General features: G+C 36.0%; 3 protein-coding genes and 2 long non-coding RNA genes across 23 annotated transcripts in view; 2 read left to right on the plus strand and 3 right to left on the minus strand.

Moving 5' to 3' along the window:
- The window catches only part of LOC113276520 (plant cysteine oxidase 5-like), a 6,074-nt gene extending 2,533 nt beyond the window's left edge, over positions 1-3,541 (plus strand). For 5 of the 6 annotated variants that reach the window (XM_026526138.1, XM_026526144.1, XM_026526162.1 and 2 more), the window contains 4 exons: positions 504-661; positions 805-952; positions 2,229-2,435; positions 2,544-2,893. In XM_026526138.1, the coding sequence (XP_026381923.1) occupies positions 504-661; positions 805-952; positions 2,229-2,435; positions 2,544-2,662 (632 nt within the window). In that variant the 3' untranslated portion in view covers positions 2,663-2,893. Of the gene's footprint in view, positions 1-503; positions 662-804; positions 953-2,228; positions 2,436-2,543; positions 2,894-3,218 lie in introns of those variants that run through there. The other variant, XR_003324447.1, reaches the window with a different exon arrangement.
- A 16,339-nt stretch (positions 3,542-19,880) lies between these two features.
- Positions 19,881-24,398, plus strand: LOC113324726 (homeobox protein 13-like). 2 transcript variants are annotated; one of them, XM_026573018.1, is made up of 7 exons: positions 19,881-20,089; positions 21,765-22,321; positions 22,493-22,569; positions 22,711-22,747; positions 23,081-23,288; positions 23,387-23,735; positions 23,887-24,398. In XM_026573018.1, exons 2-7 carry the CDS (start codon positions 21,859-21,861, stop codon positions 24,268-24,270), a joined length of 1,518 nt encoding a protein of 505 aa, XP_026428803.1. In that variant the 5' UTR covers positions 19,881-20,089; positions 21,765-21,858; the 3' UTR covers positions 24,271-24,398. The 2 variants fall into 2 exon arrangements, with proteins under 2 accessions (XP_026428803.1, XP_026428808.1); XM_026573023.1 differs by having other exon boundaries at positions 21,768-22,321.
- Positions 24,399-25,111: 713 nt separating this feature from the next.
- LOC113276546 lies at positions 25,112-28,517 on the minus strand. Of its 3 annotated transcripts, none has more exons than XM_026526178.1 (4): positions 28,475-28,517; positions 26,834-28,396; positions 25,697-26,644; positions 25,112-25,594 (listed from the first exon to the last, which is right to left on the minus strand). In XM_026526178.1, the coding sequence occupies exons 2-4, from the start codon at positions 27,926-27,928 to the stop codon at positions 25,568-25,570; spliced, it is 2,070 nt and encodes a 689-aa protein (XP_026381963.1). In that variant the 5' UTR covers positions 27,929-28,396; positions 28,475-28,517; the 3' UTR covers positions 25,112-25,567. The 3 variants fall into 3 exon arrangements, with proteins under 3 accessions (XP_026381963.1, XP_026381964.1, XP_026381960.1); XM_026526179.1 differs by having other exon boundaries at positions 26,834-27,975; positions 28,313-28,513; XM_026526175.1 differs by having other exon boundaries at positions 26,834-28,512.
- Positions 28,518-41,858: 13,341 nt separating this feature from the next.
- LOC113324738 lies at positions 41,859-45,182 on the minus strand. 5 transcript variants are annotated; one of them, XR_003347947.1, is made up of 6 exons: positions 44,887-45,182; positions 44,722-44,783; positions 44,370-44,423; positions 43,580-43,750; positions 42,701-42,925; positions 41,859-42,173 (listed from the first exon to the last, which is right to left on the minus strand). It is a non-coding gene; the product is annotated as an uncharacterized LOC113324738 (long non-coding RNA). The 5 variants fall into 5 exon arrangements; XR_003347948.1 differs by having other exon boundaries at positions 44,722-44,790; XR_003347945.1 differs by lacking the exon at positions 44,722-44,783.
- A 6,152-nt stretch (positions 45,183-51,334) lies between these two features.
- Positions 51,335-56,389, minus strand: LOC113276554. Of its 7 annotated transcripts, none has more exons than XR_003324543.1 (9): positions 56,152-56,389; positions 55,327-55,414; positions 54,793-54,855; positions 54,582-54,666; positions 53,622-53,690; positions 53,433-53,514; positions 53,106-53,198; positions 52,812-52,874; positions 51,335-52,718 (listed from the first exon to the last, which is right to left on the minus strand). It is a non-coding gene; the product is annotated as an uncharacterized LOC113276554 (long non-coding RNA). The 7 variants fall into 7 exon arrangements; XR_003324528.1 differs by having other exon boundaries at positions 54,793-55,158; XR_003324533.1 differs by lacking the exon at positions 56,152-56,389 and adding an exon at positions 55,050-55,158 and having other exon boundaries at positions 55,327-56,143.
- Between the last annotated feature and the right edge of the window lie 15,700 nt (positions 56,390-72,089).

Consider the following 72,089-nt stretch of genomic DNA (forward strand, 5'->3'; position numbering starts at 1 on the left):
CACAGAATCCGGGTCCCCAAAAATAAAGCATGGCCAAAAGTGTGCATTTGACTTGTTTTCATAGAATTTCAAAGAACGTCTTCCCTTACCTCCCCCAACAAATTGTTTATGTTGAATTCCTTCCTTGCTATCAACCACAGCCTTATGGTTTCTGAGCATTAGCCGTTCACTTGCATTGAGTGGTTCCATAACTACTCTGCAGATTTTCCCTGTCTTTATATTAGTTTACAAGTTACAAGTCTTAGTAGCAGATTTTTGGGGAAAAGTTTTGCCTTTTCCTTTATCATGTTGTATATAGATAAGTCATTTTCCCTGACACATGTTGTATATAGAGAAGTCATATTCCTTGACACGCTTGACATGTGTTTTTTTTTTGTTAATCTGTTTTTTTTTTTTAATCTGGAGTAGTTTCTGACAACAGTAAAACTGAAAGTCAGGAACTTGAAAACATGTCTTATATTCTGATTCCATTTTCTCATATGTAACCTGTGGTTCTTGTTCAGATAACATGAAGCCATCTGATGTGGGTCTTCACCAGGAGGCAATGTCTGTGCGTAAAGGTTCAACATACGGGATCAATGGAAAAAAAGGACGTAATGGAAGCCAACAGTATCTGCCTCCAATCAAATATCTCCATTTGTTTGAGTCTGACTCTTTCTCCGTAAGTGTTCAAATATTTTACTCCACATTTTGTGATTGGTTTTAACGGGGTGTAAATACATTTGGTTTTGGAGGAGTTTGGGTTTCTCAAATATTATTTAGGTGTTAATATTTTTTTATTTTTTTTTGGTAATTCTCTTTCAGATAGGAATTTTCTGTATGCCTCCTTCGTCGATCATCCCTCTCCATAATCATCCTGGAATGACAGTCTTGAGCAAGCTTTTGTATGGTACATTACATGTTAAGTCATACGACTGGCTTGACTTACCTGTGTCTGACGATCCATCAAAAGGTACATTTTTTTTTTGATAAAAGGTACATTTCTTTTTTCTAAGTTGGAACATATTTTGTATGTAGTATGTACTATGGATTGCACTCGAAGTACTTTAACATCGTCTTTTCTCATCTGTTCCCTAATATATACCACCTAATAATAAATATGAACAAAGTGTTCCCTGTATTGCATGTTTCCAGCTAGCTGAGCCGCTGGAGAAATAGTTTCCACAATTACTGGTCCAAATTGAATAATTTGCCATTAAAAATTAAAAAGGAATGAAACATGTAGTAGGGAACATCTCATACAATCTTTGGTAGCTACTATATATGAACTGCAAGTGAATACGCTATATTTGTTGTGATTTACATTTATGAAAATTATACGAAAATCCAAGGGCGTTCATATTTTCCGTCTTTGTGCAATAGCTTCTTTCTTTTTTTCCATTTTCTTAACTTCTGGAAGTTCTGGACTACTTTGAAGCCGACTGGTGTTCCTAATTATTTTCATATGATAGCAATTCATCAGAGTTTCAATAGAATGTTTCCGATTACACTAATGTTTTTAGATAATTACAGCATCCCCGTGGCGAAAGTTTATAAGCTGATCTCCAACTCTTGTGTTCATTGCAAATCATAACATCTATTTAAGTAGTTCGACACTTAATCTTTTAGTTGACAGTTGGTCCTCATTATCACAAAAACCAATAACCGTTGATGGCTCTTCTGTGGGCTTTATTCTGTCTTTCCCTTTGGATGTTGTTTTCCTTCTATTTACACCTCAAGTGAAAGCCATCTCAAGACAGATCCAGTGCTTGTTGTTTATCCTCAAAAGACTGCGTTAAATACGTCCTATTCCACATTTATGACTTTGATCCTGTATCATAGGATTCATAGCACAAGCTGTTTCCTCTCGTCGCATTGGTGGACGATTGTCTTTTCCACCCTTATCTGGCTGTGCTTTGAATGAACAAAATAAGATATGGTTTGATGAGAGTAGTGTATTAAAGAAAAGCTCTCGATCAGTATAAATGTCATAATCTGTTTTTGAGGTGGTCAATCTGGGCATTTCAAGGGCTTCTGTTTGCATACTATATTTTCTTGTGGACTATGGTCTTCCCCACCTTCGTATATCTTTGTGTTCATTTGTCTCGCCATTGTGAAATATTCATGCCTGACATACATATTCAGCAGATTATAGAAGTTAATCTGGTACACTACGATAATCTTCACTTTCGTCTTACCGCTGTTATCTGCTTCCATCAACATCTGATCATTTACTGTATGATGTGCAGCAAGAGCTGCAAGGCTAGTAAAAAATGAGGAGATGTCAGCACCCACCAGTGGCACAACGGTATTATATCCAACTAGTGGTGGCAACATCCATTCTTTTAGAGCTGTGACGCCATGTGCTCTTTTTGATATTCTATCACCGCCATACTCTTCTGAGGATGGACGGCACTGTTCCTATTTTCGGAAGTCTCCAGAAAAAGATGTTGCAGGTGTTATTTCATTCTCGTTCTTGTTGTCCAATAAGTAAAACTTACCTTTCGCGTTATTTAATCCTCCTTGTAAACTCATTATTTTTTGACTTCTGCATATTATTATAGACATCGTTGAGTCCACTGGAATGGATGCCTCTGAAGTAGCATGGTTAGAAGAGTTCCAGCCTCCAGACAGCTTTGTGGTTCGAAGAGGAGTGTACAATGGCCCAATAATTAGAATTTGAGGAGTTCTGTTGTTAAAGAAAACAGAGTGGGTGTACCATATCATTGGTCAGGTGAGAGAGAGCTATTTATTATTTTACTATTTAAATCATAACATTGAGAGAAGCATCCATGAATAATGCGATCGCAATAGTTATTATTTCTGATTGGTATGTGAGGTAGGAAATTGGTTTGTACATATGTAATATCGATTAAATAGGTTGCCAATTTTAGTTGCTCCTCTTTCCTTTTAACTAGTATGTCTCTGAAAATCATTGCGCCATATAGTTGCAGGGTTAACTAGTGATCTTAAATTTTTGGCATTTATAGTATGACCTCTGCAGCAGTCCTGAGTACTGTGAAATGTTAGGATTTTATATCTTCATTCCGAATCCATTTTAGATCCAGTGTACATGAAATTAAGTGGGAACCTAGATGTGCAAGACAGATGATCTTCAGTCTTGCCCTTCTTTTTACATGAGACTGACCTGTAGACTTTAGCCTGGCATTTTGCAGTCAAGTTAGGCACCACACCTAGAATTTCTTTAATACTGACCTACAGAGCCTGGCATCTTGCAGTCAAGTTAGGCATCCGGAATTTCAGGTTCAAGCAAAAGCAACCATCCAGAATGTTAGATTCAAGCAATAGCACCACTGGCTGAATTTCGATGTCCACTTTGTTGTCGCACAATGTATGGTCCATTATCCAGATTCAGGGGATCTAAAACCTAATTCCGCAGCTGTAGCCTCTAGGTTTGAGAGTTCGCTGCATTTTTGTTGCTGAATATTTCCTAATTGGGTTTCCCATTTTGTGGTCCATTTGAATGTTATGTCTGATATGGGCTATTTTAACATTTTTGTTGCTGAATATTTCCTAATTGGGTTTCCCATTTTGTGGTCCATTTGAATGTTATGTCTGATATGGGCTATTTTAACGGTAGTAGTGGATAACGATGTATCGAGGGAATAGTCATCAATCAGATAGAACCATAATATTGGGCATACCAAAATCTTCCAAGGCATACTGAATGAAGACAAAAAAGGTTGTGAAATAGCAAAATCAGATAACCCCTTAACCCAATTTTTTTTAATGACAAATCTGCCCTTTACGTATTAGTGTTAATAATCTTGATTAGTGATTAAAATAATTTTCAGAATTATAAGAGTTGTTTAGATGAAAAATTTGAGGAAAAACATCAAAGTTTTGGTTTGGTTAAGAAGGAGAGAAAGAGAAGGAGAAAGTGAGAAAATTCTAATTCTTGATTCAATGGAGGATGAAGAGGGTCATATATCATCTAAAAAACCTAGGAAAATACACATCAACTACACCAATGATTCCCAAATGGCTGATTTCTTAGATTATGAGAATGATTTTACACCCACTCAAGCTCAAATTCAAACACAAACTCAAGATGATGATTTTTATGAGCCAAATCCTGATGATGAATACACATGTACACTTATATCCTATACTTAATCTCACTTTTATAGCTCTCAATTATCAAAAGTTAGGTTTTTTGAATCATGGTTCGGCGAAACAGGTTGAGGTTCGGCTCACATCTATGAGCCGAATCTACCAATTGATGAACGGTTCGGCTTACTGAATCTGTTTACTGCACGCGCCAAACCTATAATTTCCAATTCCAACCATTTTGCTAGACACTAGTTCGGCTTATATGAAAGTTTCATAGTAAGCCGAACAACATCCTGAATAGCCCGGAATAGAATCATTACTAATTCGGCTTACATATCCAAAATCGTATGTGCCGAACATAATTTTTTAATTTCTGGGTTAAAATATTGTTACTGGTTCGGCACATATGGAGAATATCGTATCAGCCGAAACCTCTTATGTTCAAGGTTCGGCACATAATATGATTATAGTCTGAGCCGAACATGAATTTGTAAATTTTTGGGTTAAAATATTGTTCGTGGTTCGGCACATATTGAGGATATCATATAAGCCGAAACCTCTTATGTTCAAGGTTCGGCACATAATATGATTATCGTCTGAGCCGAACATGAATGTGTTAATTTTTGGGTTAAAATATTGTTCGTGGTTCGACACATATTGAGGATATCGTATAAGCCGAAACCTGTAAATGTTTATAGTTCGGCACATAATGTTATTATCGAATGCGCCGAACCTTGTTATTATATTCCCTTTCTAGTGTTTAACCTTGTGATATTCTTTGTAGATCGTGCTTGGACCCATGGAAAATCAACCTGATCCAGTAGACATAATTCACGAGGATACCAAGGATCACTAAAACATAAAATTGAGGAACATCAACCTGATCGTGCTTGAGGAACACCAATACTGGATTACACCAATAATGATTTTTAAGGCTCGGCTTATAACTCAAATTATAGAAAAAGCCGAACCTGCAGGACAAATGATTCGGCGCGTAACTAACATTAGAGGATAAGCCGAACTCTATAAATTCGGCGCATAACTGTTAAGCTATTCATTTAAACATGAAATTGAAGGTGTCCATAACCCAATCCCAGCACCATTAAAAACAAAGTTCAACACCTAAAAGCAAAGGTGTTTGCAACACCATAAAAGTGTACTTAAAACTTAAGAAAAAGTGTACCATAAAAGTGTACATAAAAGGGCATAAAAGTGTACCATAAAAGTGTTTGCAACAAAGGTGTTAGCCCGGATCCTCTTCACATGGATCATCAAGTAAAGGTGTTAACTTGGACGCATCTAATGTGTGATTGTCTAAATTATTCCAAAACTCAACGGTGGGATCAGGATCATACTTTGGTTCACAAGATGAATGTGTAAACCAGTGATCCGTCGATCATCATCGTTCTTCTCTTTCTCGGGTTCTGCCACCTTCTTACCTTTCTTACCTTTCTTGGGTTTTCCTTGGGGTTGTGTTTCTTGATGAACTTCTTGATTATCATCAACTTCTTCATCTTCAGCTATTCCTTTTTCTTGTCTTTTAATTCTTACTTTTCAGCTTCTTCTTCTAAAATTCCTCCTCTACCTCCCGCTCCCAATTTTTTCTTACCTCCTCTTCTAGGATCGGGAGTTTTAGAAGTAGAAGGTGTTACCTCCATCTTCTTCCTCTTTGTAGCTGCATTGGTCCTGACACAAGTATGAAAGTTATAAGACTAATTCGAACAACAAAGAGATTTGAAAATCCAAAAACTTGTAAGAAAATAAGAAGGCTCGGCTTACCCTAAATAACATATATGAGCCGAATCATGTCTTGAAATTTTTATTAGCTTACACAGAGAGTGGATCGGCTCATACCACAAAACAATTATAAGCCGATCCTATATATTCGGCTCACAACCGATACCGTCGAATAAGCCGAGTCTATGGTTATGAACTCAAACATGTATTCGGCGCAACGTGATATCATATAAATAAGCCGATCCTATACACTTGTAAAATTTATGAAATTTTAACAATGATATTCAGCGCAACCCTAATACTATCGAATAAGCCGAATCTAGACTTATGAATTGAAACCTTTATTCGGCGCAAAACTAATACAACCATACAAGCCGATCCTAAGCACATGCAAAAATTCTGAAATTCAAACAACAATTGTTCGTCACAAAACTAATACTACCATACAAGCCGATCCTATGCACATGCAAAATTTCTGAAATTCACAAATTATATTCGGCACAAAACTAACACCATCAAATAAGACGATCCTAAATATAAGTCTCTGTGTCACTAAGTTCGGCTCAAAACGGATTTCAGATATACGCCGAGCCGTTCATATGCACTTTCAGGGTTCAGTTTCAAGAACAGCTCGGCGCACATCTAAGATTTGTTTTGCGCCGAACCATACCCTGTAACCGCCGCAGAAACATGATTTTGACGAATTAAATCAATCAAACCAATCAAAAACATCAAATACGAGATGGGTTTGTAAAACTAACCTTCTTATTCTCATTTCTGGAGTTGGTTCTTCTTCAATCTCTTCTTCCGGTTGATTTTGTGGTTGATTTTGAGTTTCTTCTTCACTCTCTAAATCTTCTTCTTCAATGGGTTGTTCAATCGCTCGATTAGAACGAGATACTGGCTTACGGCGAACCATTATATAGATGAGTTTAATCGTCGACTAAATTTTCAAGAATCGACGATTAAATTTCGGCGATGATACGATGAAAAAAAAAAGAGAAGGTGGGTTCGGCCGTGGAGGATGAGGAGGAAGAAGAAGGGGTTGAAACTGATTTTAGGTTTATTATTATAGATTTTTGTATTAAGGTTAGAGATAGATTAGTAATTTATAGGATTTAAGGGCATATGGGTAATTAAACCACCCATAGGGTACCCCTTATAAGGTCACCCAAGTTAGGACTAATCCTTTGTATGCCTTGAAAGTTTTTGGTATGGCCAATATCATGGTTCATCATATATTATATGCTGCTGTCTAAATCTAATCAATCCTAATCAAATGACAAGAGTAGTAGAGATTAGATTCTCATCACCCACTTGTCCCATCCCATGTGCTACACATGTTTATAAATCAAAAGTTGGATATTGGCAGGCAGAGCAATTCTGGTTTTCACCTACTGTTCGTATAGCTCATGGCAACTAGGATATCCTTTGGTGATTCTAAAGGTTAAAAAGAAAAAATGCTCTATTTTTTAGGAAAAAAAGAAAAGAAAAAAGAAAAAAAAATTAAGCTCCATCACATCCAGAATCCAGATTACATTATAGATTGTCAGTTCAAGAGATTGTGTCATTCACTTCAACATGCCTGAAATATTGTAAAGGTATGCCGAGTTCTTAAAAATCCAGCTATATAACTGTAGTCAAGTCCGGATTTTGATGATGTCACATCTACGCTATCCGCCGCGAATTCATTTTTGAACTTGTTGAACTTATGCTGCCCGATCAAAAAAAAAGTTCCCCGAATTGCGTGGTATGCCCAAGCCTGCAAGTTTTACCAAAAGAGTAGGAAAGAATTTGCGGTATATTTAGAACCCTTTACCAAGCTGGTAAAGGGTTAAACAATACTCCCATGTAAGAAGACCTCGAAAGCTGTCGTATTTGGTAGGCTAGCTAGAAGAAAAAAAGATAACTAAGAATCAGGGAGACAGAATTTTTTGAAATTCCAAAATGATTTTCTAAAGAATTCTATACAATACACTGGAGAATTCTATATGATTTTCTAAAAAATTTCTATGTAGTAGTAATCAGGGAGTACTATTTTGATTCTAAAAGCCACACCCAAGATAAAAGCCATGGGCAACGACTACAGTGCTACCCGCTCTATTTTCTATTTCACTCTATTGAGTACTATTAACCCCATACTCGCGGATGTTATTGTAATAGTTAAGTCAGGTGATGATAACAGTGATATGAGTTCGAAACTTATTTTATTAGTATAGCTCGATATATAGTGAGTGAGCTCACAACCAGCTGAATGATTCGTTAGTTGATAGTTTTTATGGGACTTGTCCCACCTAGTTTTGGTGTCAAATTACTAAAAACCAAGTAATTTGAAAAGAAAATTGGAATGAGGTTTGGCGGAAAACATGGTGCATGTGAGGATGAGTTAGCAGTAATAAGACGATTACTACAATATATTTTGCTATAAGAACACACTGCTTCGTCGCATTTGGTGCCTGTGTTTGCGGCGTCTCTTAAGCCCACTAATTATTTTTAAACTAAACTCTATTTTAACTAATGAAAAGTGTAAATCTTAAAGTATTCTTTCTTTTGTTTTTTGCTAATTTTGTTTTGAACTGTTGTTAAGAATGGCACTTAGCTTGACTATAGCTAGCTACGCATGTTGTTCTTCGTAAACGCGCGGGCAGACGCTATGTAAAGCAACAATTGCGGGGTCCAAGATCGAGTTCTTAGCTGCACTTTAATTGTGTGGTAAACTGATTGATTGAACACTGTGGCTAAAACGAAGATACCACAGGGTTTGATATTACAAAAGGGTGGTTGGATCTCTTGCTTGCTATCTATAGCTGCAAAAACTGAGGCTGAGGCTCACTCACTTTTGGAAGCACGAGTGATGGATTTTTGTTCATGGCAAAGCTGGATCGCGCAAACTGGAAAAAAGAAAAAAAAGAAAAAAAAAAGTTTCCTACCCACATTTTCTCGATCTGCATAATGTATGTAGATGTGAAGCTGGTTTTCATATACCCGTTTAAAATATAAGCTCTGTTAAGATTCCGTTGGAAAATAAGTTGCTCAAGAATCTTTTACATATATGTAGGGTCCAGGGGGAGCTAGATTCTGATTCGAATCAAAGCTGGATTTAAGATTCAAACTTGAAGAAAGAAAATTCAATGGAAAAATACTCTTAAATTATTAGGGATGCCAATGGGATACCGAAATCCGATAGCCGTTTCCGAGAATTCGGGATCCGATAGGATTTTTCTCGACATAACGGTTAAAGTTAACAGAGCTCTCCGGCTTATCGTAATGGAGCCGGTTGAGACGATTTCGTTGCGATAATATCTGATATCTATAGTATATATAGGTATTAATCCATTATTTATTTTATGCTCATTCGTAATATCTCCTTCTTCGACCAAAACTAAGAGAAAAAGAATAAAAACTTACCTCTTCTCTTCTACATCTTCATTTTCTTCTGAATATTTTTCTTGTTCATCTAATTCGTCTCAGTCAGACTCTCCTCATCTCTACTCTATCACATATGAATCACTGAATCAGATATAAAAAACTAAGGTTATTTTAGAATCCAATTTTGGGTTTCATTTTGATCTTGAAACTCAATTTTCAATTTAGGGTTTCTGAAATTAGGATTTTCCGTAATTGATTGGTGAAATTAATTATTTCACAAAGTCAAAGATCATCCAATCATGTTGGTACCTTAATTTTAAACAATCCATCAAGTTCAACGACCTCACACTTACAAAAACCAGAAGTAAGATTCAAGGTTCAGAAATTAACTCAACATCTGTGAGTCGTCTTAGAGAAGAAGCAGAAGAAGAGGAGGATCCACTTGTAGCTGAAGCGGAGAAGAAACTACGTACAACAAGATCAGATGTATGGAATGAAGTTGAAAGAATTGCTCCTACAAATATTGGAGCAGATGGTAAGAAATTATTATCTATTATAGGTGAATGCAATCGTAGAAAGAGAATTGAAACAACAAGTGAACAAGGAACCAGTCGCTTGAGATCCCATCTAAATACCTGCAAAAAGAAGCTTGAGAATCAGCCTGGACAAAGAAAGATAACTTCTATCAAAACTGGTAACACACAAACTAAGTTAGCTAATTGGAAATATGATCTTGATGCTACTAGATTACTTGTTGCTAAGATGATTGTTAAGCATGATTATCCAATCAATATGGTTGAATATCCATATTTTAGAGAGTTCGTCAGGTATCTGAATCCTCCTGCTAAGTGTTACAGTAGGAATACAATTAGGGATGACATTATGAAACTATATGCTGAGTTTAAATTTCAATTACAAGAACAATTTGATTCAGTGACATCTAAATATAGTTTACTAACTGATATGTGGACTTGGAAACATACAAGAAATGGTTCTTGCTGCGTAGCAATGCATTGCATAAATGATGAATAAGATTAGTTAAGAAAACACTAGCATACATTTTAGTGCCATCACCACATACTGGAGAAGTTCTTGTGAAAGCAGTAGCTCTAGATTGGAATATAGATAGTAAGCTTTTTGCTTTAGCTGCATGATAATGCTAGAGCCAATGATTTTATGATGGAAAACCCGAAGACTTGGCTTGGCAGCAAGGATTGTCTAGTTCTTGAGGGGGATTTGTTTCAATGAGGTGTAGTAATCATATATTTCATTTATTTATATTATGTGGGATGATATTAGATGCTGCATTTATAGAAATCTAGAGATTGTGTGAAATATGTCAAGTCAAGTCAAGCTAGAAAAGAGAGGTTTGCAAATGTTTTGTCAAAACTTAAGCTTCCTGCAAGGTCTGTCAGTTTAGATGTAATATGCTTAAGGATGCAATTGATTGAGACAAGGATTTATTAGGTTAGCTGATTTGGATTCCAATTTCACTATACTACCAAGTTCAAAGGAGTGGCGACAAGGAATACACATTTGTGAGTGTTTGCAGGGATTAAATATCCAACAACAAATATGTATTACAATGAGGTCTATGAGATTAGTAAGAGCATTAGGAAACGAAAAACTAGTTCTCATGTGTATATCAGAGAAATGTGATTGAAGATGAGTTCAAAGTTTGATAGTAATTGGAAAGAGTCTAACCTGTTGATGAGCAATGAAGTGGTTTTATATCCTAGGTATAATACTAGATGGATAGAGTTTGTTTATAAGAAGTTATATGGTACGCATAGATATTTAAATTATTATAACAAATTTCAAATAGCGATGAATGCACTTTTCTCTTCATATCAATGTGAAAGTAACTACACAGTTCCAGGTTATTTTGGGAATTCAGCTAGTGGAATACGTTCAGATGGAAATGAGAATTATAGAACAACTAGAAGTGACCATGAGTATGATGAGTTTATGACAGAAAACAATGAGATTGAGGTTCAAAAGCCAGAGATGGAGAAATACTTAGAAGAACCACTGCTTACTAAAGGTACAACCAAAGAGGAATTTATGTTTAATATATTGAGTCGGTAGAAGAATCATGCTCTATAGGTACCCAACTATTCCAAAGATTTCCATAGATGTGTTGGATGTTCCAGTGACAAGTGTAGCATCAAAATCCATGTTCAGTGCCGGTGGTAGGGTTCTTACAACACACAAAAGTTCATTAGCTCTAGAAGCTGTTCAAGCATTTCTTTTCTTATGTGATTGGATGCCAGATCTCAGTGACAATACTAGTACTGGTTAGTAACTTTCATTTGAATCATTTTCTTTCATATTCTTTGTTGGATATTTTCAATATTATTAATAAGTTACCCAGTCGTATCTTTTATAAAATGGTCGCACTTTCTTAGCTGACAGTTTCTTTTATAAAACGGTTGGACCTTCTTACCGGAAGTTTCTTTTATAAAACAACTGGACCTGATTTGAATTCAACATTATTTTATGTTCTCTGATTTTTCATCCTTTGACACCCGATTTCCAACATTTCTTGCATTAACACCTTTCAGTTTTTTTGAAATGAAGATGTACATATACTTTGAAGTTTGAATGTGTAAGGAGTAAGAAAGCAAGAATTCATGGTGCAGGCTGCTTACAAGTTACAATACATATATTTCAGTCCAAGGATCCTACTCTTTTTGAATTTCTGTGTGTTTTCTTTTGCAAGAACATGTAATCTATAAATTTGGATTATTTGTATGTTTTCACTTTGTCTTTGACATGGGTTTTGAACTGAAAATTAGACATTGAACTGAAAAGCAGGTTATTAGGATTTCTGTCAGATAACAGAAATTATAAGAAAATTATCCGATAACTTTAACGTAACGGAATCATATTTATTTTCAAATTTCGATCGAAAACTACCAGATATCAGATACCCAAAGACTATTATCGTAATGGAAGTGGCTGAGCCACTTTCCGTTTCGATAAGTTCCATTGACAACCCTACTCTTAATTAAAGTTCTTTTTGAACAATATTAGACACTATACCAGTCAATTAGCTTTGTGTTTATTTTCGGCATTTCTTTTTGATCGATAAAAAAGACTTAAGAAAAAGAGTGTTACAAAAGTACAAAAATAATAAAAGAGGAATACAAGAAGTGAAGAACCCTCTCAACTCTCTTTCTCATGTCTCATTTAGGTCGACTTGACGTGGTTAATCTCTGGTTTTGGTCTTATTTTATCGGGCACCGAGACACCGAGACAAATGTATCTCAACGAGATTTTCGGTTGGTGAAAAATTTCAGAACCTTTATTTTCATATTTTACACCCATAATATGTATGCCAAGCAGTTTGCACATCTTACATAAGTTAAATTTTTATAGATATAAAGAAATAATTTTTTCTAAGAAAAGTAAAAATAAAAAGTGTTTTTTAGAGTTTGATTTGATTTTTATTAGAAAAAATTTGATATAAAATTTGCCTCGGCGAAACCTCAGTGGAATTTCAAACATCTAGGCGAGTTTCTCGGCCAATTCCTGTCTCGCGGAGATTAAGAAACTCGTCTCATCCATGGACCAAAACCAAGATTCTCGGCAAAATCTCGGCTGTCTTGATGGAAATTGACAACATTGTTGACTACAATTACAATTAACACTAGCTAAGACTATTTTGACTGTCCACTCTTGTTTGGTTGATAACCTTCCGAAATTAGAAGATTTTTTTCTCCGAGACCAATTCAAAAATAGTGCATTGAATTTTTTAATTGAAAGTACAATTCTATTTTCCGTTGTTCACAAGTGATAATTTAGCTTTTCATCATCCATGATTTGTTGACAAGGTCATATTGCAGTATCTTACATTTTCGACATAACATTTTTATAGAGCCTTAGTAAAATTAACTAGAAGCTTAAAAATTTCCTTAAAATACTACTTGCTCTGTTCTACTTTAAATGAAAGTTTGAAGTTTTTTCTAATTCCAAAATATTAAGGGTTTTCACATTTTTCCACAAGACTATTAATACCACTCTTGAATTTTGCCCTGGAACCAAAAGTTTTTTTTTTAGTACATACACGATTAATGATTAATAGTTTTTTCATGGACAAAGATAGAAAAAAGATTAGCCCATTTCTTTTTCCTCGACCTATGCGAAAACTCCAAGACTTTTATCTAAAATGGAACAAAAGGATTACGTGCATTGTGTGGGATACACTTATAAATAACAGTGCATTGAATTTTTCAATACTCCAAAGCTACTAACAGCACTAGCTAAGTTAAACCGTAGATGGTGTTGTTTTTTTTAGCTAAGTTAAACGGTAGATGGTTGAGTAACTATTATTTGTTTTATGATTATGCCATACAAAAATTGGCTTATGAAAAAAATTAGCCTCTAAACTGGTTTTTACTCATTATCAGTATCAACAAATCACACCCCAATAAGATAATCACGCACCCTTATTCTTTGGGCAGCAAACTCTATAATCATTCATGAAGCCTAACCAATCTATAATCATTCATGAAATACAATATAATGCAGCCAGAGAATCCATCACAGTATTTCATGGATCCTGTCAATTTGGCTAACTTTGGGCAGCAAACTCTTTTGACTAGAAATATTTTTCTAACAGGAGTAGATTTTTGTAATGCATTAAATAGCTGTGCATTTCACAACTTTAGAGAATTAATACATGTAAAAACATATAGATGCTCTAATAATTGAACTAAATAAACTATCTTAAGGTATGATTATATTCTCTCATAACCATTAAATATTGATCTTAGAGTACTGAATGATCAGCTAGGGAATTGGGATAGCGATAAGAGACGTACGTCGGTCGATGCATGGCAGTGCACACATATATAAAACTCTCGAATCCAGGGGAAGATGAGTCTACGTACTGATATCCATTAATCCAATCAATTTGTCATCATAAGATTCTTTTTTTGCCAACAACCGAAGAAATAGTATATTGCGAAAATGTCAACTCCCCATGCAAGCCAAAAAGACACAATTACAGAGATTGTTTTTATATTACGTATAGAATTCTTGGCACACCAATACATAATATAGAGAATTCCTCATCTCCTATATCCGGATTGTTATTTTAATGCTTCGAATATTTGTCCTACTCTTTGATCCTGGAATCGTGACATTTATACAAATGTGAACACACATGCACAAGATGAGAAAATAATAATTCTACCACACAGATCGAGCCAGTTATCTCGTGTCTTTTAGCTTGAACTGCTCCCCAAATTTTGATTCCTCATGTAGTGGGTAGGTCTTTCCCAAACTTATATTTTGTGCAATGAGGACAAAACCAGTCCAAATTCTCTAAAATCATAATGCTTTGGAAAGTAAATACTTGGATACTAGGGAAAAGGGTAGATGAAAAACGACAGCATGAAAAATTTTCTTATTTATTTTCATACTAGTTTTTTAAGCAAAACTGTTTTTCCAATTAACAGACACTTGCCATTTGCGGAGACTTTAAACCACGGTCAAAAAAACTGTGGTGTATACTCCATTTCTTCTTACAAGTGCCATTTGTTTACTCCATTTGTTTCTATAAATACTAGTTATCTTAATTTTCTCTATAAACAAAACCAACTTCTTAATTAGAAACCGAGGGAGTATGTTTTATTGCGAGTATTCATATTCTCATTTCTTCGTTAGGGGTTTGGATCATTGCGACTAGGGCTGCACATGGGCGGGTATGGGCGGGTATAAGCTAAAACCAACATCGCACCCACAGACTGCGGGTTTTTTTTTTCATAACCAACCCCGCACCCACAAACAGCGGGCGGGTTTTGTTACCCGCCCGCTACGGGTTGGGCGGGTATGGGTTTAAACGGGTTTAAACCCGCTTTATATTCAAGTATTTAGAGTAACTTCTATTCTCCTTGATTAAGTGAGAAAAAAAAACCAAAACCCCCAAAATATTTATATCTAGGAAGTTCACAGATGAAGATTAAGTGTTGAATCTGTTGATTTTTCGATTGTTGTCGATTTCTGGTGAAGATTCGAAGTTGTTGTTGTCGATTTCTGGTGAAGATTTCTGGTAATTGTCGTTCGTAGGTGAAGAAGAAGAACTGGGGAGGAAGAAGAGGAGAGGCCGAACAGAGAGAAGAGTGTAGAAAGTGAATGAGGGTTATCAGTTATCCTATCTACTAGTATTAGGGTTTCATAATGGACGATTAGGATTAGTTTTATCTAATGATATATAATCTGCGGGTTTTTTGGGCGGGTATGGGCGGGTATTAGCTTAAACCAACCTCGCACCCACAGACAGCGGGTTTTCTTTTTTCATAACCAACCCCGCACCCACAACGGGCGGGTATGGATTAAAAACCCACGGATTTAGCGGGTACGGGTGGGTTTGGGTATCGTGGGCGGATCTTGTGCAGCCCTAATTGCGACCCCCATTTCTTCTTACAAGTACCACTTTGTTTCCTTTCATTTGACAGTTGGATTCAGAATCTTCCCACACGTGCTTTGGCGCGCTTCTCGCCTCCCGGCACCCTAATCAAGAAACAAGAACAGAAATATGAACAGATTTCTCATTTGAGAAGATAACTCTTTTTAATTTACTCACTGACGATGATGAGTAAATTAAGAAACTAATCAGTATAAGTATGCACCATTTACAAGATGGTGTTTTCTAAGTGATTTCTTATGTTTTTGGGTAATGGGAGTTTCTAAACTTTGTCATCTATCTCAGATCATTGTTTAATTAATTAAGTACATCAAAAAGGAAAAGAAAAGGAAGAGCTCTTAAAATAAAACGTGAAACTCTGAATTGATTGTTTCAATACAGGAGACCAAAGAGAAACGAAATGGGGTGTAAGATTCTAGTAAAGGTCTTAGCTTATCCATTATATAGTGTGGTGGCAATTATAGAATAAAATCAAGTTTCGATTAGGGGTCTTCTTTCATTCTTTGATTTTCTAATGATGATTTTTAGTTTTAGGTGAGCATAATTTTTTTAGTACTGATCATGCAATTTGATTCTCATCTTCCAATAAGTTTGGGTTCTTTAATTACAAAATCCACAGGCTAATTAAATCGATAACTAAATTATTAAGTGCTATAACCCATTATTAATCATCAAAAATAGTTAAAATCATCCATCAAATTAGTAGACGGGTCTGCCTTGCCAGTGGTTGTTGGACACAATGGATTTGAAGTTAGTAGGATGACGACCTTGATGAACTCATGGAAGGTACATAATCTTTGATCTTTGGTTTGATCAAATCCATTTCCACGTGAATGAATAATTGAAATCTAAAGGCATAAATGTAAGAACCAAATTACTATTGAACACCCAGGAAGAACTCTTGCGAAGCATAAACAACGGATAGATGGTTCCAGTTTTAGCAGGATGACTCCCACATTGTCTTACAAGTGTAAGGTCGGGGAGCCAGGACTTTCGGGTCTCCAACCGTACTTAATGTGTTGGTTGTAGTGGTAATTCTCTCCCTATTTGGATGGTAGGGCTCATTGGAAATGTTGTGTGTCTATTGTTGGGTGCAATAATCAAAACAAAGAAAAATCAAATAAGCAAAAGTTATTGATACATGAGTGATGGATTTGACGAAACAAGCGAGTTTCCCATATCTCCACAACAGCAACAAGGCAAAACTTTGAACAAAGAGACATTAGCGCCCGGTTACACTCAAGAGTGATGCTATAGCCCTCACAGATCGGATATCTTCAGGATAAAATATCCTACTACACCTACTACTAGCATATGTAGTAGATGCTCAACTTGAGCTTGGCAACTCCGAAAAAACACTTAAGGAAAATCGTGAAGGTTAAAGAAATCACTATAAAAATATTTTCCTTTAGGGGTCTCTCTCTAAAAATTGGAGAATCCCCTTTCTCATAAATTTTACAAAAGTAGTGAATTTGTTTATATAATTGACAAATACAACTTAAGAAGAGGAACTCCCCGATGTGGGACTAAAAATCGTATATAGTATCTTAAAACAACTAAAAAGTGGAAACTCCATGGTGTGGGACTAATAAGTTTTTCATTCATAAAAGAAAACAATAAATTATAATTTTTATTAAAAACTTTAAAAATCATATTTTGTTAATCGTTTTTCAACATCTATATGTGTGGAGCCAGCCTAGTGCAAGGATGTGCACTTGCACCTCTATCAAGGTATCTCCTAGGTCTAACTAAACAAATTTTTTTAACTGAAACCTACCTGCAAATCCATTGTTGCTTCTTTGCATCCCCAAACTCAGTTAGCTCAATGCGCGAGTAAAGAGATTCTTATCGTAAAGAGACTTAAAAAAGGGTGAAATTAGCCATCACTCCAGAGTCCTTATCAATCCCAAAACAAAAACATATGACCAAGAAAATACCGTATATATCCCTGAAATGATGACGTATGTATACTGCATGGCGAATTCAGTAAGAACAAGTTTTGGAGTGCACTAATAGTGCGTTCCAAAAATTAACTGGTCAATTGGACTCATTTGACTGGTCAACAACACAATATTCCAGTGTGCAGTAGGAGTACACTCCCGTCCTTAGCTGATCAACTAGACTCAATTGACCGGCCAAGGATGATTTTCTTTCCGTCCTTGTCAGTCAACCGGAGTCTAAGAGGACCCGTTGACCAAAAACGTTACGAAAAGTCTAATGTGGGGAAAAGGTATAAAAACGTTGGAAAAAGTCCAAAATGCCGTATTTGAAATTCTTGATAAGGAATAGTAAAATGTTTGTATCCGTTTTCACCTTTTTTTAAATCCTTGTTTGGTAAACAGCTCGTAAGCAAATTTCGGCGCCCCATCCTGGAAAATTTGGCCCCCCTAGATATACAAGCCCTTGCAATATATTCAAAAAATGATATTTGATCGGATTCTGTTATGTGTTGCTATAGCGGTGGCTAGTGTAGTGTGCATGCTTGGATAGGCGTTTGGCAGTCTCTACGGTCAACCCAAAGTTCACTCCAGCGATTGATGATGGGCCGCGCATTTCTGGCTCAAACGCCAACGCTCTTGTTCCAAGCTCGCCCAGTCTTACATTGCGCGTGCGCTACATGTTCCATCTCACTCAACAAACCAACAAATTTGTTGCTTTGTACATCCATTTTTTATGTTTTTTTGGTACCATAGTGGGATCAAAATTAACAAATCCTTGTTTTGTTGAGTCCATAGAAACTGCTCTTAGTGGTAAGATTTTAAAACCGATGGGCGAGTAACAAGTTTGCCTATAATTAGAACACACCATAATTTTCACCAAATAATGTTATATAAGAGTTTGTATTTTGATATTGAGTTGCCTGCTTCCAAATTATTCAAATATCTCGATTAACTATTGTACCATGGAAAACAATCACCACTATGCTCTTAATCATTTTTATTCAGAGATGGAATTAGATATTTGAAGAATTAAAAGTTAAAACAAATGGAAGAATTTGCCAGTATTGAACCGAAACAGTACTGTAGTTTCTTGAGGGTTGTCGTACGTAAAAATTCGATAAATAATCTATAAACAGGTCGAATTGGTTTTGAAAAGGAATTTTAGGAAGGCATATTAGTCGAACAAGCTCTAAAAACTCAAATGAAATCCAGGACGGCCCCTCCTCATTTGTCCCTAAACAAACACCACCCTGGGTTACACTATAGATCATTCATTTCCAGCTCACTGATATATCGACCTTTCATCCAGTGGGATCGAGGTATCCATGTATGACCAACTTCATAATGCTCCTTGTACTTGGTCCGTTTTTCAATCAGAATTCAGAGACTAGCTGGGCGCTCTATATGTAATTTTCATTGGAAAAGAGAGGGTTACAATATATAAGAGCAAGTGGTACCTAAGGGACTGACACAAGAAGATGGTCTAGGCTTTCACCCTGTAAACACGCTGAGATTACCAATATTGTATACGTAAAAAGGAGTATTATAGATTAGTTCTTACTTAATTATATATGCATATGTATATGCTTGGCAACGCAGAATGCATACGACTTGAGTCTCTCTAATCACAGGCGTCATTCGATAGAGAAAACCACGGATTTATCGTATATATATTTCTAGACAGAGATCTGCACATATATGTGTATATTTGTAGATGGTAGCAGAATAGAATTACAGGTAGAGTGATAGCTAGCTAGACAACCTGTCATAAAAGATAGAAAAATCTTGAGGGAAGAGACAAGTAGTCAGTCACATGATCGCAGAACAGTGCAACTGTGCAGAAAGCATATTTCTGGTCTCATCCCTAGCTAGTTGTATATATATATATATATGAATCTAAACTCTATGGAGAGAGATTAAAAATTATACTTACTAATTTATTATGAAAATTAATTAAGAAAAACAAGTTGATCGAGTGTATATATAGATATACCCGACCGTTGTCCTCCACCATTAATTTTTTTTGATTCAAGTCCCTCCTCTCTTGTTAATTCAGCATCAATTTAGGTATAATATTGATGTTGACGCTCATTGACCATAGCACATTAACGTTTGACCTTTTAAAGACCCACCTAACAATTACTCTTCTTCTATGTCAATTGTCAAGTTACATTTTTTTCGTAAGGTAGGGTCCATAGAATTCCTAACTCTTGACTGCAATTATAGGAAAAAAGAAAATTTTAGATGAAAATCGATATACCAATAGTTGTTATTTGAAAAGAGTGACCATTTATATTGACATAAAATGATATATGATGTGTATATGTAGCTTAAATTTCATGGTCATACCCAACAAGTTGCATCCAACCAAATCTCTCTCTCTCTCTAGCTCTTCATCTTTCTCTTGATGAATGTCATCACTTTTGAAAGAGGGTTATATGTTGATGATCTAGTGTGATCTCATAGGAAGATTGATCAAAAACCAGAAACTTGGTGGAAGAAGAAGAAGGAATGGAATGGATTATGCAATTTTAATACTACCATAGTATTGAATTAGGTGGGTGTTTGGGATAATAAATTTATGCCTGAATTAATTGTGGGTGTTGCTATTTATTGTTGTTTGATCTTACTATACCTTTTCAAATTTAGTGATACCTTAGTATAAGCAAAGAGGTTGTTAGATTCTCTTCATTAATTATCATGGTATGTATTTATGATCGTTTATACTCGGCACACAAAAATCATCATCTAGCTAGTTTCTCATAAGTGTTTGCATGATTTCAATGAGGACATCATCCAAACCTGGATTCTTTTATCTCTCTATACATCTCATAATGATTCTCATTAAAAGATTTTTGTAGTAGTACTCACCATTATCATGAACTTATCCATTAATTCTCTTAATGAAATTCTCATCTACATCTGTTAATTAACTTTATATCTGTTATATCATCATGAGATATATAGCTAGCTAGGTATGATTGTCACCAACTAATTAGTTTAAATATTTACATATCATGTATAACCATTTTCATGATCACCATATTCATGGTCTCTCAGAGATTTGGTGATAATCGATACTTAAATTTAATTTGAACCAAATAGCAGAAATTAAGTATCTAGATCATGATCAATTAAGTAGCTCTACTGCAACGAAAGATGTTCATTAGAGAGGCATATGATCACTTTGCTTACGCCAGAAACCATTTAAGCAGAGGATTTATACTGTCACTGGTCTTAAAATTATTGAAAATATAAGTATAGGAATTTTAGTCAGAAACTCGATCAAGAGTATATGCATGAGAGTGTAAGTTACCTCTGGTAATTGAATTTCTACACGTACATGTGGTAGGCTACCTTTTAAAATTCTAGGGCATTGGTTTTGATCATGATCAATCTGATCTACTACATGGGCTTTCTGTAGAACCTTGATTTGGCATAAAAGTTTGTTCCTTATTGCTCTTTAATTGTACGTACTACATTATATGCATCTTTCCTTTGCCAATCTATGAATGAACTTGAGCATTATTTCATTGTAAATTTCCCTACAAAAATCTCCATATTGTGATTTCTAAGTTACACAGTATTTTTTTTTTCTAAAATGTTGCATAGAGATTTGATATTATTCTGACAAGACATAGAATGGGGGTTAAAATGAATTTGTTATTATCGAAAACTACTACTATTGCCCCCTTTTATTGCTCCTAGATATCTTGTTTGCATATAACATGCATGGATTTTGCAGACTATATATAAGAAGAAGAAAACCAAGCAGCTAGCTTAATATACTATATACAGATAATTAACTTTTTTTTTTCAAAGATTAATTAATTTCATTCAAAACAACATTCTACCTCTATCTAGCTAGTGTATAGTATATTATACAACTAATTACCAAGCTAGGAAGATTAAAACAGAAAATTTACCCATCAAAGAAGGGGAAAAAAAACCCTTGACGATGGTGTCCAAGAATGTGTTGTTCTCAAAGCTAGTCCAGATAGATATATATATATATAGAGAGAGGGAGAATGTATATATTATTAGCAAATTCATGAGCACAAAATTCATGGACATGTTTGTTTTCTTCTCTACGTATAGAAGAAAGTAATAGCATTATTTCTCTTTACATACTTTATATATTCTTAATTTGTCTTAGCTGCTGCCACTTACATAGGATCTCTTCTTCACTCATTGTAAAACTCTGAAAACTTTTTTTTCTCTGTCTCTCTCAGCAGAACTTGATGATATTTATTTATGAAAGTGGCCGCGGGTAGTCTTCGACTATAGAGCTAGGTACCAGCAAGAGCTATAGCGAAAAAGATCAAAATGGTAACCGATCAACAAAGAGAAGAACAAATATGTGAAGATGAAAACCAAAACAGTAGCAGCTGGAGTGATAATCAAGTACTACTTCAAGTCACATCAGCAACAACATCTCCTCCTCCTCGTCGTGGTAAAAAAAGGTCATTGTCGCCATGCTTTGATTTGAATGAAGATGCTATGATGATGAGTACAGATATTAATGATCAAATGGTTAATACAATTGATCAAGAAGAAGAAGACGATGAGAACAACGATTCCATGACGCGAGAAAATTCGTTAAGTAGTAGTAACAATAACAGTGAAGCTAATAATAATAATAACGCTGTGGAAACAGGTAGCTGCAGTGATAGAACAACAACAACGACAGTTCGACAGTACGTTCGATCCAAAATGCCTCGGCTTCGTTGGACTTCTGATCTTCATCATTATTTTATACACTGTGTTGAAAGACTTGGAGGTCAAGAAAGTAAGCACGCATTTATCATCATCATCAATTTCAATTCACCTATTCATTTTTGAAAAACAAAAAATACAAAGGCTTTAGGCCACGATCAGAAATACTCTGTTACAAATACACCACAGTTACTACTAACCGTGGTGTAAAATCCTTTGTTTTGCATTGTTTTGTTATCAACAGGAGCAACTCCAAAATTAGTTCTTCAGTTAATGAATGTCAAGGGACTAAGCATCGCTCATGTTAAAAGCCATTTGCAGGTATACAAGAAGATCTACTCGATGATGATTAATGAAGTAAATAATCAAAATTTGAGTTCGTTTTCTGCCAATATTTTTTTGGTTTGATTATATTCGCACTGTGTCTGATCCTTGAACCCTCATTTCTGATTGTTGAACCAGATGTATCGGAGTAAAAAGCTTGATGAGTGTGGCCAAGGTATATATGCTACATTTTTGTTAATCTTTTTTTTTTTTAAGCAACTTAAATTTATTAGTTGAGGGTATTTAAAGTGACAAATATGTAGAAGTGATTTAAAGTGTTAACCGTTTGAGTTGGCTAGACATTTGGTGGTTGTACCAAGAAGTCTCGAGGATTTTTCTTTCTCCCGGTTACCTGGGCTTGTAGATAGTAAACAACTTCTTATAAGAGAGATTTGAACAAAAAACTAAAAATACATTGCTAATTACTAGTCAATGTAGTTATTGCCGATTGAATTATCACGTTTCTTGCTCAAGTTACAAACGAATTTAAGTGTGTTTTTTGGTGCAGTTTTATCTCAAACGAATATGCAAGGAGGCCATGATCAAATGTACTACCACCACCATAGAACAAGCCACTCGCAGCAGCAGCCCTTCAGAATAGACAACTACAAGAACTTTGTTCAAGCCCAGAATATGCATGATACTTTGCCAAATCATTTACAGTATCCCCTCTCCCAACAACAACAGTTTGACCACAGAGATAGCTGCTATCCAAGGTAATTAAGAATAGTGAAATCGTATGCAGCAAACTAAGAACTTTTTAGTTCATTTGCTTAATCAATTCGATGTGACCGTAATCACTGTCTCTTAACAGGCATCAAGAATGGGGATTCAGTCAAAACAATCATCGAATGAAACCAATCCCAGTACAAGCAGCAGACAAAGGTATAGGAATAGAACAAGCCAGTCATGGCATGAAGATATCGTCACACTTGTTCGATTTAAGAAATGCAATATCATGGAATGGGCCTATTAGGCCCAATCGGTTTCTTGAGGAGAAGAAATGGCCTCCAAGGCAAATGATGACTTCTGTCAATACCATGAGTTCCTTGAGTTTGGAACTCAACAACGACAACAACACTGATAAACGATTTCGATCCGACTCAAACTATCATAGAATCAGTTCCAATAGCTTTCAACATCCACAGTTTGGGCTTGATAAGGTAATCAATGAGCTTGCACTCTCTCATGTGTTTCCGCTCTTAAAAAGTTCAAGTTTTATGAGTGATGATTGCTTGCCAACATGGTTTACTAGCCACCAGGTCTCCATAAAACATACATTGCACTTAATATATTTTTTGGGTTGTGATGCAGTTGACAACCGTGCTAGCAAAGGAACGAAGAGATGAAATGGTGGAGAACATTGACATCATGAGTTCAAGTTGCATGGGAGATAAAAGAGAGCAAGAATGTATCCCAAACTTGCAGCTGAGTTTGAGTCCGAATCAACAAAATAGCGATGATTTCTTCAATAACAACAACAACAGCGAACTCGAGAGTAGCACAATAACTAGAACAAAAGATCAAATAAACACAGCGCTTTGTCTCTCTTTATTTCCTACCAATGAAGAGACAAATGAACAACAGCAGCAGCAGCAACATACAGATCGTAACAGTAGTACTAGTAATCTTTGGTGTTTACAGAGGAACAGTTGTAGTAGTAATAATAACAATCAGCAGGCTTCAGTGAGAGGCTGAGTACTTTGGGTCTGACCATGCTTGTTATATCGACAGCATTGGAGTGAGATCTTGTAAGTACTTGCCTTAAGAGAGCCCCATCAAAATAAGAAATAAGAAGTAGTATGTTACATTTATTTATCCCTTAAGTGAGGTCTTGTGAGTTCACTTTCTGGCAATAATTTGAGCTAAAACCGGTAAATTTTGCACATTTTAACGTCCGGTTTTAAAGCCAAGAAAACTACATTCAATTCAGCAAAGTTTCACCAAAATTGATACTCCAAACTCGCAAAAATGCAAGGTTTTAATAGCGATCACGTTATATATATGGTGCAGTAGATAGGAAAAGATGCAGGGTAACTGCAGGTACATGTTTTGTAAGAGAGAGAGCACCACATATGCCCAGACCAAGTCCATGTCTACTCATAAAGGCAGGCAAACACTTGGAAAGTTTGGATCTAACCACTCCGAACAATCACATGATTTGGTTAAATGCTACTACTCCTTACCTAGTAACTGCAAGTCACTATTTGGTCCCCCACACACACTTTTCGTCACCCACCATGACCATGATTTGTCTGAATCATGTGATGAAAAGTTGCATTTTATGTTTTGTCATTCAAGAGCCGTGGTTTGTTTTCATGTTTGTCCAGGAATTTGTTTCAGATATTTTACTGGTTTGTTTTGTAGTCGAAAAATCATGAAAATCTCTGACTCAGTTTTCGACCGTGTTGTTGTCATACTATTTTTGGAGTGTTTCAGGAGGATTCAGAAACACGGCGTTTGTTGTCAGATCAAAATAGAACCTACTCGGACACAGGCACCGGTGAATCCTATGAACGAGCGCAAACGCCACACCAAATAAACGCAAGAATGTTTTATTTATATGCTTTTCATGAGATTCAAGAGTACTGAGGATAAACATGTACATTTACCATTGGCAGCGGTATATACTCTTTACTGAGGAAATAATGGATGCTGCTGATGCATTTACAAATATGATCGAAACTAAGAAAAAATAGAAGCACTAAACAGAGATGTTTGAATTTGGTAACTAGTACTCAAAACTATATTTTGGGTGGCCTGAGGTTAGTATCTATTGGAAGGTAGCAGAGGGATTCTTGGTCACCCCACGGCTTCCATTTGGAATTCTTGGTGTCCAAAACGAAAGAATGAGAATTAGCATCGACAAGGAACAAAGATGAAATACTAGTGTTACCTTTGATACCATCAAACTGCCAGCTGCGAGTTCAAAGCATATGACTGAGGTTGGGGGCTAGATGTAACAGATCTTTTGCACTGCCATTTAAGTTTCCAATTACTGCATTGCAGGTTTTTTGAGTCCCTGGAAAATTTGAAAAAAAAAAAAAACGTTTTAACGCACTTTTGTCATTCACCACAGCTATCTAATTTTATTGCAGTAAATTGTAAAGGATGACAGGGTTACCTCAGAAAATCGCGAGTTGCTGTTGTTCACATACGAAGTTTTAACAATGGTTTCCCACTTGGGATCATTGGAGAATCTCTTAAGCGCCTGCTTTCTAGAGAATTGAGCAGCATTCCTCGAGGAAACCGAAGGCAATGTCCGCAACAGCCAAGACTCTGAAGGTGACTTTGGCAAGGGAGGTGGCAGAGGAGCCAGAAAACAAACGAGACTCAGATTTCCTTCATTTTCAGTACTTACAGGCTCTGGCTTGTCAAACTCTAGGCTTCCAATCGTAGGCACATTCGAACACACCAAGAACCTAGCTTCATCATCAGCATTATCAACTTTTTTAAGTACCTCCACGTTATCTTCGTGATTCGATTTATCCGTGGAAAAATTATGTTCACTACTAACAAACTCTGACGATTTCGGCTCTGACACACTTCCTTTCCTTGAAACATCCAACTCGTCGTTGTTATCTTGAAGAAACAATTCTGCAAGAGAAGTCTCTTCCAGCCCCTGACTTCTCACCACAATTTGAGAATCATTGTCCTTGAAATCCTTGTAATCTGAAGAACTCGAGCAAGAATTCGGAGCTTCTAACAAAAGGACTGAATCAATATACAGTGTTTTCTCAGCTGCAGGGCTCATGGAACCTGAACCTCGATGAGATACTACTTTATTTGGACTGCCTTTCGTATACGGATCAAAACGTGTATCCTTCGAATTAACAACTTGGTTAGGAACTCCAAGAAAACCAGCTCCTTCCCTGAAGGGAGACTGTGTGGCTTCATTTCGGTAAGGTGATATTCCGACATCCCCTGAAAGTCCATTCTTATATGAACCATCAGTTGTTTGGGAACCACTCCAGCACACAAGCTCATTGGATTCACTTCTAAGCTTATTTTCATCATCAATTTGTCTAAGGCCGGTAATCAATTTGTGTTTATAGACGGTTTCCAATTTTTTCTGTGCAAATATGAAACAAAATACGCATAGATAAGAATACTAAGTAGCTATGTTGTGCCAGACGCCTCGCCTAGTGCCTAGGCGCACAGGAAAAAAATTAAAGAAAACATATGTGCGTTTTATTATCTAGGCGCTCGTGCGCATAGGCGAGCTATTTCACAACATAGCTAAGGAGATTTGTAATGTTACCTCATCGTTACTTCGGATGTGCAATCGATATTTTTCGCTTCTTGTCCACGCGCTAACCTGACGAGCAGAAGGTAAGGGTGTATGGCTGCGAACTTTCATCCCAGGGATTGGATTTAACAGACATGCCGAACTCCTTAAACAAAGCCGAGGAAATAACCCACATCCTTTTGATAATGAATCCCCCGCCTCGCTGTAATCATCCCCATCATCTTCGCTTTCGTCCTCACTGACATCCTCGGCGAATTTTGGCTCCGCATACGGCGTAATCTGAAGTAAATTACCTGCATTCTCCTCATTCATCGGCACTCTTGGCAATTGTCTCGGAGATGGTTCGCGCGCTGCAACAGCTTGCCTCCTAGGAGCATACTGTGGTGTATCAGAAGCCATTGCTTTTGCAGCAGGCAAGAATCGACCCATCATGAAATCTCTCGTCTTCAGATCAGTTGCAAATGTACCAGAAGGCGGTTTAGCGTCTGCCGAACCGTCTAATCCGCTCACACCACTTATACTGCAATTGAAGAAAAACGATTCACTTCTCGATAATGTGTCCTGCGCGTCTATGAATGCATCATCATCGTCTCCCTCTGAACCCAAAGCGCCCTTTTGTCCCGTCACCTGAACATCTTTCAAATTCTCCAATTTACTGGCATTATTATCGTCCCCCCTCAGTTTACTCCGGCGGTTAGAAGTAACAAATTTCTTCATTTGAGACTGTACCTTAACTACTTCATTCTTGGGTTGTTGTTCTTTGATGAATTCTTTCTTCTCCGGTGGTACCCGCCGTTTAATTTCTAACACCCTACCTGGTGGGAGCTTCGGAGCAACCGCTGGCCGGACTTCCGGTGAAACGAATAGGCCCTGATTTGTATTAATTTCATCCTTGGGTGTGCCTGGTGTGTGTTCCCACATGAACGGAACAGCACCGGCATTTCTAATCGGCCCGGACTTCAACTCCGGTTTGTAATAAGAAGGATAAGGAGAAGGAATTGAAGATGATTTCTTACTATTCTCGTTCTTGTTTCTCTGTGAAGGAGACGAAAACCGCCGGACTGATAAAAACGGTGCATTGAAATCTAATTGTTTCTCCTCCTCCATTTTTCTTTCAGATCCTCCCACCACAAATTATGAATATTCACAAATTTCTAAAATCATCAATCAGAAATCCCCTCAGAACTCACAAAATTCTAAAAATTACAATAAACAAAAACTGAAGAAGAAGAAGAAGAAGAAGAAAAGGAAGAAATTTTCTGCAACAAAAAAATTAAAGGAACTAAAAATTGAATTCTTTGCTGTATGTGTACTGCAACTAAGCTTCAAAAAGCCATAAAACAAGCAACACTTCTACTACAAATGATGAGTGAATGACAATCAAAAAATTTCTCATTTAAATCAAACTAAAATTACAACTGTGTGCTTATTTTTTTGATTTGGGTTGTATTAAATTATCAAAAGGAAGTCTGAAAACAAAGAAAAGAATACCTGGGCAGGCAAGAATCTTCTTCTTTTGCAGGGAAGGAAAAGATAAAGGGAGCTAGAATCAGAAAGAAAGAGTACTGAGTTGCTCTGAAATTTAGAAGGAAAAAGTTAATAATAAGGGGAGAAAGAAAAAGGAAGAGGATAAAGATAAACTGAGTTTCGTACGCTTTTAATTCTTCCTCACTGTATGTATTCACATTCGTACGTTCATACGCTGTAAATATATTCCGACACTGGAAACTAAATATTTTCGGGATGAGCCAGTAGTTTTAATCATTAACTACTTAAAATTTTATGGTTTTTATTTCGGGCCTCCTTGCTCATAAATACCACCACACTGACTGTGTTTTGAATATCCCGCTGCTTAAAGTCAAAGTTGCTATTTTAAGTCACCGTGTTTGACTATTGACTTTGAGTTTGACTTTCGGTTAAGTAAGTAGTGTACCATTACTGGTTAACTCTAAAAAGAAAGAAATAAGAAAACTCTAAAAGAAGAAGTTTTAGAAACAAGTAAATCACATTAGAGGTTGCGGATCAATTATGAAAGTTGATCCGTGGAAAAAGGGATCAACTATTATTATTGATACAGCGTAAGGGATCAACTGGGACAGTTGACACATTGAGAATATGTAGATGTCCTACATCAGTCCCTCCCTTCTTGAGAAAAACTCGACTCTGAGTTGCTTGAAACAAATAGAATTTCATTATCACCATGAAAGGTGAAAATTTCTTGAACATTGAACACATTAGAGATGTTCCATTCCTTGGGTAGATCAATGACATAAGCATTGTCACTGATTTTCTTCAAGATTTTAAAAGGACTGTACTTCTTCATCTTGGTCTTGTTATAGGTACCAACTGGAAATCGTTCTTTGCGCAGATGAATCATGTCTAGCTCTCCCTCCTGAAAAGTTTTGAATCTTTTATACTTATCAGCAACATCTTTGTATTTAGCATTAGATTCCTCATGTTTTATTTTCACCTCATGATGTAGTTGAGAAGCTTGTTCCAATAGTTTATCAGCCTTGACATTGGAATTGTGTAACTTAGGAAGTAAAACCAAGTCTAATACGTGATTAGGGACCTTTGAATAAACAATTTCAAATGGAATTTTACATGTGGATCTGTTTACTGAAGTATTGAATACAAACTCCATGTGAGGCAGTAAAATATCCCATTGTTTGTTGTTATCAATGCTTTTGTCTCTAATCAAATTTCCCAAAGAACGATTGACAACTTCAGTCTATCCATCAGTTTGGGGATGTGAAGTAGTGCTGAACTGTAAATTAGTTCCCAAATGCATCCACAATGTTTTCCAAAAATAACTCAGAGATTTTGTATCTATATCAGAAGTAATAGATTTAGGAATGCCATGTAATTGAACTATTTCTCTGAAAAATAAAGATGCAACATTTGAAGCATCGGTAAACTTCTTACAGGCTATAAAATGGTCCATATTGGATTATATGTCCGCAACAACCATCACTGAATCATTCCCTCTAGTTGTAAGAGGTAAACTAAGAATAAAGTCCCTACTAATGTCTTCCCTTGGAGCTTCAGGAATTGGTAAAGGTGTATAAAGGCCGGTGTTTTGAACAGTACCCTTAGCTTGTTGGCAAACCATGCATCTCATAACATATTTTTTTTAAATCACGCTTGAGTGAAGGGCAATAATAGCGTTCTTCCACTAGAGAAATAGTTTTATCTCTACCAAACTGAGCACCAAGTCCACTTCCATGCTTCACGTATTAAATGAAGACGTAAAGAACCATTAGGAATGCAAAGATGATTACTTTAAATAAGTAGCCATCTTGAATGAGAAAATCATCAACTCCATGAGCCAAAGAACTGCATTGTTCCCAAAGTGATTTAAAATCATCATCCTCAGCATAAATCTCTTTGATATAATCAAAAGCAAAACTCTCATTTAGAGTAGTTGCTAAAAGATGTCGCCTTCTACTTAGAGCATCTGCAACTTGATTAAGTTTTCCACTTTTATGTTTAATAGAAAAGGTGTACTTGTTAATTGTGGATAACCACCTATCATGCATGTGGTTAACCTTAGCTGAAGTCTGGAGATATTTCAATGCATATTTATCAGTATTAATGACAAACTCTCGATGAACCAAATAAGCATGTCATTGTTTAAGAGCTTGTACGAGTGCAAGAAAATCCAATTCATATGTAGACCACTTTTTCTGAGTACCAGAATTCTTTTCACTATGGTAAGCAGCCGAATGTCCTTCCTGACATAGAACTGCTCCAATTCCAATAATAGAAGCATCACAGTCAACTTGAAAAGTCTGACATGACAACAATAGGTGTTGAACATAGTTTTTCTTTAAGAGTATTAAAACTCTTATCGGCTTCCTCAGTCCATATGAACTTTTCTTGCTTCAAACAATCAGTAAGAGGTACATCAATGGTGCTGAAATTTCTGAGAAAACGCCTATAAAAAGAAGTTAATCCATGAAAACTTCTCACTTGTTTGAAGTAGGAACAAGCCAATCAATAATAGCTTGAAATTTAAAAGGATCCACATGAATACCTTTGGAAGAGATGGCATATCCCAAGAAAGTAACTTCATAGGACATAAAGGTGCATTTCTTTAAATTCACAAATAAAGAATTATCGTGTAATGCTTTGAACACCTGAGAAAGATGATTGAAATGTTCTTTTGCGCTGCGACTAAAAATCAGTATGTCGTCAAAGTATACAATGACAAACTTACTCAGAAAGGGTTGTAAAACCTGATTCATGAGTCTCATAAAGGTGCTAGGATCATTAGACAATCCAAAAGGCATAACAAGCCATTCATATAAACCTTTTCTCGTTTTGAAAGCAGTTTTCCATCCATCCCCCTTTCTTATTCTAATATGATGATAACCACTGCGAAGATCAAGTTTTGTAAAAATAATAGACCCTGCTAAAAGATAAATCATATCCTCAATGCGTGGAATCGGAAACATGTATGGAATTGCGATACGATTTAAAGCTCTGCAACCTATACACATTCTTCATCCATTATCCTTTTTAGGTACCAGAAATGCAGGACAAGCACAAGGGCTATTACCAGGTCTAATTAATGCTTTAGATAATAAATCAGTAACTTGAACCTGTAAAATGCTATGTTCAGTAGGACTTAACCTATAATGAGCTTGATTAGGTAAATAAGCTCTAGGTATAAGATCAATGTAATGTTAAACATCTCTAAAAGGTGGTAAACTCACAGGTAATTCTTCAGGAAATAATGCATGATATTTAGATAATAAAGGTTGTACCTGAGTAGGAATTGGTACCATAGGTTTGGTGTCTTTATGAGAACTCAAAGTATGGGATGAATGTAAAGAGCGAGAGATAGTATCCACCAAAGCAGTAGTCTTGCAATCACTACATTCTTTAATTAATGAAGAAGACTTTGAAGGAAACAGAGTCACTCTTTTACCATATTTTTAAAAAGTATAAGTATTCTCAAAACAATTATGAACTGCTCTAATATCATACTGCCATGGTCTTCCAAGAAGAAGATGAGTTGCAGTCATATCGATAACATCACAGAGCACATATTCTTTATAGCCAACAAAAGAGAACTCAATAACGCATTGATGAGTAATACGTTGAGTTGAAGAACTATTCACCCAACCTACAGAATAAGTAGTAGGATGTGGGGTAGTTGGTAATCCCATTTTCTCCACAATAACAGATGCAATGTAATTGTGTACACTGCCACTATAAATGATCATATCACAGACTTTACCTCCAATAAGACACTTGCTTTTGAAAATATTATGTCTTTGAGAATAACATGGTTCAGTCTGCATGAGTGGTCGAATCATCCCAACAAATTGATCACCATAAGTTTCATGCAATTCAATATTTTCAACTTCTTCACCTTCTTCATCATCAAAAACTTCAGTATCCTTTGATTCACTATGCATCTGGTTATCTCCAATAAAACCATTAAAGCGACGACAGCCAGATGAAGAATGACCGTGTTGGTTACATTTATTGCATTTATCACCACGAAATTTTGAATAAATGTTAGGAGCCCTATTGGGGGGGTGGAAATTGGTGTTGCATTCTATTAGAGACTCTGATACTTGCTGGTTTAGTTTATTGTTGTTGAATGGATTGAGGTTCAACAGGTGATGGTAAAATAGATGAAGTATTTGTAGTTGAAGTTGGCTGAGCAAAATAAAAACTCACGGGTTGATGTTGTGGTTGATAAGATGGACCATAACTGAATTCATGTGGATCAACAACGACTGTTGATCCCCTTTTCACTTGATTACCATAAAAAGAATTATGTGGTCTGGCAGCCTTGTAATAATTCTGATAACGAGCTTGTCGTGGGGTTTCTTTTCTGGAAGTATAAAACACACGCCTTTCGACTTTAATAGCCATGTTGGCTAGCTTCAACCATAGTAAACGCAAATTGTGTCATCCCTTGTTGAATTAAGTTGTTATGTCCGTCTACAAAACGTGTAACTAATTGTTCTTCAGACTCATTCAACTGGTTACGTGCAACAAAGATGTAAAATTCAGCTACATAATCCTCCACAAGCCTAGCTCCTTGTCTACAGTTTTGAAGCTTGATAAACAACTGTTGCATATAATCCCTGGGTAAAAACTTATCTCTTAATAAGTCTCTCATTCTTTTCCAAGTACATATTGGAGGCTTGTGAATGTTACGTCGATCATCACAGATTTTATCTCACCAAGCTGCAGCTTCACCTTTTAGTTTATATGCAACTAGGTTTACCTTAGAAGAATCAGGTACCTCCATGAAATTAAAGAAAGATTTTACTTCATAAAACCAATCCAACAGTTCTTCTATTTGTAAACCACCATGAAAGTTAGGAATATCAACTTTCAATTTATATTCAGGTAAAGTTCCATAAGGATTTATGCTATATTTTAACCTTTTCTCATCTTCCCATCGTTGTTCTTGATCGGCTTCAAACTTGTCCTCGTCTTCATCACCGGGGAGATTCACAGTTGCAGCGGACTGTTAAGAAAGTTCTCAAATTGTTTTGTGAAATTAATAAATTGAGAAATTTCTTCAGGAACATAAGTAAACTGAACAAAAGGATTGTTCTTAACTTTATTTGCTACATCATCTTCTTGGTCTTTTGTTTTCTTTTCTTTAGTTGTTTCATCGTCTTCTTCATCTTTTATTTTATTGTCTTATCATCATACAAACCTGGAAGACCTTTTTCTTCTAAACCATTGTGTTTTAATATTTTGTCTATATACTTTCCTTGAAATACTAACCTCCTTTCGATAGTTCCAAGCTGCTTTGTAAAACTATCTGTAAGAGTTTTGACGTTAGTTTCATTGGTATCAAACTTGTTTTCCAAAGAGGTAATAGAGGTTTGAAGATGTTTCAAAAGTTATGCAATTTCATCTAGGGTAGGAGATTTATCTGCCATTGTTTATTGGGTTTTGAGTTTGCTGAAGCGGGTTTAAGGATCTGTTTCTAGATAAAAATCTAAAAACTCTTGCTCTGATACCAACTAGTGTTGTACGTGTAAGAAGAAAGCAATTCAGAGATTGCTGGTGTTGAGAAGAGAAGAAAAGGATGAGAAAACAGAAAGAATAATAGGGTTCAAATACGAGAAAGATAGATTACTCTGAAAGAGTTGTTTTAATATTAACTTGATAATAATAATGTGTTTTACAAGAACGAAATAAGCTTGTTTATATAGGCATGAGAAGAATCTAAAAATAGTAAAACTCTAAAAGAAGAAGTTCTAGACTTGAGAAACAAGTAAATCACAATAGAGGCTGTGGATCAACCGTGAAAGTTGATACAACGTAAAAAGTGATCAATTATAATTGTTGATACAACGTAAGGGATCAATTGGGACAATTAATACACTGAGAATTTGTAGATGCCCTACATCAACAACTCATCAATATGAGCATGGTTTGGAGATGTAAATGGCCTAGAATGGGATTAAATTGTTTAAATTGCGCTTAGGGGCTCATATTTTAGGGGGTGGAACTGCACACCTTCTCACTAGTGTGGCTCCTATGACTCATGTTAGCAGGGTTTTCATAGATGAGTATTTTTCCGGTAGCAAAAGAATCTCTCTTCTTTTTTTTTTGCTGTTGTTAGAGCCCAAGATTAAACTCCTCTGTAGCCTATCAGTTCTACTTCTTGTTCCTTTTGTTTTTAAGCATAATCTGAATTTTCAAAATTCTTTTGCTCATTTGGATGGATATTATTTGAATTTCAAGTAGGTATATTAATTTTTTTTCTTAGTACACGAGAAATATCTATTTATATCTATTATATAAAAGGAACACCCCTTAGGCATTGTAGATGTATGGTGTTATGAAGTTACAAATTTCATTTGGAAAATTTTACCGCTATAATGTGCCGATACAAGCTACGAGAAATAAATAATATGAGGATATAACAGTTAAACGAGATGAAAATTAGCCTTACCCACTCCTTTACTAGAGGTTCGTGATGGACGCGGATCAAGTTTGCACGTGCGTACACTAGTTTGTATAAAATAAAGCAAACCGAAAGAGTGAATAATTCTATGACTACACATCGGTAAGCCGACTCCCTTCTAGCTAAAAACAGTCATCGAGCTGATCATAAATCGGTTTTTATATTAAAATCATAACCAAGCCGATCAATCTTCGGTTCCGTTCCGAAAGGTTCGATAACAATTTTTGTCTGGTTTTTTTTCCTTCTAATTTAGCAAATCAAAATGTAGCAAATGACTTTTTATGCAGCTCGGTTTCTCAGTCGGTTTTCTGATTTTAGAATGTTATTTTCCAGAATTCCATATTATTCCATTAGACTGGTACAACTATAACATTTAGACTTGTGCACATACCCAAATTACATTTGTTCTTTTACCATGGTACATGCTTGTCCTAAAATGTGCACAAACTTACTATACTAAATTCAAGAAAATGGTTAAAAGATTTAGGAAGTATTATTGAACTTACATCGAAGACAAGAGTATGACAACAATATTATAGTTTGCCTAAAAACATCTTCATAATAATTTTGAACAAAGAACAGCCGACACTTCATGATAGACGACAGCATGAAAAATCTACAAATGAAAGAGAACAGGAAGCAAATATTTATTGCTAGCGCCTAGAAGTCAATATTTCAGGTCTTCTAATTGTCAGTTGTCCGAGCTAGTCATGACTTGTGATTTGGAGTATGAAAATTAAATGCATATTTGACAACCGTCAATGCAATCATTGGATAGTCCTTCCTCACCAGCAAACCAAAATGGTGCTATGAAATTCTAAAAAAGACTTGCTAACCTACAAACCCAGCTAGCCATGCCAAAAATAAATAAATTCACACACCAATATAAATAATCTCGGTCCCTTGTGACACAATCTTAGCCCATATACACAATCTCATCCCCCTATCCGTTTCGGGTTTTTTGGCTAGGTTATCCATAAGGCTTGTTGGTATGCTAGCACAACAACCTATTCAATTAATGTAGTAGTATGTTGTTGGAGCTTGGCTTGTTAGGCTTCCAACTGTTTAATGTAATACTCTTTATCTAATAATAAAAAATAGAAATAAAATTCCAGCTCTAAACTCGATGACAATTTTGTTAGCGGAAAATGGGTCATTTATCCAAATATTTTTAAAACATGGTTCTAAAGGACGAGTAAAAATAAGTATCGCTGAAATTGACACCAAAAAAATAGTAAGAATGAAACTGGAGATCCTGGCTTAAACTTAAAAAAGAGCGAGGATGAAACTGGATGCATCCTGATGTAAATTAAAAATAAGAAAAAGGTTTTGAAAATGGGTAGGATAAAACTGTTTACATCCTGGCTATTTTAACATTCGCATTCATTTAAATCAAATTTTACACGTCTTTTTCATCCAGGAATTATCGTTATTGGGTTAATTAACCAATTTTATGTCTTATTAGCCAGTTTTATGCTCTGATAAATGTGCATATGACATTTCAATCTCCGGTACTGATTTAATATTAAAAATTATATACCCAGGATCAATATTTTACACATAAATGGTAATTGCAAGCCATTAGTTAACTAATCAACTGTCAAATTAAAATGTCAAATATACACTTTTAAAGAAACGTGCATATAAATGTATTAGTGCGATAGTGGTGGAAACATATTTCCTAGTAAAAGGGGAAACAATTATTTTTCAAAGGCGTTTTTCATGGTTAAGAGTTTAAACGAGGAAAGCTGTAAAGTATGTTTTCCGGGCTGTAAACACATTTTTCTCGGATAAATATCAATCCACATAAAACAAAATAATCTTAACCCTTAAATTTTTGGAATGGTATCGCCTTTTGAAAATATATATTTCCCCAACCTTGTTCTTATTTGGCTTTTCCCATTGGTAGGGAAAGTGGAGGATGGCTTAGAGGATCGTCTTCTCTATGAATGTGGTTGACCTAAATAGCGGGGAACCGCAAACTATCTTGTTTGGCTGCCTTCATCATGTGATTCATAACTTTTCACTAACTTTGTATGCCTGCCAGCTTTTGTTTATTTTGTTTCTGGACTCTGTCTATTTGGTACTTTAGCTTCATCTATTTAATTTTGGTGCGAAACAGATATTTCTTTTAAAATTTGTAAAGGTCCATCTATTGCTGTCGGGCGGGCTCTGCCTGATGAAGGCAGGATAATGCCGCTCACTGATTGTCAAGAGACAAAATGTGGGTCTCTCCCCTACTCCCACAATCGTCAAAGTCAGTGCGGGCAAATTTGCAAGATCCAATTATGTCGTTTTCCAAGGCCGAAAAAGGATTACTTTCTCCGTACCATATATATAGGCGAAATTTTGAATTTTATTTGTCCCATTAATAAGCAGGTTAGTATTTCCATGATGTATATTTTCATACATTGCCCTTATTAATGGTACATACAAAATTTGGTTACTAATAGGACAAAAAGTAAAACATGAAAAAAAATTATGAATCCAATGTACTTTTCTTACCACCTATACATGTGGTACCGAGGGAGTACTTATTTTGTTATTCCTTAAACTTAGAGATGCTCCTTGAGTGTTTGACGTTTAAGGAATCCGAATTTACAACAAATGAAAGAAGGGTGGCAAGAAAAGCATCCAGGGTACTTTTATTAAGATGGGTCTCGATAAGGCATAAATAATGCATATATACTCCCAATAAAACGGTCATTACTCTCTTAAAAACTGAAAACCTCGGAGTCAGCTCACTAAAAATCTAGTTGCAAACTTCTTCGTTATTCTATCGTTAATCGTCTTTCCAATCTTATGCATGTTTTAAATCCATAGTTCTCTACATTATATCATATAAATTTCATCTGAAAATCGAATCTGATTATCTTTTCTATGTCGATGTGCTAGGTCGGTGGCGCACTTGGATGAACGTCGGAGAAGTTGGAGTGGTTTTGTCTGACTAATCCTCCTTATATTGTTATACCCTGATCATTAAATTCTGCAAGATACTCTTTAAACATTTTATTTTACTTAACTGGTTCATTCCCCAAGGATTTAAATACCTTTTATTCTCAAATATCCTCTCTCTCACACACTTATGGCTACAATTAGATTTGGTAACAGTGCCTACACAATCCCTATGATTAGGTGTTATCGATTTGGCAAATTTTACTACAACTGTTTGATATTCAGTTAGGGGTGTAAATTGGGCCGTGACGGGAGCTCGGCATAATTATTAAATGGAACATATAGGGCGGGTCGGAATATCTCTTATCCATGAAATTAAAGGGTTGTTTATATATAATTAGTACCCATGGCCTATCTAAGCCTGTTTTGTAATTTGGGCTCGGGCGGGTAAGGCCGGGAGGGCCTTGAATATTACAAATATATATATATGTTATCAAAATAAAAATAAAATAGTAATAATACACAAGTTTTACATAAAACTAATAATCAAATACGAGATTGAGATTGGAACAAAATAAACCAAACTTCATATAATTTTTCTTGAATTGAATCATCAAAAAAAGAAACTGCCTTAAATTTTGCTCAATATTTTCTCTATATGGTTAATAAATTTAGATTCCATGGAGTAAAAATTAATAAATACATATGAGAACTATGCGGATTGACTTTATTGAGTATATGTACCAAGTATATTGTAGGATAAAACAAATGAAAATAGTTACTTAGGCTAGGTAAATGGATAACATTGGCGGGCTAACAGGGCGGGTAACATTAACGGGATAATATGGCGGGTATTGGGCCGGGTAAGAAAATTTGACTTGTGGCATGTGCCCGCCCTCTTATTTAAATGGGATAGGTCGGGTCAGCCCGTAAAGGGTCAGGTCATCGACGGGCTGTCATGGGAAAGGGAGGACGGTACTGGGCCTCGGGCTGCCGGGAAAAATTTACACTCCTACATTCAATCATAGAGATACGACGTATTTTTTAATATTTTCCTCCTTTTCATTATCTTCTCCGCCTTCACTATTTACAACCCCAAAGTTGATCACCTTTCCACAAAGAACCAAAACTTGCAACAAGTTCAAAAACACATGGAAGGCTCGTCGTTTTCTAACATGCTAAAAGCCCTAAAGCTACCTGATATATTTTCTGAAGATTTGGAACAGGGTGCTGCTCAACGGAAATTCTGCTTTTTGGGTAAAGTATATTCAGTTAAAACTTTCTCTGTTACTGAACTAGATAAAGAGCTGAAAAAGTTGTGGTTGAAAAGTAAAGAAATATTTATCAAAAAGGAGGATGATGGAACTTTTATGATAAAATTCTATACCCAAGAGGAATACGAAGTTGTCTTAAAGTTTCATCTGTGGTTTGCCGAGGGTGATTTACTTGTTCTTGAACCTTGGTCTCCATCTATTCCAAAAATCCAGGTTGATCTCATTAAGCAACTCTTGTGGCTCATGCTTTACAACATGCACCCATAATTCGCTAACATTATAATTGTTAATGGTAGAGCTGCTGCTTTAGGTGAGGTAAGAGCACTAGATCCTCCGGATTGCATTGTTCCCAAGGGTAAATTTCAGAAAGTTCAAGTACTGATCGACGTCAGATATCCATTACGTAGGGGACTTTGGATGAAAAATGCAGTTAATGAAGAAGTTTGGTTACGTATTTTTTTATGAAAAACATCCTTTTAACCTCTGTGGATATTGTTACACCATAGACCATAAAGAAGAAGAATGTGAGACGATTGTTAACTTTCTTTTCCAACAACAAAGAGGTTATCTCTCAGCCAAATCTATTGTTGATCCTCCATCTTGAGATAATCCTGATAATAGAGGTGTTAGGATGGTAGTTAATCAACCGCAAGTTCAACCAAAAATTGAGCAGCAGCCGCAAATGGAAACTAATGAACATGCAGAAGAAGGAGAAGAGCATGCAGAGGAAGGAGTTAATCATGCAATGGTGACTCATACTTTAATTGAGCCTAATTTATTACATGCAGATAAAAGTATTTATGTGGCTCAATCTTCTCAGTCGCTGGTGACATGTACAAAAAGAAAAGTCCAACCGATCCAGGTTGCCATCCAGGTGGAAATTCGGTGATTCCTACCATTCCAATCACTAGAATTGAATACGACTCTCAAGGTATGTTACAAGTATTTGTTAATAGAGGAAGAGAGAGAGAAGAGGTTTCTGAGAGAACATGGAAAAGAATTAGGATGGAGAAAGGTCAGTCTAGTCAGGCCTCAGATCTAAATCCAGAAAATATCACAGAGAACATAAATAACCAAGCTGGTCTTTCTCTATACGATAATCTCAATAGAGATGCAGGTGTTAATCTAAATATGCTTAAATCTTATCTATCTATGGGAGAGTTTGATGTGTCTTTGGATGATTTTAATACTCAGAACATCGATCCAGATAATCTAAATACGATAATCTCAATAGAGATACAGGTGTTAATCTAAATATGCTTAAATCTAATCTGCATAATCAAAGACCTTTCAAAGAACCACTTCAATCCCTAATTGGATATTTTGGAATGAATCAGTCAAGTCAATATTCAGCTAGTTCAATTGCAGAATCTTCTGGAAATACCCATATTGTGTTGGATGAATTTTCACAATCTCCTAATTCGGGTCAATCTTACTATGGAACAATGTCAGAACAAAACTACTCAAAGGAAAAAATCCAAGTGCTGCTCATCAGGTATCAATCCATCCTTTCATTTACAATTCAGGTTGCATCCTATTCAGTTTTAATTTGCATTCTCACTATAGCCATAACTTATTTGGTAATACTAAGAACGAGAATAACTCTCAAGATCTTATTTGTAATTATATCAATATGAAATTACTGGCATGGAATGTCCAAGGATTTGTATCCAAGGACACTAGAGATTATCTAGTTGATATTGTTAAAGAACATGATCCAGACTTAATATTTTTTTCTGAAAAAAAAATTAGTGTAGAGAGAGCAAAATTCTCACTCAGAGATTTTATTATCCTAATTCATAGTTTTTAAGTTATGAGGGATTATCGGGTGGTTTAATTTTGTTGTGGAAACAAGGATTTCCCTGTGAAGTGGTCTGTAGCGCTGACAACATGATTCATGTTTTAATACAGTCAAATCCATCTAAACAGGAGTGGTTATTATCTTGTGTTTGTGACTCTACCCATGTAGAAGTGAAAAAATTACAATGGGATTTTCTCAAGGATCTCAGTGATAATGTTTTTCAACCTTGGATGGTTTTTGGTGACCTTAATGTTCATCTCAACGACAAGGTCCAAAATACAAATAATCATTCAGTAGATAATTGGGTGAGAAATATGATCGATAGTGCCGGTTTGTTGGATTTAGGCTACACAGGATCCAATCATACCTGGACCAATATGACTAATGATAAGGGATACAAAAGAGCCAGAATTGATTTAGCCTTGCATAATGCTCTCTGGAAAATGCAATTTCCTGACTCTAAACATTTTCACCTACCTTTTAGAGCTTCAGATCATTGTCCAATTCTGTTATATACTGAAACTAAAAATCAGAGACCTAATAAGTCTTGGAAGTTCTATAAATGTTGGTTGAGATATCAAAAATGTATTGATTTAATCAATGCTCATTGTCACTCTTCCCAAAACTTTGATGATAGATTAATGAAAATCATGAAAGAGTTATCTAAATGGAATAGAGAGGAGTTTGGTAATATGTCAAAGGCATTTGATATGTCTCCTTTAGTGGCTCTCAGATTAGATATGTCAAAGGCATTTGATAGGTTATCACTAGTACAAAAAGGTCTTATAGTCACGGTATATTACCGTGACCAAATATCTATAGTCACGATACTCTATTTTTTGAAAAACCGTGACCAAAGCCTGCGAGGCCAAAAGTGTAGTCTATGGTCTCGTTAATTCACCGAGACCAAAATTCCTTCAGTCACGGAATTTTCTACGAAACCGTGTACAAATTTGGTTATTGGTCACGGATCACATCTCACATCGTGTCTAAATTTGATCTTTGGTCTCGTTTTACATTCTACCCCGTGACAAGTTCAGATATTGGTCAGGCATTTGATACACAATAAAAACGAAAATTGACGAAGCAGTAACCAACATTATACTGAACATAGATTCAAAACCAAACAATATATTTACAAAGTGAAATTTCCCGTCTGAAATTACAAAGTTTATAGATTTTGAGTGCAGTTTAGGAGCCCCCAGTTCCTCGATATTCCATAAATTAGTATAACATACTGTTAACACAAACAAAAAAGAAATTGATGAATATATCTCTATAAAATGCTGAAAGTACTTGAATTAGTAAGATATCCAGAAATCCCAGCTTGTCGTCAGAAACTTTCAAATTCAAGTTTGTTGCTGTCTTGTGTATAACGCATGGAGATGTGGAATACATCAAAAGACGTAAACTCTTTACTTCTGCAACCTGAAATCCATAACAGCATGTCATCAAGCTAGAGCAAAACTACGAGCACTGGAAATCAATGATGAACTACATGAAAACATAACTGCAGTAGCAGTGTCATGGAATCCACAAAGAACCAAGTTAGGAAGAACAGATAAATTCTTAAATGGAATGCCGAATAAATACATCTTGAATGTATGTATATGCCCTTCCTTTTTGAAAAAAAAAATCTTTCTTTAGTTGGCTCTTATTCAAAATGAAAACCGTTCTTCTAAGGAAACAAGTATGACCTACCTACCACTTAAAATAGATCAACTAGTAATGCAATGTGACAAACTTACTCATATTCCCGAGGATATTATCCCCATATTGCACTGCGAAAAATTTACTATTACCAACTAAATAGAGAACAAGAGAAGGCAAAAGGTACCATATGCAATATTGAAAAAAGCGGTGAGTAATGATGATTAACAGTGATCCGAAATTTCTAAAGTGAACACCAAATTTGATTTAAAAATGAGATGAGCAAACAATGAATCGAGATATACCTATGAGCCTGCGACACTCCAACTAGGTACTTCACAAGCAGTTGCACTCGAACTCCCACATTTTCTGACAAATAATGTTCAACTGCTAGATCTGTCTCTTATTGTCCTATAAAACTTGAAGGAATCTTTTTCTTATGATTACGCATAATATAGTATAGATCGACCAAACAGTTCTCAAAATTCACAAACAATGTACCTAGTGAGCTTCATATGCTTATGCTTCAACTGTATGACAATGATAGAAGAGAAAAGGGTAAGTTGGCATGTGAAAAATGTTCAAATACCCAAAAAGTTTCAAGAAAAATGGGGAGAAATGTATTCCCCTCTGCAAAGAAAAGGCTTAGGTTTATTTAGGCTATTCCCCCAAGCACTAAGAGTAGAATCAAGCAAGAGGTGTCAACCACTAACAGCCTTTGAAAATTATTAGCAACAACGGAAGAGTGCTAGTTCTGATAATATATCAGAAGTAAGGTCCATCAATGCGAGTACTTAAAGGAAAATTCCACAATATTCAAATAGCTCATCCCAAGTATATAACCAAAGAGAAACGAACAAACATATTTAGAATTAACAACATCTACTATTAACATGAAAGAGGTCACGACAAATCAACCCACGGATTTGAATTAGTTTCTGGGACAAGGTCTAATAATGCAGACTTGCTTGGTGAGTGTTAAAGAAATTAGGAAGTATTAGAATTGAATTAGTTGCTGGGACATGGTATAATCATGCAGATCTGCTTGCTGAGTGTTTAAGACATTAAAAAGTACTAGATGCGCAATGGAATATGACATTGGACTACAGGACTTTAAGTCTTGATGTTGAAAGCAACAAAATTATCATAAAATTGTTTCGAATAACAAGTGTTAAGTATTTTACTTCAGAAGAGCAGCAGTTTCTTGGCTCTCTAAAACTCAGCAACTGCATCCAGGATTGCTGGTCACAGCCTGCTCCAATCTAGAAAATGCTCATATTTTGTACTCTCTGAGCTCCTTATTTTACTTGGTTCTCCTGCAACTTTGGTGATCTTACAAGCTTGTGTTCCTTCGTCTACATGTTACAAAATAGAAAATTATGAGCTGAAGGCTTGTAAATATAGTTCGTTTTTAGATAGTTGTAGAATGCTACTGTCTGTCATGTATGTATCTTTTGGGATAAAAATTAAGACTGTATCAGTCATGAAAGTAAGGATAAACAAATCTACATATATCAAAAACTATTTCCCCTATTTTAGTTGGGAGCATCATCATGGTCTGAAATACAACCCAATGGCTTCTTTTAAAACTCATGACTTGAAGAACTATGAGTTTCAAAATTGGCAGTACTACTACTGGCATGAAATTTCTCTCCAATGTACAACAAGTATAGTTCTGATCAACACCATAATGGAAAAAATCTTGTCTTACCTAATGTAAAGTTTTACGGAAATGGTTAAGGTTCACACAAATTTCATATGGGAGAAAGATTCTCCTTAGTTCCCTTCTCTGTGCAGTCTGACTAGCAACTTTGAGATAATCCTAAACCCATGCTTCGACTCGGGTGACAATATCCATTCAGTTATACAAACATAAACTCATATATAAAAATTAAGGAAAGTGAATCTTTAAAGATTAAACATAAGTCTGACCTAAAAGAAAAAGATGGGCTAGATTGAAGATTCAGAGCTTACCGCGTTGACTAGAAGTTACGATCAAGAAGACTCCACTGAGCAATGAACGATCTCCTTTGAATAAAATAAATAGAAACCATTCAAACCCAACTCTTTGAATGCAAAAACTCAACCATTAATAATAATTGAGCATCCCAAAATAAGTTCAATAGATTTTGAATAACTGAAATTACTTGGAAACGTAACAATCATAATTCACTGAAAATCAAAATCAACATTAACAACCCAAATACAGTAAATCACAACGTAAATAGGAGACTTTACATATATTCAACGTTGATAAACATATATTCCCAATAACTCTCTATCAACAAATCTTAAGCAATAAACTTTATTGATTCCCAATAATTACCTATCAACAAATCATACAGCGTTGCAATGAGGATCCAATCTTCCCCTTCCACCTTTTACAACCTAAATTCTAATGTCATGATATGCAACAGGTAACCAAAACCCTAAGAAACCAAACAATCTGGGTTTGTTAGATTCATAAATCAAGGATAAAAACCGAACTTACCATCATGAAATTGTACCGCTTTCTCTTCCAGGGTTTCTCTGAGGGAATTGATTTCTCCGGAACAAAGAAAATTGGGGGAATAAGGGGAACAGAAAATAGAAAATGGGAAATTGGAAAAAAAAAGAAAAAGAAAAAAAAAACTGAATTGGTGGGGAAACTTGGGTTTGCTTTCTCGAACCTTCACTCCCACAATTATAGTATTCAGTGGGAAGTATGGGGATTGAGATTAACCAACCACCAGATTCACCCCGATTTTTTCTCCTCCATGATCGTAAAGGGGAAAGAGGAGATGGATATAAAATTTACATCGTAGTTTCAGACAGTTATTAGACACGTGTATTTTATGTAGTTATTGGAAGGATTTAGACACGCGTCCCTCAATATTCCGAGACCATTACATATCTACGATCTGGAGACACGGTTGATACAGATGCCGGGACTAAAGATACGATGAACGGTCACGGGATCTGAAAACACCGTGTCAACCAGACATTTAGTCACGTTTGTAGCTTAAACCGTGACAAGGACAACCGTGACCATAACCCCTTATTCTACTAGTGTATATTGGTCCTTCATATATAATATGATCCTTCATTTGGGCTTCTGTGAGGATTGGAGAACTATTATTCAACAATGCATCTCGACAACATCGATTTCAATTCGTCTGAATGGTAGTACCTGTGATCCATACTTCATACAAGAGGCTTAAGAAAGGGAGACCCACTGTCTCCCTATCTTTCTATTATGTGTATGGAGTATCTGTCAAGATCTCTGTATGATGCACAACATAAAAATAAGATTCAAGGTCTTAAAATCACTCACAACTCATTACCTATAAATCATCTTCTTTTTGCAGATGATTGTTTGTTCTTTTTTTCAAGCAACCAATGTTGGAATTCAGCATATTACCAATATTCTCCAACATTTTGGCAGACTGTCTGGTCAAGTTATTAACTACTCAAAATCTTCGGAATTCATACGTGAAAAGGTGTCTAAAGAAGATAAATTATAGGTGGTTAATAAATTAGGGTTTAAAAAGCTTTATACTTCAGATAAATACTTAGGCTTACCAATTCTATTAGGTAACTCTAAAAATAAGTCTTTTCATTCAATCAAAGAATCTTATGAAAATACCAAGGATGGAGTTCTAAAACCCTTAACCAAGCAGCGAGAATAACAATGGTTAAGTCTGTTCTAAATTCCATTCCTTCTCATTATATGAGTAACTTCAAGATACCCAAGAATACTTTGCAACAGTTAGACTCTTTGCAAAGGAATTATTGGTGGGGTCATCATGGAAATAAGGGCATCAAGTTTACATCATGGGATTCTCTGTGTGTTCCAAAATAAGATGGAGGTCTTTCTTTTCGAAACTTAGAGAAATACAATATGGCTTTGCTCACCTAATTAGCATGGAGATTATGCACTGAGTCTGATAAACCATAGGTAAAGAATGAAAGCCAAATATTTCCCTTATTGTGATTTCTTACATTTACAAGAAAAGCACTAGAATTCATCTTAGATATGGAAAGGCATAGAATTGGGTCTAGAGAATGTGAGGAGGTTTCATAAATGGGATATAAGGTGTGGTTCAAAAGTTCTAGTTTGGTATGATAACTGGGTAACTGGTATGAATGCTCCTCCAACTCCTAATGAAAACTTTAGGGATCCAGCAAGGATTGTGTATGTCTGTGATCTTTTTTTACAAAACCCTAAAAGATGGAACATACAACTTGTAAGAGACTTATTCCCAAAAGATATTGCTGAGTTAATACCAAAAATGCATCTAGTTCAATATGGTCAAGATAGGTTGATATGGGAACCAAATAGGACGGGAGAATTTACAGTTAAATCGGCATATAAAGTTCTGACTAGTTTGAATAGGAGTGACAACATACACTCACAACAAAACATACACTCACAGCAATACCCGAAGATCGTTTGGAGAAATCTTTGGAAAACTAAAGTTCCACATAGGGTAAAACTCTTTATCTGGGAATGTTTGAGAAACATTGTTCCAACAATAGAGAAAATTAGCCATTTAAAAAAAGATTTAAATGTTACATGTCCTCTTTGTGAAGCTCAAGCAGAAACAATTCAACATCTTTTTGTGGAATGTGATTATGCTCGCTCAGTTTGGTTAGGCATGAGTATTAATATGAGTAACAGTCAGTTGCAACATATTAACATAACTTCATGGATTGCAAGTTGGTTCCAACCATCACAAACTATTGATTCACAGAATTCACGATGGATACATACTGCAATGTGTACAGTTTGGCAGATTTGGAAGAACAAATGTATTATAGTGTTTCAAAATAAAAAACCTAACTGCTGGATAGCTTGTAAGAAAATAACGAATTTGCTCAATCTATGCTCTAAAGAGGAATCTCATCAGCATTCAAAACTCAAGGATCTAATTCGCAAGAATGGACTCCACCTCTTCATAGCTGTTTAAAAATGAATATAAATGCTTCTTTTGATTACTTATCTAAAAAATTGGAATTGGTCTAATTGTTAGGGACTCTACAGGTACCACCAGAGGCATCAGGAGAAGATACTACAATGGATGAATAGATCCAGAGAAGGAAGAATGCTTGGCCATGGAACTTGCTATTAATTGGGCCAAGGAATTGAATCTTCACAATGTCATATTTGAATCAGACTGTAAAAATGTAATTAGTTCAATCACCGATGCCAAACCGGTAGTCTATTGGATGAACCAATGTTATGTAGATGAAATAAGGCATTTGCTTAGTTCTCTTATGTATTCTGGTGTTAGTCATATCAAAAAAACAGCTAATAACTTAGCGCATGTAATAGCTAAAAAGGCTGCAACTAACAGATCTTCTTTTGTTTTTTGGTGTAACATCCCAGAAAATTACAGTAGAATTCTCAGGGATGAAAGGAAGGTTAGCAAGAAATTATGTAATATTAAGACTTAATGAAGTAGTTCTCTTGCATCAAGAAAAAAATAATCTCCCAATAAAACATTTTTGGATGCAATTAAAATCTATTTCTATCATTTCTAATTTAATTTAACATTTAGTAATTACTGCCCGGATGCTGGTAGAAGTTAGGAGGATCAAGCATATCACGTGATCGACATTTATGTGGAAGTGTCCCTATTTATTAAAGGCTAAAAATGGTCGGTCAATTATCATGTAACTTCAACTAACGGTCTACCATCTCCCCAAATCTAAGAAATCAACCGAAAAATTTATAAAGCTCTAAAGTGTTTCTAATCGCCTAATCATCTCCTGTTGGAGCAGCTAATACAAAATTTTGAACGTAATAGAAGCCTGCTGGCCAGTGGAAACTTTTTGCAATTTTTCCAAGGGATGAAAACAGAGCACAAGGCAACAATCAATCAATATTATCAACATTATAGAGGCAATCCAACCAAAGGGACATATATTGAGCTTGGTTTTTGAAATGACTCCAATCTATCGAACTCGAATTTAACCAACTTTATTAATAATTAATTGATCAGGAAAGAAATTAGTCCTACGTATCAATGAAATAAGGATAGTGTATGTTTGTCTAGTTTCAAAATGTTTATGCTGTCGATATCGTTGATACGCATTATGCAGAAATAGGCAACTACCGGTCGTGATATGTCTAAATTCAAGTAATGTCGGGTGACTTCGTCATTTTCATGCCGTGTTGTGTCTTTGGCGTCGACGGCATCACCCCTGCCTTCGGCACAAGTGATAGTCATATCTGTACTATTAAAGTAGAAGATAATGTCAATAGAACCATGTCAACGAAATCTGTTTCGATGTAAATCATAATTTCTTATAAAATATTTTAGGATGTGCATACAGATCGTGGCTGCAGCCCACTCAAAATCTAAGGAATTAGGTTTCTGGCCAATCGAATTGTTTCTCTACAAGCTCTAGCCTCTGAGTTGGAGCACTTTCCGTTTTGCTCGGTTCGGCAACAGTTTTCATAGGTTTTTATTTATTTACTTATAAAATCAAAATTTAACTGATGATTTCTTATACAGCTCGGTTTCTCAATTTCAGTGGCGGAATTGTGTAGAGACTCGGGCTGGCTTAAGCCAGCGCAAAGTCTAGAAAAACTTACATTTTTATAGTGTATTTGTATTTGGTTATGAAAAATCAAGCCTAAAAAATAGGCTTAAGCCAGCCCAAGTTAGACCAAGTTGTTTTCAAGCCACCCATCATCCATTTTCCAGTTCCGCCACTGCTCAATTTGCTTGGTTTTCATGGGAAGCTCCAAATAATTCTGATCTTAGACAGTTATTTTCCAGAGTTCCATATTAGACTCATATGAACTATATAACACTTGGCCTTTATGCACATATACATTTGTTCTTTTACTATGGTATCCTAAAATACGCGCAAACTAATTACACTAAATTGAAGAAAATGGTAAAAGGATTTAGAAGTTTATTATTGAAGCTACATCAAAGACAAGAGTGTGATAACAGAATGAGTTATTTTGCGTTTGGGTCCCAAATTTTGGTATAGTTTAGTGTTTGCGTCCCAAGTTTGTCCAATTTAGTGTTTGGGTCCCAAATCCATGAGTCAAACTGAGTCAACTCATTTCAATACAAGTTATTCAGCCATTAGACCATGAATGATGTGAACCCCGATGTAAAACAAACTCCATTAGACGCTACCAGGTTACTACCGATTTGAAGATGTTAATTTGAAATGGTTTGACTAATAGATTTGGGACGCAAACACTAAATTGGACAAACTTGGAACTCAAACACTAAACTGTACCAAAACTTGGGACCCGAATACAAAATAACTCTAACAGTATCATAATTTGGGAAAAAAACACCTTCATACTAATTTTGAACAAAGAACAGCCGACACTTTCATTATAGAAGACAGCATGACAAATCTATAAATGAAAGACAAAAGTTAGCAAATATTCATTGCTAGTGCCTGCTATCAATAATTTAGGTCTTCTAATTCTCGTCGTCCGAGCTAATCATGACTTGTGATTTGGAGTATGAAAATTAAATGCATATTTGACAACCGTCAATGCAATCATTGGATAGTCCTTCCTCACCAGCAAACGAAAATGGTGCTATGAAGTTCTAAAAAAGACTTGCTAACCTACGAACCCAGCTAGCCATGCTAAAAATAAAATTTTTACACACCGATATAAATAAAATTCCGGTTCTAAACTTCCCTAACATTTAAGATATACCTGGGATCAATCTTTTGCGTTCATTTCTTTTTTTCTACCGAAACTCGTGATAATTTTATTAGCCGATTTTATGTTCTAATAGGTGTGCATGTGACATTTTAATTTCCGGCACTGATTCAATACTAAGAATTATGTAACCAGGATCAATATTTTAAAAATACATGGTAATTGTAAATCACCCGTTAACTAATAAACCGATCAAATTAAAATACCAAATATACACTTTTTACAGAAACCTACGCAGAAATTTATCAGTGTGACAGTGGCGGAGACACATTTCTCGGTGAAAGGGGAAAAAACTATTTTGTCAAAGGCACTTTTCATGGCTAAGAATTTGAACTAGGAAAGCTGTGAATATTTTCATGGTTGCTAAAGGAATTTTTCTATTGAAAATATGAATCCACATAAAATAAAATAATCTTAACCATTGAATTTCTGGATCCGTATGCGCACTTTGGCGATATATATTTTCCTAACCTTGTTCTTATTTGGCTTTCCCCGTTGGTTTATGGTGATGTTCAAATTTGAGCCATTGGTAGGGCAAGTAGAGGATGGCTTGGATGCAATGCAAGTACATCTGCTGCCTAATTGTCTTCTCTACGAGTACGGTTGACCTGAATTGCGGGGAACCGCAGACTATCTTGTTTGGTTGCCTTCATCATGTGATTCATATCTTTTCATGTATGCCTGCCAGCTTTTGTTTATCTTGTTTTTGAACTGTGGTTGGTACTTTAGCTTCATTTTATTTAAGTTTCGTGAGAAACAGATATTTCTTTGGAAATTTGTATCATTGTCGGGCGGGCGGGCTCTCTCTACATACTGCTCACTCATTGTTAAAAGACAAATTGTGGGTCTCCCCATAGACCATCAAAGTCAGTGTGCGCCACACACCTGCAGGGCTGCAATTATCTCAATTTCCAAAGCTAAAAGGACTCCTTATTTTGTTATTCCTTAAATTCAGAGATGCTCTTGGAGTGTTTGGGGTTTATTTATTTATTTTATTTTACGTATATATTTTTCTTCTTCTTGAGAAATCCTAATGTGGAACAAATGAAAGAAGGGTGAGAAGAAAAGCACCCAGGGCACTTTTATTCGGATGCGTCTCGATAAGGCATGATGCATATATTCCCAATGAAACACTTAGGGTTGTAACTCTTTTGCTCAGTTAAGCATCCGCCAAAAGCCAAAGTTATGATTAAAGGAGTTTTATTGTCTTACGTTTTTTTTTTCGATAATAAAATTTCAAAAGAAGCTAAAATTCAAAACAGACTTGTTTTTCATTGACTTAGGAACATGCACCCAATCTATCTTGATCCAAGAGATTAAAAATACATAGTGGAGGGTAACTCCTGTAGTTACGAGTTGTTGTCGCATTACCAGTGGCACTTGCTAACATATGCAATTGTTGTCCGGTTTGCTAGTTTTCTAGTTGAAACATAAGTAAAAAGTTTTGAAGATGAAGAAAGAAGCAAAAAGCTTGATATCCTGTCTTCCCATATAGCTTTAGCACGCCAGTCCATACTGCTTTGGAAGCCTTGGAGAAGTCTGATCAGATTGGTGTTGTGAGCTTCAATGCTGATGGTTGAAGTTTAAAGTTGCGCTTCAATTGCTGCCAACACCTCTCCAACATCCTTATTGAGAGTCGTGATTTCCATGGTTCGAACCTCTCTGCAATAACGCAAAGTATTCCTTAGAATCATAGTTGTAGTCATTGTGTTAGTTGTTTGGTTCCAATTGATAGCTAAGTTGATTTTTGCAGTTCCACTTTCTGGGCTCTTCCAACTGTTTGTTTGAGGTAGGACCAAAGGCTGGATCAAGCTAAAGTTTAATATGTCGTTGAGCCTGCACATTCTCTATCCAGAATTGTTTTGCTCTAGCCAAGATATGCTGAGGATTGGGATTAATTCCTCTAAAAGCTTTATCACATCTAGCTAGCCAAATGTGTTGTGTATTCTTTGAAACTGTAAATCATTCATCAAATATGTGAACCATTTTAACTCAGCAGCATCTACTGAAAGACACTTATACTCAGCTTCTGCAATGGATTTAGACACTGTAGGTTGTTTTTTAGATGACCAAGAAACCAGATTTGAACCTAGAAAAACAGCAAAGCCCGAAGTAGATCTTCTTGTGTCTGGGCATCCTCCCCAATCCAAATCAGTATAAGCTTTGAGAATAGTAATATCACTCTTTCTTAAAGTAATTCCTATTCCAACTGTACCTTTCAAATACCTTAAAATCCTCTTAACAAGTTGTAAGTGCATATCAGAAGGAGAATGCATAAACTGAAAAACATAATCGACCCCCAAAGCAAATATCAGGCCTTGTAACAGTTCACTACACCAAAACGTCTGATTTGGGACGGATATAAGCGTTCCAATGAATTTCACCAACGCGTATATCCGTTGGGAATATGGTAAAATTCAATGAGGTTTTAGTTGAAGTTAATGGTAAAATTCAATGTGTTAATGGCAGGTCATTCAGAACTTGAGGGTACTATTGGCACCTTATATGGAAACATGACCCGCAATTGCCAACAATGTACTCTCAGCAGCTTCTTTCCTGTCACTACCAGATTACAGCTCAGCCAAATAACCAAGAATACCCAATCAGGTGTCTGTGATGCGAGCTCACAGCAAGGCCTATAACAAAATACAGATATGTTAAGCATTGTCCTCAATAAGAATGTGCGCCAGCATACGACATGCTCGTGTAATTATGACAAAAGAACTAACCCCTAACTTGCTCGATATGTCCTGTTAATGTAGCTTTAGCCTTCCAGATCCTAAGTCCCATATCTAGTTAAAAAAACAATCAAAAACAAGGATCAGAGGACACAAATACAGGAGTATGTTTTCTGCTACAAACGAGTTAGTTAAGAAATATATATAAATATATATTGAAAGGTGGATTAACCCTAAAAGTAACTAAAGAAAGATTGGATATTGTTCCAGAAGCATACAATAAACTTTTCTGAAGCACCAGCCACATAAATCTAGCATTTAGGAAGATAGATGTGTTCCAAAAACCTTTATTGTATGATCTGCAGAGACGGTACAAAACCACGAATTGCTAGGGTCAAATGCAATAGATCTCACCCACCAAGCATGGCCACTTATGACCTACACAATTAAACCAAATCATATTAGTTAGCTACAGTTCCATTGTAGAAATACTGCAGATTGAAATTCAACGGAAGCTTCGGAGAAAATTGACAATTACGGTAATTTCACTAATTTGCAATTAGCAAAGCATAATAACTCATACTTAGTTTATGATGGTGTGTGTGTTGGTCAATACAAAATTAACGTGTTGTTTTTTAAGACAAGTAAACATAGAATTTATGCCAGACTTACTCTATAATTCCTCCATGGAGCATGCCATTATGGAGCGGCCATTTGCTAGGGATCCTTTCCATGAGGGCAGGTCGATTGATTCCTAGTCAAAACAAAAACCCACCAATTAAACAGATAAGCAAAAAGCCTGCAAGCAAGACGAATCCCAAGGGGCGTCTAATGAAGAATGCGAAGTCATAAAATAAGCACCTTTCTGATGAGCCTGGAACAGACATGAGTGCTCCAGATGTGTTTCTAGATGGAACACCTGTTTGGTTTCTGCATAACATAGAACCTATAAGCATTTCCACGGAAGAAGACGTACCTTCAGAAATAATTTAGTGCACTCATAAGCACATTCATATGTTGAACAAGACCCACAAAGTAAAGGAACAACCAGATGCATACTAAACTGAAAGAACTAAAGATTGCTCAATAGGAACCATGACTACCTTAGCTATTGAATCTCTCTTCTTTGCATTGCTATGAATTTTTCTACTAGCATAATCCTCTATATGTATCAACTAGCACATTCCGATAAAGTGGATATTCTCCCCACATTGGAAATTCTAAGGAAAGTTTTATATGACTAATGTTTTTGTTTCGGTCAGATATGGCTAATGTTAAGTAAGTAATACTCCATCTTTAGAATAATATCCTAAACAACTCTAGTATCTTACCCATATGATTAGTATCCTAAACATCTCTTATGTTCTTCTATACGAACAGAATTCTAAATCTCAGACGACCTATAACAACAAAACATATAATGACCAAGTAGAGACACAACAAACAAAATCAAAACCAAGGAAAAATATATACCCTTGTCACCGTATGCCCAACCAGGAATTCTATCCTGAGTTTCTGGAATGTATTTTTTGTGAAATTGGAACGACAAAACTCAAGTGTCTTCTTGGAAATTGAATGGCCATTAAAGAATTTTATGTATTCATTGGTGGTATAATATCTTCTAGCATCACTAGGGTAGGCCACGGTGAAAACAAAAAAGTTTCAAAGAATTTTAAGATAAGTGCAGTACCACTAGCATCAAAGAACCGAAAAAATATAAAAGCTGTGAGAACAGCCAGGTGGATTCTCCAAAAAATCCAACCAACTGCAAACATAAATGTAAAATTCCATTGTGATGTATTCAAGAAGGCATTGGAATACCAGTAACAAAAAACAGGTATGAGCTGCAATATACTCCTCGCTTTCTCGCCGATAATTTAAGGCACCGCAACACTAGCTGGAACTTCTGGAATTTATCAAACAAATGGAGCATTAGAAATGAAAGTTTCCCATTCAGGTGTTAGCTTGAAATAAGCCACACCCATTGCATATCCAACTTAACGGACTGAAATAACAAGCAAAATGAACTTACATCCATGCTTGCAAAGTAGGGGCCAATACATAAAGCATCAATATCTGAATCAGAGCCATGAACCTAAAATAATATTAAAGACAATTAGTTTGAAAATGTGAAGGTGCTGTTAATGGAGCAAGTGGCAACATCAATTAAATGAACAGAGAAGTAGCATTATGCTATATTCCAGAACTAATCATAAGTACCCTTTCAAATGGAAACAAGTATATTTAAGAATGCCAATCCAAATTGAAACTCAAATTTGAAATTCTCACACCAAGTCCATAAGAACCATAGGTCAATATTGTGGCGGAAGTGTTATAAATTTGTTCTTTTGGATAACCACGTAGCCAAGCAACCCTTTTGTATCCATTCCATTACTATCTACAATACAATCACCATACAAAGCGTCTGATATTATACAAAGCCCATCAAAGTAATTTAGAAAATAAGTTCTAAAGGCAAGTCTTACTAATTATTATCTGGGTCAAATCTTTTATACCAATGGATAAAATAGATCTAAAGTCTTATGAAGACGTGGCAAATAACTACCTCCTTTATCTACTCGGCTCTTTTAGCTGAGGAAAGTATGATAATTAACCTGATAGTGATAGATAGCACTGAAGTTTAGGAAGAAGTCCTGACAGTCAAAAGCAAATTGAAGTGATAGCAGTCATTAGTAGAAACAAAAAGATAGGAATATCAAAATTGGAGCTGATCACAAGTTACTACTTCAATTATGCAGAAAGAGAACACCACAGATAGGAATACCGGCTGGTTAACATGGAATTGAACTGCAATTCTTTAATACTCCACAAGTAACTGAACTGTAATCACCATGCTTGAAACATCATACAGATATATAGAAAAACAGTGAAAAATTGAGAACCCTCACCAGTAAGAATGATATAAAATCAAACCTCTTAGGTATTGCATTACGACAAACACGACAAGGACAGGAACACTTGCCAATCTATTTAAACATGAATGAACTCCTAAAACAGCAACAGATGACTCAAAATCCACCTCAAAGCCATAAACCCAACTCTTTATGCAATTCATTCACTTTTATATGAGACTTTACATAAAACCAACATCAACAAACCATTAAATTGAAAGAAAAATACAACCCTTGAAATTTTACATAATACAAAAAATAAAATAAAAACAAACAAACAAAATCTATACAGCAAGACTCCAAAGTAAAACCCATAACTTCGATACACCAAAACAACTTCAATAAACACATTAAACTGAAATCTGAATACACCCCATGCAGTAAGACTCCAACTTCACAGAGTTAGGTCAAACAATAAATCAAAAGATAACCAACAAAATCTAAATTAAACAACAGAAGTAGTAGATAATGGTTTATACCTGATGATAATCAACGAAGCAATCAACTATCAGATGAATTGATTTTGGATTTCAGGAACAAAATTGATTTTCTAGGTTTAGGAATTTTTTAAGATTTTAGAGAATAGATCGAGATTCTGAGTTCCGATTACTGAAAGAAAGTTCTTGATTAATTTGGTTAGTAAATCTATAAAGATCTATGGGTTTGATTATGAGTGAAAACTGAAAAAAAACGGGGTTTGATTCGGTTTTTCTCGGAAGAAAAATTCTCTGAAAAAAAGAGAAAGTAAAAAACTATTGGAATTTTCTAAAATAATGAATAATACTACTCCCTCCGTTCTTTTTTAATATGCCAGTTTTGTTTTTAGCGAAATTTAAGGAAATTAAGAGAATTAATTATTGAAAGTGGTCCTCATGATACTTGTCAATAAAAGAAGTGAAGTGAAATGGTCCCCATGACACTTGTTAGCAAAAGAAGTAAAGTGAAGTGGTCCACATGACACTTGTCATCAAAAGAAGTTAAGAGAAAAATGGTCCCAAAAAATTAAAATAACATTGACTTTCCCAATTAGGAAACTGGCCTATTTTTTGAAACTTTTATTTATAGAAACTGGCCTATTAAAAAAGAACGGAGGGAGTACTATAAAAAAGAAAATCTGAGATTAAAATGACAAGACTACAAAAACCCCTGAAAATATCTGATATTATATATATGCCATTGATGCACAACGTTTTTACACGTTTTTGAAGACGTTGGTCTATTAATTTCATTTAATAAAGAAATATTACTTATTTTGTGCAACGTGTTTTTTGGTGTGCAACGTATATTGGTGTTGCACCTTTGTGCAACGACATATCCGTTGCACACCTTCGAAATTGATATGTTGCAAAATACAGGATATGGTGTAGTGGTTAAATATTGTATAGCTCCTACAAGTGTCTTGTAATAACTAGGATTATCAAGTTTTACATTATCATGAATAGAAAGTCTATGTGCCTTAACAACTGGTTGTATCACATGGTTTACAATCCAATAAATTTGCTTTCTCTAGTAACTCTAAGGTGTATTTCTTTTATGTAAACAAAATGAAGTTATTATCTCTAACAACTTCAATACCCATAAAATTTGCTAAATTCCCTAACTCTTTCATTGCAAACTCTTTCTTCAAAGATGTAATAAGATCAGTAATCAACACAAGTGAACTACCAGTTAACAATATGTCATCCACATACAATAGTAGAATAAGAATACCACTGGAAGAAACCTTAAAAAAACATAGAGTTATCTGAAACAGACTTCTTGAAACCACAATGAATAAGAAAAGAGTTGAATTACGAAACCAATCTCTTGGAGCTTGTTTAAGCCCATATAAACTCTTTTTAAGTTGACACACATAATGAGGTGGATAATCAGGATTAAGGAAACCTTATGGTTGAGACATATACACATCCTCATATAAATATCCATGCAAAAAGTCATTACTCATATCCATATGTTTTACAGGCCAATTATAATGAAGAGCTAAACACAGAACTACTCTAACTGTTGTAGATTTCACAACTGGACTAAAGGTCTCATTGAAATCAATCTCATCCTGTTGACTATACCCCTGAGCCACTAATCTAGACTTTAATCTTTCAATGGAACCATCAGGCTTCTGTTTGATTCTATACACCCATTTGCAACCTAATATGTTCATGTGAGGTTCAGGTGCAACATATTTCCAAGTATCATTATTCCTCAAGGAAGTATATTCTTCTTTCATAGATACTTGCCACTTTGGATTTTTCATTGCTTCCTTAAAGGTCTTTGGCTCAGTTAAAGTAGTCAATAAAGTTGTATAATTTGAAGAAATAGGATGTTTAACAGACAGATAAGATACATGATCTGGAAAAATTTTGGGCTTTGAAACACCTTTTTGAGACCTAGTGACCATTGTACTAGTAGGGACAACTTCAGTAGAAGGTAAGGAAGAAGAAAAAGTTTCAAGAGAATGTACAAAATCTGAAGAATTAGACAAAGAAATATGATAAAATTCATTTTCAGAAAAGCAACATGGCGAGAAACTTAAAGCTTTTTAGTAACGGGATTGTAGCATTTATAGCCCTTATGAAGTGGAATATAACCAAGGAAAATACATTTAACAGGAAAGTTTATCTGCTCTTGAATGAGCAAGGTGAGGATAGCAAACTATGCCAAAAGTTTTAAGAAAACTATAATCAGGAGGAACACCAAACAAAACTTCAAATGGAGACTTAAAATTTAAAACTTTAATAGGAGTTATATTAATAAGATAAGAAGCAGTAAGAAAAGCATCATACCAGAACTCTTTAGGACAAGAAGCATTAAACAAAAGGGTATTACCCATTTCAGTAAGATGTCGATGTTTACGTTCTGCCAAACCATTCTGTTCTGGTGTTTTAGGACAATAATATGAACATTAATTCTACTATATTTCAATAAAACTTGAAAAGGTCCTTTAACAAGTTTTGCAACACCATCAACTTGAAAAGACACTATTTTTAGAGCATTGCTCGGTCGAACTCGCATGTGTTTCTATCTCAAGCATGTTTGTCAATGTTAGTGATCAAAACTATAAGTCTTGATTTTTGGTCTACTATAGCTAAGTCTCAGACTAGGATATAAAGTGTAGTTGAGCTCAAGAACTCCATGGTGATTCATCATACAAGACGAAGAACTACTCAAGGAACCGGTGGAACTTCATCAACAAAAAGGTATGTGGAGACTTGAACTTATCTATCACTCAAAAGTCTATCTACTCTATCTCTTACTTTGAGACAAAAGTCGTTTTGCTATATAGACTTTGATTATACACATTTAATATTTCGAGACGAGTATATCTCGCCTTCTATATCTCAAAATATGTGTTGGTAAGCTTTCGCTTCAACCAAGTTTATCTTTACCTAGTGAAGAAATTCATGATGTGTTTCAATCACTTTGAAAATTTCTTTAACGAGAAATGGTGTAACAACTATATAACTTCATCTAAGAATGTTTCAATGATTGAAATGAGAGTTTAGATTATATAACCAATGGTGGACATAAGCATTGTTGTGGAAACACATATATGTATAAGTCCTTATTCCTTGAACCAAAGTTTGCGAACTTTGTTGATAAAGAGAAACCGGAATAGTGGTGTGTACTCAGTCCGCGAACTCAGTATGCGAACCCAGTCCACGAACTGGCGGAAGTTCTCGTTCCAAGAATATCTGCTGGAATTTGTGAATTCCTTCCGGGAACTTAAGTCCGCGAACCCAGTCCGCGAACTTGAGTGTGGTTATATCTAAAGATGATTGTTTTTAACTTATACTTAAATACTAAGGAACGCAGTTTGCAAACCGTGGATATAAAGTTCATGAACCGATTCAAGTGAATCAAATCATCTTTGTTTCAATTGTTTCTTGTGTAGTTACATAAGATTTCCTGCAATTGAACAACTCTCTAACTAGTACATATGAGTCATTTGAACTAGTTATGGTGAAAAAGAATATGGTTGATATAGAAGTAATCATATGGCTAACCATTTGGTTGACTATTGTTGAACCAACTAATGCATACGTTTGGGTACGGTTACACAAACCTATAAATGTGTATTTCATTTGTATGTAACAAGCTAAGTTTTCGATCTAACGGTTGAAAGATATTAGCTTGAATCTAATCAGGTTTTCATCTAACGGTGAACATTGAATGCTTTATTACTAAGATTACATTGATTGCAAACCCTGATTTGAAAGATTATATAAGGGAAATTCTAGCATCTGTGCAAAACTAATCCCCACACCTTACGCGTGATACTAGTTTGATAGAGTCGATTCTCCTTTAACCTTTGATTTCTTCTTCTAAAACCAGGTTAATGACTTAAAGACTTCATTGGGATTGTGAAGCCAGACCGATACTACTTTTATCGTAGTTGTGTGATCTGATCTTGCATCTTCTATCGTACGAGTACAATTAGATTGATTGGCTTGAGATTGATATATTCGATAGGCAAGATATATAAAGTAATCACAAACATCTTCGTCTCATTGTTTATGATTCCGCAACATATTTTTTCGCTACCATATGATTAAGATTGTTGTTAGGTGATTGATAACTCCAGGTTGTTCTTCGGGAATATAAGACCGTATTATCAATTGGTTCCTGTTCACCTTGATTTATCAAAAGACGGAACAAAAAAACTTTAGGGTTTATCTGTGGGAGACAGATTGATCATTTCAATAGACTTTTCTGTGTGAGACAGATTTGTTTATTTTCAAGTATTTGACTTTGGGTCGTAGCAACTCTTATTTGTGGGTGAGATCAGCGAAGGGAATCAAGTGCGTAGTATCCTTCTGGGATCAGAGACGTACGGAGCGAAACTGTAACTTGGATCAGTGTGAGATTGGTTGGGGTTCAACTACAGTCCAGTCCGAAGTTAGGTTGGAGAAGGCTAGTGTCTGTAGCGGCTTAATACAGTGTGTGTTCAATCTGGACTAGGTCCCGGGGTTTTTATGCATTTGCGGTTTCCTCGTTAACAAAATTCTGGTGTCTATGTTATTTCTATTTCCGCATTATATTGTTTATCTTTATAATTGAAATAATAGAGGTTATGCGTTGAAGTTCAATCAATTAGAATATCCGAACTTTTGGTTGTTGATTTATATTGATTGACACTTGGATATTGGTCTTTGGTACCATCCAAGTTATTCCTTGTATTTGATTAAAGACTCGTTGATTTCAATTAGCTTGAGTAAATCAAATCAAGAGAGAGATATTAACTCCTCGATATACTTTTATATAGATTGAGTCTGACTGTCTAGTTGATTCTCTAGTAAGTATATTATAGTTAGTCCATACAGATTGCTAATCGAAATATTGGGTGGTGTTGTTAGACCCCCTCTTTTTCAATTGGTATCAGAGCAGGAAAACACGTTCAAGACTTTACAAGTCTGTGTTTGTAGCGATCAGACTCTATGGAGAGAGGTTCTATCTCTATTAACATACCACCAGTCTTCGATGGCTCTAATTACTTATGGTGGAAAATTGCTATGCGAGCTTTTCTTCAAGCACGTGATTTTCAATCATGGATATATGTTGTTAATGGCTATGATGCTCCCGTTGTGGCAGTTGGAGATGTAAACGTTCCCAAGAATATTGGTGAATACAGTCCTGCCTAGATACTTGCTGCAAAGCAAAATTCCGACGGTTTGAATGCCATCATACATGCCATTACCCCAAATCTTCAGCACCATGTGTCAAACTGCACTAGGTCTAAAGATGCGTGGGATATCTTAGAAACCGTATTCGAAGGTAACTCCAGCGAAAAGGAAGCTCAGATTCAAAACCTTAACTCTGATTGGGAAAACCTTCGTATGGCAGATGAAGATACATTTGATGAGTTTAATCACAGAGTGTTTGAGATTGTTAATGCATCTTTTGCATTGGGTAAGACTATTCATGAAAAGGACATTGTGATGAAAATTCTCAGATCGCTGCCATCTAGATACGAGTCTGAGAAGCATGTTATTGTTCAGGGAAATAACCTTGATAATCTTTCCAGAAACACGTTGGTTGGGAAGCTAAAGATCTTTGATCATGAGCATACATCCAAAACCGGAAAGGATGTTGCCTTCAAATCACAAAAGAACACTAAATTACTTGATAAAAGTAAAAGTGTTTATGTCTATGAGGATGATCTTTCTGATGTTGATTCATTAGATGAAGATCTTGAAAAATCAGTCTCTTTGATCACAAGACAGTTTAAGAATCTTCTATTGAAGAGAAGTAAACGATTTTCAAGAGACAAACTTAGGTCATCAGATAAAACTTACAATCGCATTCCTCCTAAAAACAGGGATGCTGATGAGGCTGATGACGAGGATATTCCTTAGTGCTTTAAGTGTAAAGGTTTTGGTCATTTTGCAAACGAGTGCCGAAATCGTAGAAAATACACTGGGAACAAAGGTCTTGCTGTAACACTTGATGAGATGTCTGGGATCTATGATCCTGATGAAGATAGGAAATCAAGTGTCGCTCTTCTATGTGAAAACATTGATTTTGTTAATTGTAGCAATACACATATCATTCTTGATGGTTTTTGGGAAGAAGAGAACCCAGCTGGAAGAATCAATTGACCCATTCTTTGGAAACCCTGTTTGTGATGTTTCAGGATCCACTATGTGTTTAGCTGTGTGCATATCTCAGATGCCTGAATATTATCCAAGACTGACGTGTTCGTTTTGTTCTCAGAAGGGTCATGTACTTTCAAGGTGTTACAAGTACAAACATCAATTGAGGCACTTCAACAAACTTCAACGAAGAGAAAATCGATTGGAAAATAAGCTTAAACTTGCTCAGAAGACAGCTGAGGTATGTAGGATTTTATCTTCGTCTAAGAAGTTAGTTTCCAAGGAAAACAAAGACCATTAAAGAAGAAATTATGGTCAAATATTTTTGATAGACAGAGGTCTGAGGATTCCTCTCATGAGGAACATGGTGGACAAATTATGGTTCACCACAATACAGCTTGATTGTGTTATTTTACAAATCTTGTCTCATGTGCCTGATCAAAAGAAACAAGGTTGAGTACTACTCAGGCTTTAGGAAAAGTTTTTTTTTTCTTAGTTTTGTTCTTCCCTGTCTATCAAATAAAATAAAGGGTTATTATCGACAATTATACTCTTTATAGGGTTTAGAGTTGGGCGTGTACGAATCTAAAAGGTTTCAACCCTACATTCCTTTTTCCTCTCTGATATCCTTTATATCTTAAGACTGCTTGTTGAGATTATGAATTCCACTCACAAAAAATCAGTTGTTTATATTTGTTCTCCAAGCATCATGTCTTTGGATGGAAAACATGTCAATATGATTGTTAAGCCATCAATCAAGGAAAAAGAGAAATCTCCAGTAACTCCTTCCTTGAAAAGAAAAAGGAGGAATGCAAGAAAACCAAGGGATGTTCCTTCTAACTCTCAGAAGTTTTATGATGTTATTGATGAGTTGAAGGAAGCAAGAAAGGAGATTCATGATATAAAGGCTTGCGTGATAAGATATTTGGAAATTCAGAAGGCCCTGGTTCGACATCATCAGCCAAGACGGTTTGTTGGTATTGACTCCTTCCTCCAAGAACCTTATGTTCCAATGGATGTTGACTACAAGCAGTTCGAGAATGATAAGGAATTTCTCAAAGACATTGTTGCCTAGTAAATCTTCTTTTTGTTCTTAGTTGAAATAATAACTAGAGTTTGGAATATCCATTATTGTGACTACACATAGCTATGTCCATTATTTTCAACTTCATGTTTTTAGATTTATTTGTTTAAATTTTAAGAATTTTTGGGAGATGCTTTTTGCAGTATTAATCTTTATGATTTTATATATTGCAATATGTTATGGAATATGTGTGTTTACGTCCGTGAACTTTGTTTGTCCCATACTTTGTCAAAAGTAAAGTCTTTTGTTGTCGATATTCATGTATTGATAAAAGAATGAATGGACTTTTGACAAATACAAAAGTTAAGCCTATTATGTCAATTTTTGATGGAAGATAAGTTAAAATCTTTTGTGAACAAGGATTATGTCTATTAATTGTCGTTATGCAAATAGTGATGTAAGATAGAACGAATCCTTGTATATTCCGCAGTATTGATCTTCCTTGATCCATATTTTATGTGTATACTGCATTACTCCATGAGTTTTTTCTTGTGTTGAGTATATGAACAGTTAAGCTAATCATTTCCTTATGGTTAACTTAGTCGTAGCTCCGTAAGTTCTCTTATGTTGTGCATTTTTCAATTAAATTGATCACTCTTGTGTTTAATTTGATTGAATATTCCGATTAAATTAATCATAGGTTCACTTGTGATTAATTTGATTGGGTTTTTGGATATACAAAATCATTCTTATGGTTTTTGGTGTCCAATAAAATCCTTCTTTTCTTTCGAAATTAAGGTCGCTCTTGTTGTTCTTTCGGGAATGACATCAAATGGGGGAGAGTTATTTTGAACTTGTGCTTAATTGCCAAATCTTGAGGGAAGTGCGGCTGTGGAATATTATAGGGCTTATCTTGTATCTTTAAACTCCTTGATGAATGCATTTAGTTTCGGCTTTATGATTGCATCTAAATTAGTTGGTATGTATTTTTTCTTTTAGTCATGAAATGTCTCTTTCGGAAATTTCATTAGGATCCCGTTCTTGTACCTTTGCCAATTTTATTGACAAAAATGGGGAGAATTAATGTGCAGGTCACACTACATATTATGTAAGGGGGAGTGTTTTCCATGTGAGATGGAGTATTGACTAAGGGGGAGTGATACATATCAACATAGTATTACTGTTGAAGTTGTGATACAATTGAACTTTGACACTATGTAATAATACTATGACACTGTATAACAATGATAGAGAACTACGTTTTCTCATTGTTATAGCTACGGATCTTCAACAACGGTGATGCTGAACTTACAACCTTTGGGATCATTGGAGTACTTGGAAGTGACGAAGATTTCGAGTAATGTTGAAGATTAGGCATGTGGAATAGGAGCTACTAAAGTTTCATTATCTTTTTTATATTCCATATGTATTGATAGTTTTGTCACTAAAATTGACAAAGGGGGAGATACCAATTGAAAAAGCGGGGGTCCAACAACACCACCCAATATTTCGCTTAGCAATCTGTATGGACAAACTCGAATATATTTTTAAGAGAATCAACAAGACTCAATCAATTAAAAGTATATCAACGAGTTTATATCTCTCTCTTGAATTGATTTACTCAAGCAGACACTGCGATTTCTAATCAAATACAGGGAATAACTTGGATTATTCTAATTGATGATCTAAACGCACAACCTATATTATTTCAATTATAAAGATAAAACAATATAATGCACAAATAGAAATAACACAGACACCAGAAATTTTGCTAACGAGGAAACCGCAAATGCAGAAAAACCCCGGGACCTAGTCCAGATTAAACACACACTGTATTAAGCCACTACAGACACTAGCCTACTCCAAGCTCACTTCGGACTGGACTGTAGTTGAACCCCAATCAGTCTCCCACTGATCCAAGGTACAGTTGTACTCCCTACGCCTCTGATCCCAGCAGGATACTGCGTACTTGATTCCCTTAGCTGATCTCACCCACAACTAAGAGTTGCTATGACCCAAAGTCGAAGACTTGATAATAAACAAATATGTCTCACACAGACAAGTCTATCAAAGGATCAATCTGTCTCCCACAGATAAACCCTAAAAGGTTTTGTTCCGTCTTTTGATAATAATCAAGGTGAACATGAACCAATTGATAATACGGTCTTATATTCCCGAAGAACAACCTAGAGTTATCAATCACCTCACAACAATCTTAATCGTATGGTAGCGAAACAAGATGTTACAGAATCACAAATAATGAGACGAAGATGTTTGTGATTACTTTTTATATCTTGCCTATCGGAGATATCAATCTCAAGCCAATCAATATGATTGTACTCGTACGATAGAAGATGCAAGATCAGATCACACAACTACGATAAAAGTAGTATCGGTCTGGCTTCACAATCCCAATGAAGTCTTTAAGTTGTTAACCTAGTTTTAGAAGAAGAAAACCAAAGGTTAAAGGAGAACCGACTCTAGCACGCAAACTAGTATCACACGTAAGGTATGGGGATTAGTTTTGCACAATGCTAGATGTCCCCTTATATAGTCTTTCAAATCAGGGTTTGCAATTAAGTTACCTTGGTAACAAAGCAGTCAATATTCTCCGTTAGATGAAAACCTGATTTAGATTCAAGGTAATATTTATCAACCGGTAGATCGAAAACTTAGCTTGTTACACACAAATGAAATGCACGCTTCTAGGTTTGTTAACCATACCCAAACATATGCACTTGTTGGTTCAACAATAGTTAACCAAATGGTTAGCCATATGAGCATTTCATATCAACTATGTTCTTCTTCACCATAACTAGTTCAAATGACTTCAAGATGAACTAGTTAGAGAGTTGTTCAATTGCAAGGAAATCTCATGTACTACACAAGACACAATTGAAGCAAAGATGATTTGATTCACTTGAATCGTCTCATGAACTTTTATAGCCAAGGTTTGCAAACTGCATTCCTTAGTCTTTTTAAGCTCAAGTTCAGAAATCATCTTTAGATACATAACCTTCTCAAGTTCGCAGACTAGGTTCGCGGACTTAAGTTACCGAGCAGAGTTTTCAAACTCCAGCAGAAATTCTCGGGTATGAGAACTTCGCCGATTCGCGGACTGGGTTCGTGGACTGAGTTCGCGGACTTAGCTTCATGCAAATAATTTTTCAAATCTAGCAGAAATTCTCGGGTTTGAGAACTTCGGCGGTCCGCGGACTGAGTTCGCAGACTTGGCTCACGCCATTCTTCCGGTTCTTTTGATCAACAAAGTTCGCAAACTTTGGTTCAAGGAATAGGACTTAAACATAAATGTGTTTCCACAACAATGCTTATGTCCACCATTGGTTATGTAATTTAAACTCTCATTTCAATCATTGAAACATTCTTAGAGGATGTTATATAGTTGTTACGCAATTTCTCGTCAAAGCAATTTTCAAAGTGATTGAAACATATCATGACTTTCGTCACTTGGTAAAGATAAACTTGATCGAAGCAAAAATCTTACCAACACATATTTCGAGATATAGATAGGCGAGGTATACTCGGATCGAAATACCAAATGTGTATAATCAAAGTCTTTAGCATACGCCTTGTTGTCTCAAAGAATAGGAGATATAGTAGATAGAATTTTGAGTGATAGATAAGTTCAAGTCTCCACATACCTTTTTGTCGAGAAGTTCCACCGGTTCCTTGAGTAGTTATTCGTCTTGTATGATGAATCACCATGAAGTCTTTGAGCTCAGCTACATTTTCTATCCTAGTATGAGACTTAGCTATAGTATACTAGAAATCAAGACTTATAGTTTTGATCACTAACATTGACAAACATGCTTGAGATAGCAACACATGCGAGTTCGACAGAAAAATGTTCTAACACTTAGATTTCTAACTTTCTCTCTATCTAGATCTCTCTCAGGAATTCTCTGTAGAAAGACCATCTATTGTTACATAAGTTGTCCATCTATTTCTACATGGACTTGTATTTATAGGAAGAATAATACTCGTGAAGGTCTAGACTCGCCGAGCATGTGGAGTCTGTCGTCTACTTCCTCTGGACCTCGAACGAGCTTCTATACTATCCCTGGTGATGGCATGCTGGGTTCCTCTCCGAGTTATCTCGCCCTGTACACCATCGTGCTGTTCTTCTCTTGTAACCTCGTGCTGCATCCTTCTCGGGCTATATTATAGGTCGTACGATCTCTCTGAGGTGCTGTAGACTCGCTCATGTGTCTTTTGATACTTCATTAAATGCGGTCCTCCTTTTTATACTTGACCATCATAATTGATTAGACCACTCCTCACACGCGTCATTCATGTAACGTAGTAGCAGGCATCTCGATTCAGACGAAACTACTTTATGGATTATGATTTGGTGCTTCTCTCTTATCGACTCAGCATGAGATCATCTCCTGAGATGATGATATGTGGAGATCGAGTATTTTACCCTCACATTTTTCTACTTTTCTTTGTAACTTACCGAGGGCATGCTGGGAAGAAAACTCTGTAACCGTCCCATTCTTTTCGCTACGTCTGAGATTTCCTCCACGTCTGTACTTTTAGTACGCTTTTACCTGTTGGACTTGAGGCGCCGGTTGGTTATCCTTTGGTTTTTTATAAGATCTTTTGGGAGGAGAGAATGTCGCCTTTATTATCTGTTTTCAGAGTTCAGAGCTTTTTCATTCTCTCCCTCCTTTGTCTCTTGCTGTTTTTTCTTAACTTCTTGTCTCCTATAAAGAAGATTATTATGTATGGGAGGAACTCTCCATATTTATGTTCACGACGGTATGGTCCCCTGGCTTTACTTTTCTTTTTGTTTTCTTCGGTGGTTTTACACCATTACTTTGAATTGTGTGTTTGTTATACTTGTTTGGATCAGTGGTCCTTGCCATTGATTTATTTTCGTCGGGTTATGTGATCATCATGATTATTTTGATGATTTTCTCCATTGTTCTTCATCTGTGAAGTTTCCGAGAATCACCATTATCGTCTCTGTTTTGTTTCTTTTGTCCATCTTTTTTGAATTTTTTCTTCTGTTTTGCCTTTTAGCAATACCGACAAAGGTCTGATGAGACATCCAGGCTCCGACCGTTCCTCCGGCGTTTCTGATGATGTTTTCCTTGAATCGGTGAGGGTTAGACATCATCTTCAAAGGTTTCAGATCTCCTTTGCTACTCCCGAGGGTCAGTTTGGTGTTCTTTCAAAGAGTCTTTTCAAGGAGAACCCTTGCGGTCCTAAAGAGATCATTGTTTCTGTGGGCCAACTTGATGATGTCCTCCATCTTCCTCTGTACTGCCCGCTAGATCCTTTCCAGTACGAGGTATTTTGTAAGCTTGACCCTCAACGAGCTATGTTTCAGCCCAATGTTAATTTTTATAGGATCGATCGAGAGTGTTCTCGTCGAAGTCAAGGTAAGGTTACCGAGCACGAGTTGAATCAGTCAATTTCTTCTCAGAAAGACTTGTACAAATCCACTACTTTTGTGGAGAACTATTGGTGTCAACAGTACGATACTTTTGACGGTTTTGGAGTTGGGATTTCTTGGTCTCGGAAAGCTATCTGAGGTCCTCCGCTTATGACCGATTTAGATCCTCCTGTTTCTACTCAACGTTCGCTTCTTAAGACTCATGATACCAAGTGGCTTATTGCTCCTATTCGGGTTGTGGGGACTTACATTTTTGGTTGGGATGAACTTGGCAACATTCTTCGTGGTATTCCTGAAATGCATGCCCATCTGCCATCCTACAGACCTTGGGAGCTTAAGTGGGTCACCTCTCGTAAGCGTTTATCGCAGTCTTCTCGGGCTATTGGGGATGCTAAGGTATAAAATACTATCTATTTTGACGTATATATATATATATATATATATATATATATACCTTTCCCCTGTTTTATTCCTAAGCAGCTGATGGTCTCGAGTTTTTGGCAGAGGAGAAGGGTTGTTGATGGTTCCGGGCCGTCTAATGCTCATGCGGATGTGGCGGAGCATGCCATGGAAGTGGATGTTGGTGCTTTATTTGGTGAAAATAAAGTGTTGGACCTTACTGATTCATTCTTTGATAATCTTGATCAAGCTTTGCTGAATGATCCCGTCCATCCCGATGCTGCTTTTGGGTCGGAAGTGAGTCTGCCCCAGGTGAGTGATCTCGCTGACAAGGGTGCTCTTTGAGATACGAGTGCTCGGGGTGGAGATGTTAATGTAAGTGGTAGTCTTCCTGTGTTTCCGAGGGTTGGCACTCCTGGTGTACCGAGTAACTTTGCTAGTGTCTTTCCTCTTGCTCCAGTGGCTCCGTCTAGTTCGTCTTCTACCATGTATTGGTTTATTGGAGGATCCGTGGCGGTGAAGACACTAAGCTCGGATAAGTATGCTCAGCTGAGCGAGGACGAGCAAGCTCGTATCTTAACTTATTTGCCTAAGTCTGCTCAGCATAAGCTAGTGCTTTTGGTATGTTTTGGGAACCTTTTCTTTATGAGTTTTAAGTTTCTTAGTGCTCCAGTTTTGACTGGTGTTGTTGTATGTTGTACTAGAGCAACAATTTGAGGACTGGTATGTTGTCCGAGGCTCGTGTTGCTAGGATGCGAGCCAGGGCTGCTGAAAAAGAGGTCCAACATCTTCGTTCTGTCATGGAGATGGATAAGCAAGAGCCCTTATATTTTCGCCAGGATAAGAAGGAATTAGAAGGTATTTATTTCTTCATTCGCTTAAGTTTTGCGTCTCCATAGTAGGTTTTAGACTTCTGAATTAGCCCCTCTATTGGTAGTTACGGTCAAACGATTGGAGAAGCAGATAGACAATGCTCTAGAGAACGTAGCAGTCTTAAGCTCGATGTGAGTGCACGCAAGTGCAAGATGGACTCCTTGGAGAAAAATAATGCAAAATTGCAGGAAGATGTAGATGTACATCGGGACCGCATTGTGGAACTTCGTTGGCTGTTGGATAAGGCTAGGAAGTAGCTGTGGATCGCTCAGATGAGATCAAGCTCCTTCGACTTCAGAAGGACGAGCTTATTGAATGGCAGTCCGACCATTTACCTCAATGAGCACAAGCCGAGGATGATAGAGAAGAATTGAGGCAGCTCAAGCGAAAGTTTGTCGCACTTGAGAGGGAGCGTGATATACATATGCTATCATTCCCTTATGGTGATGCGGCTATAACTCCTGTTGAAGCAAGGATTAGTGCGCTAGATACATAAAATATCCAATTAGAACAGAATTTAGCCGCCGTTTTAATTGACAATAAAGGTTGCTTTGGTAGAAATATTATTTTTTTATGCATTTTATTTTGAATGCTATCCTTGTTGAGTTAATCATCTCCGTTTGTGCTTCTTGCAGAGGCTCATAAGCGAAGTGCAGAGTTGAAGAAGCAACTGGAGGAAGAGAGGGCTGCTAGAAGAAGTATTGATGAGGAACTTAATGAGTTGGTGAATCAACATGAGGAGGAGTTAGAGGCTGAACGTGCTGATAAAAACAAGAAGTTGAGTAATCTTCATGCGAAATACAATGTCATGATGACAAATGCGTGTAAAGCCGCTGTTCTTCATTAGCGTCAAAGGGTTTCGTCAGCCAATACTTCTGCCAATGTTGCAGTCCAGTCTCTTCCTGTCCAGTCCAAGACCGATAAAGTCGCTCCTGACGTTGTTGGAGGTGAGGGTCGGATGGACACTGATCAAAGCGCTCCTGGTGATGGACAAACTTGAGCTTTCATGCCCTCTTGTGCATGTAGGTGTTACCTTTTAAGGACTTTGAATTTACTTCCTTTCACTAGTCCAGAAAGGACTATAAATCACGTTTTTAAATGACAGATTAATTACATGAATAAAGTATTACAAATAAATTATGTCATATAACATGAAAATAGTTGGACCCACCATTTAACATAAACAAACTTTCATTCTCAAACGTGATAAATCAACAGGTGCATGATTTAATGGTTAACTAATAAATTACAGATTAAATCCGACAAATATTTTAAGTTATACACCCACTGCTAGAGTCTTCCCGCCCAATATGGATATTGGAACCCTAGAAACATAATATGAACACGAAACGCCTCATCGCCACCTCCTTTCATCTTTCATCTTTCTGTCTCGCATCTCTTTCTCTTATTCTTTTTATCCTTCGCTCCCATAATATTTTTGTTAGTATTATCAACATTGCAATTCATCTTATTTTCTTTTTCCATTAAGTGTGTCTGCTCTTCTGTTTCCCTCGACAACAAAACTTCTCCAGTTGGGGGAACATCTCTTCTTCTTCTGATGTAACTAATTCCATTTAGATTTATCCTTAACAGATGGTCTTTATTGTTTGATTTTTTTGGTCGTTTAGGTTGAAGATAACATCTCCAGTATGCAACATCCCCAAGAAGGTTTAAATCCATTGGTGTTAGTTTTAATGATACGCATGATTATATTTTGTTTTACTTTTAATCAATTTTTTCTTTTGTAGAAATAAAACTTAAGGGTTTTCATGAGTAATCACCAACAATAGCAGATTCGGGGAACTTACTGGTACAACCCTTACAGGTATCGATTTTTTACTTTCAATTTTGAGTTTACTGTGTTTTAATTTTGTTTTAGTTTTGATCGATTTGTTCATTCAAGGAAATCATTTTTGGGGGTTTTCATGATAATGAAACCATTGGTTTTAGATTGGGTTCATTAAGGGATTTTCATAATAGCTAAACCTTAGGTTTTGTATTCTTTAGGTTCTGAATAGGGATAACAAGGGCTCTCATGTTGATGATTGTGTGTATGGAGGTGGTGATTCTGTTGTATAAGATGTCAGGATGTGAAGGCTACTGGAGCCAAAA

The sequence above is a fragment of the Papaver somniferum genome, chromosome 1 (genome assembly GCF_003573695.1).
Source record: "Papaver somniferum cultivar HN1 chromosome 1, ASM357369v1, whole genome shotgun sequence".
In the NCBI taxonomy this organism is placed as follows: domain Eukaryota; kingdom Viridiplantae; phylum Streptophyta; class Magnoliopsida; order Ranunculales; family Papaveraceae; genus Papaver; species Papaver somniferum.

Excerpts from the sequence above, each read along its gene's own strand:
- LOC113324726 (XM_026573018.1), top strand. The coding sequence starts at position 21,859 with ATGGTAACCGATCAACAAAGAGAAGAACAAATATGTGAAGATGAAAAC. Across the intron at positions 22,748-23,080 it reads GCTTGATGAGTGTGGCCAAG|TTTTATCTCAAACGAATATG; the intron begins GTATATATGCTA and ends TTTTTGGTGCAG. Across the intron at positions 23,736-23,886 it reads CACAGTTTGGGCTTGATAAG|TTGACAACCGTGCTAGCAAA; the intron begins GTAATCAATGAG and ends GTTGTGATGCAG.
- LOC113276546 (XM_026526178.1), bottom strand. The coding sequence starts at position 27,928 with ATGGAGGAGGAGAAACAATTAGATTTCAATGCACCGTTTTTATCAGTC. Across the intron at positions 26,645-26,833 it reads ACATCCGAAGTAACGATGAG|AAAAAATTGGAAACCGTCTA; the intron begins GTAACATTACAA and ends ATATTTGCACAG. Across the intron at positions 25,595-25,696 it reads GCAACTCGCGATTTTCTGAG|GGACTCAAAAAACCTGCAAT; the intron begins GTAACCCTGTCA and ends CAAATTTTCCAG.